This window comes from Pollicipes pollicipes, unplaced genomic scaffold, assembly GCF_011947565.3.
Source record: "Pollicipes pollicipes isolate AB1234 unplaced genomic scaffold, Ppol_2.1 Scaffold_6138;HRSCAF=7277_pilon_pilon_pilon, whole genome shotgun sequence".
NCBI classification, from domain to species: domain Eukaryota; kingdom Metazoa; phylum Arthropoda; class Thecostraca; order Pollicipedomorpha; family Pollicipedidae; genus Pollicipes; species Pollicipes pollicipes.
Genome location: NW_023596818.1, coordinates 3278649 through 3349799, shown reverse-complemented (window position 1 = coordinate 3349799; position 71151 = coordinate 3278649). Strand labels below are relative to the sequence as shown.

The 71151-nt window shown below is 55.9% G+C and overlaps 3 protein-coding genes across 3 annotated transcripts in view; 1 reads left to right on the top strand and 2 right to left on the bottom strand.

Moving 5' to 3' along the window:
- Psf3 (DNA replication complex GINS protein Psf3) overlaps positions 1–2153 on the bottom strand; it is a gene marked incomplete in the record, with an annotated part of 5234 nt that extends 3081 nt beyond the window's left edge. Inside the window, 2 exon segments of the mRNA XM_037229538.1 lie at positions 126–273; positions 1928–2153. Coding sequence (XP_037085433.1) covers positions 126–273; positions 1928–2033 — 254 coding nt within the window.
- Positions 2154–37768: 35615 nt separating this feature from the next.
- LOC119106073 (protein tramtrack, beta isoform) lies at positions 37769–50138 on the top strand. Its single transcript, XM_037229670.1, has 8 exons — positions 37769–37826; positions 42568–42802; positions 43499–43681; positions 45488–45617; positions 47038–47091; positions 47632–47857; positions 49737–49773; positions 50070–50138. Exons 2-8 carry the CDS (start codon positions 42608–42610, stop codon positions 50136–50138), a joined length of 894 nt encoding a protein of 297 aa, XP_037085565.1. The 5' UTR covers positions 37769–37826; positions 42568–42607.
- Positions 50139–69164: 19026 nt separating this feature from the next.
- Positions 69165–70801, bottom strand: LOC119105935 (putative cytochrome P450 6a13). The gene has a single exon (XM_037229504.1). It carries the CDS (start codon positions 70780–70782, stop codon positions 69244–69246), a length of 1539 nt encoding a protein of 512 aa, XP_037085399.1. The 5' UTR covers positions 70783–70801; the 3' UTR covers positions 69165–69243.
- Positions 70802–71151: the final 350 nt, after the last annotated feature.

The following is a 71151-nucleotide window of genomic DNA, read 5'->3' as shown; positions in this document are numbered from 1 at the left end:
GTCCAACGAACACCAGGCCAGTGTCGGGACTGGCAGCGCGCCTCACGCCACCGTCCAGTCGCGACACCCCAGCACCACCCCACCGTCGCCGCGGCGGGCAGCGGGACGGCGGACGGGCGCCGCACCTGTGCGTCTGCCGGTACAGCTTGGGCAGGCTGACGCTGACGATCTGCTTGTAGGTGGTGACGTTGAGCAGGTGCGCCAGCCACAGCGGCAGCTCCAGCTTGGCGTTGGCCGGCACGTCCTCGTGCTGGCCGGACGAGTCGAGGAAGCCTGCGGCGACGGGCGACGAGCGGTGACCCTGCCACGGCGGCGGCGGCGCGAACGGCGGCCGCGCGCAGGCGACGACCTGGAGGGGAGGGGGGCTCACGGGTGGGAGGCCCAGCAGACATTTACCGGGCACATGACCGGACATTTACCGGGGCGGGTGTGGAGAGGCGGTCTGCTGTGATACGCGTCAGAGTCACAAAATGAGACACAATGAGTGTGAAAAACACCGGCACGGGTATGAGCACGCAGATGCAGGCGGTTCTGCCAGCCAGTGGAGGTGAATGAAAATGACAAGACCCAGTGGAGGTGATGACTAGCCAGGCACCAAGGATGGCTATGGTGTGAAGAGACGACTTCTGATGTGCCTATCCAGATATACAGGTGCCACACAGGCTGACAGGCGCAGACATAGGCAGCCCTGCTGTGCAATGGATGCTGTGCTTGGACACAACATTCTTATTCACTGTTAATTCAATCAGATGGGTGGAAACCAAAACCTTCTATTTTCTTAAAACAAATGTGTTGCTTCTTGACAGACCTGTGATTTGTGTGATGCATGACTCATATTATTGATGCTTACTTACAGCCTTACCCAAAAACACTCTTCCCATGACTACTATAATACTGACCAGTTTTTTGTTGTTGTCAGTCTTCCATGGACTGATTGTTCATATAAGACCACAATTTTCCAATGCACAATGTCAATAAAAAATCACAAAACCAGGACTGTACACTTCCCACTCACAACATGTCTTCATTTCCCTGCCACTGAAAGTCATACTGCAGCATTCCGGTAAGCGTTGTCACCGTCATTAAGGCTTTAGGACACACTCAGTTGCATGAGGCTATTTGACATTGCCTGCCCCATTTATAGCATTTTTAATTTTAATTTTCTTCATGGTGATTGCTATATTTGCAGTTCATATTTTCCCATCCACTTCATTATTATTTCTGCAGTGACAGCAGAGTTGAAGACCAGTCAGTCAAGTATGAGACATCTGGCAGCTTGGATGGCAAGCTATGTCACAAAAAGCATGGCATTTGGAACATGCAAATGACATAACAGATCATTTGATGTCACATTATACATACTCCAGACTGTAACAAACAAACACTATGCTGAACATGAACATGTCCAGCAAGGCAACAACATGACAGAAACAATCTAAAAGGATGTAAACGACATTGCTGAGTGCTGAGAGCTTGGGGTAGACACCAACAATTTCAGTGCATACAGAACCAATTTTTCAAGTGTGCATATTGGTGCAAAAAATATTTAGGCTTAGACACCCTAAAAACATTATTCCTGCAAGCCAAATTTGCCAAGTAGCAATAATTGGGGTTTTCAAGAACTTTGACTGCAGCCATATATTATCCACAACATAATTTTGAAAAGCGAAATTAGGCCTGGCCTAAGATTGACATACACAAGTAAGGTCTATTAAAGATCTTGGAAAGGCATTCAGTGGAGTGGGGGAAGGAGAATATTTTGAAGACCAATACCAGATGAAAACATGAAGCTTACCATTCAATTAGATACACTTTTTCTGGGGTTCGTTTCCTGTAAGCTTTAATAAACAACAACTATCATGCCAGCCATCTTTGCAAAACAATTCACTGAACTTCTTTCAGAAAATTTCTAGCCATGAAAGCTTACCTAGATGTTTAGTTTCCTCCAGAAACTTGCAGGAAACATTGGCGTTCGAGGCAAGAATGTCATCCAAGGAGAAACAGTCAGGTGAATATGATCGGCATAAGTCCATACTCGCAATATAAAAGTAACAACTAATTGTGGGATAAAGTTTAGTTTAACACATCAACCAGATTCGATTGAACGCACCGACTTGTAACTGTCAATAGAGTCCCACGGCCACAACACAGAAAAACACCTATGTACTGTGTATTGCAACTCCCATCGGCAAAAATATGCGCTAGAACGGTCATACATGCGCAATCATCACGTCAACAAACGAAAGTGCCGCCAAGTCGATCGCTTCCATACAAAACAAATTTTTTGTTAACTGGTAAAAAAAACGCCATCCAGTCAATATCATTTGCAGTCGTATGAGCGGACAGCACACATCTAAGCCTCGAGCAGCAGTTACTTCATCCATGAATATGCCTTGTACGTATCTGACGGTAACTCTCATGCGTATCGATCACTACCCTCGTCCCGCGTGCTGCAAGAGGCCAAAAGGGTGGTGCCGCCTCAGTACCATAGAGGATGTTTTGACTGGACATATCAGGACAGAACCTGAACAATGGGGATGACGGGGGAAGGGGGGGGGGGTGGGGTGCAGAGCGTCATGCTCAGGTCTGATAATAAAATCTTCATCACTTGATCACTTATCACAAAATCACCATTTTGGTGATAAAATTACTTAATCACCAAAATGTTTTCACTTAAAGGCGTATACCACTGGCTTCCTCTCAAGGCAAGCAACACGCCGGTTTTTGTTCCTCCAGGTAAATTGGTGGCCAAGCAGACCATACCTTTGTGGGACGATTCGCACAACAACGAAATCAGGTGGGAGAGGGGTAGGGAGGGAGTCACTCAGCGTAATTCATGAAACCAGGCAATTGGATCGGAAATGTAAAAAATGCGTCGTACAATACACGGACGGCACGAAATGCGCTTTGCTGGTAAGACAGGGAGTCATAGCATGGCGAATGTTTCTCCTATCTGCAGATGTTATTACGGGCCCTATTTCGCAGCAAAAGAACTGAAGATGCCCGACGCCACTCCGCACTGCGCCATAATGCCCCCCCCCCCCCCCCCCACGCCGCCGTCGAAAGATGTCACACCAGCGCTCGAAGCTGTAGTTGTCTTCGTTCTCTTCCTGACACCTGCTCGAGATAATTGCGCTCCACGTTCTGACACCAGCGTCAATTCGCGCGCTTTTTGCGAGCGTCCCAATAATTTCAAGCCTGTACTAGCTTGTCACGACTTCGGAGCGTAGTTTGTGAGCATTAGGCCGGTGGTGACTCATAGACACAACGGCCTGAACAAGTGCAATGTTACTCCGGCCCCCCGCCTCAGTCACTTCCAGAGGGTGTGATTCCCGCTGCCCCACCCATTGTTCGTTGTCTTTATTTCTAATGGTGATTTGCCCCCATGCAAATTACAAGTATACTCCGTCGCAAGATGAGGGGCCTGATGAGATGGAGGGAGGATATGACAACCAAGAATACAAAAACCTGCACCGTGCCAGACCCATGGCAAGATCGCGCCCACGTCAGATGCCCGCGCTACGCGTGGCACCGCTGGGCGTCCCAAAACAGCACACTCGAGAAGCTGAGGTGCTAACAGCAGAGAACCTGCGCCCCATCCTTGTGAAGCCTCTACTCTTTCCGACGGAGATCACTTTGAGGCATCGCACGACATGTCCATGCCGCCACTCGAGCTGCCACCGCGGGCGCCAGACAACAAAAGTTTCATATGAATGGTGCGAGACGCGGTCGCAGTCCCGGCAGTGTATTGCAGAATCACATATATAATATAGCAACAAGGCAGAAAGCTCGACGAAAAATGCTCTACAAGACCCGCTGGTGTTTACTTCTTCGAAGCGCAGGCAATCGCACACAGCCCATGGTCACTATCACAGCGGCTGGCCTCGCTCCGGGCTCATCCCGCGCCAAACGGAAAGACCTGATTACATCACTGATCTTAAGGCACTCGTAAAAGATGGAGCCGTCCCCCCGGCGCGCCCACTCCACATTAGGAGGAAGGGTCGCGTCCCCCCGCGTCCCACACAGACGCCCCCGACGAGATCACGCCGTTCGCACACGGCACTCGCGGACGTTCTGAGCCACGGAAGAGCCGTGTTTTGATGTGCACTGACGCGGATTCGGTGCAAATGCGGAATGTTTGACGACGGCTTATTCTTCGTGTAAAATGGACGTGACAAAGAGATACAAACAAGAGAACTGAACACATCTTCTGTCGCTTTTGTCGCAGGAGTTTGCCCGTTCGACGTGTCCAACACCGATCACCGCGCTCATAGCACGACCCGCAACATTACCAGCTCTGGGAAGCAAGATGCACAAGACGGACAAAAGCAAAGCAAAACAGGGCACTACGCAGTGGAGTCACACCAGGAAAAAATGAATCAAATGTATCACAAAAGCGTTGTGAAAGGATTGCGACAGCTTCAGCTTACAGCGTGACCTAAAAGAAGCCAATACCCAACCGCAAAATGTCAGGCCAATCTAGATTAAAAGTAGTCACTGGTGGTCCTCCAGTGGGCGCTGGCGTTCCTTAAACGTTGACTGGTGATCCTCGAGCGATCACTGGTGGACCTCCCAGCGGTCACTGGTGGTCCTCCAGCAGGCGCTGGCGTTCCTTAAACGTTGAGTGGTGATCCTCCAGCAGTCACTGGTGGACCTCACAGCAGTCACTTGTGGTTCTCCAGCGAGCAATGATGGTCCTTCAGCGGTCAATGGCGGACCTCCCAGCGGTCACTAGCGGACCACCCAGCGGTCACGGGTGGTCCTGCAGCGAGCAGTGATGGTCCTCCAGCGGTCAATGGCAGATCTCCTAGCGGTCACTGGCGGACCTCCAGCGAGCAATGATGGTCCTCCAGCGGTCACTGGCGGACCTCCAAGCGGTCACTGGTGGTGCTCCCAGTGACTCATCTCCCAGTCATCGGTCTGGCACGGCTTCCCGCAGTACACCCGCGGTTCGGCCGCGCCGCCCTTATCGCACAGCGAGCACAGCTGGAACGAGCCAGGCGCCGCCTCGCGGCGATCGCAGAAACTGCAGCTTCGCAGCGGCTCCGCCGCCGCCCCGTCCGACACCACCGTCGGCTCCGAAACGGCGACGCCGTGCTGCGTCAGCACTGATGTCAGCAGAGAGAAGCCGGCGTCAACCAACGACATCTCTGAGCCTGAAATAGACCCGTCGACTATCACCACACAGGGAACGGCTAAACGCGCGCGGAGCGATTTCTGATGGATCAAAAGCTCCTCACCAGGTCAGCATTGCAATGACGACATAACTGACGCCGGCCAGAACAATTCTCACGTTAACAATGCTCCCGAAACAAAACACCCCTTCCCCTCCCCCATGATCACGCATCACAGCGTGCAGTCCCCGTATGACATCCCATCCCCCACGTACACGAGCACGGCCCTACTGTCACCAACGGAGCTTTTCCGAGTCGGCCACGGTGCGGCGCCGGCCGCACTTCCCGCTCGCGCTCCCGCCCCGTACCAGCGATACGGCGGCCATCCGGCCTCTGCTGGCTGACGGCCCGCTGGGCGACACCGGCCAGCTGCTGGGCCGACCGCTGCAGCGGCCCGGCCGGCAGCTGGCGCAGCTGGGCGGACAGCTGCGCCGCCCGACGGTCGGCCGCCTCCAGCACGGCCGGCTCCAGCGGCTCCTGCCGGGCGGCATGACACTGTGACGTCATAACACACACACACACACAACCGCGTGGCCACCCACAGCGTCTCCGGCTCCGGGGCCTCCTGCACGCCACTGGGGCTTTACGACGTTGCCAGCTATTGAGGCTATATGGCGTCGCCTGGCACCTGCCTGTCACGCTGGAAGGAAGGGCGGGCACCACAGGGAATTGAACCACGTACCTCTGGTTCCCCTGACGCGCAGACGCGTTGACCACTGCACTACCGGCACCAGGCGGAATAAAACTGCGACGTCACCTCAAACAGACCAGCTCCCATAAGCGAGTGTGATACTGCGACTGTACCCCACGCAGAGCGCCGCGACCCGCACAGGACCCAGGGCTACACTGCGACGCATCACAAACCAAGCCAGGTCGCCGCCCACGTCCGTGACGTCACCCCGCGTGCCGGCCAACTGCTGGCACGTCAGCCGACCTTCCCGGTCGTCACGTCACGCAGCCCCCTGGGAGAGCCAGTCTCGCACCTCGGGGATGTCGCTGAGATCGGTGGAGACGAGCAGGCCCTCCAGCTGACGGGCCAGGCTGTCGACAGCAGCTGGCTGGATCTCGGCGCGCCCGTTCTGCGGCACGGCACGGCGGGGCACAGGTCAGGTCATGGGGCACAGGTCAGGTCATGGGACACGGGTCAGGTCATGGGACACAGACCAGGTTATGGGGCACAGGTCAGGTCATGGGGCACAGGTCAGGTCAGGTCATGGGCACGGGTCAGGTCATGGGACACAGGTCAGGTCATGGGGCACGGGTCAGGTCATGGGGCACAGGTCAGGTTATAGAACACAGGTCACAGACGGGCGTGGTAGCGCGGCGACATGGCGGGCGCCCAAACGGCGGAGGACCCGGCATCGGTGGCAGAGGTCACTCCCTCACCATCCCTGCCAGTGGGTGTCAATATTCAGACAATTACGAAATGTGGACGCACACTGACCAGCATCAGGTTTGCTAGATGTAGGCTGCACAGAGCCGGGTGGTCGAAGACAGCAACGCAAAGCCCAAGAGACCACGGTGAATCTCTCATCCACACTCCGGCAACACGCCGGAGCACCCGCCAGTGCGCGCGAACACCGCTGAGGCGGCCTGACGGCCCGATGACCGGCCGCGTGTCCAGAGGACTGAGCCGGGGGACCGGCCGCGTGTCTCGGGGGCTGACCCGGGGGACCGGCCGCGTGTCTCGGGGGCTGACCCGGGGGACCGGCCGCGTGTCTCGGGACTGACCCGGGGGACCGGCCGCGTGTCCGGGACTGACCCGGGACCGCCTCGTGTCCTCGGGGACTGACCCGGGGACCGGCCGCGTGTCTCGGGGACTGACCCGGGACCGGCCGCGTGTCCAGGACTGACCGGGGGACCGCCGCGTGTCCTCGGGCTGACCCGGGGGACCGGCCGCGTGTCTCGGGGACTGACCCGGGGGACCGGCCGCGTGTCCAGAGGACTGAGCCGGGGGACCGGCCGCGTGTCTCGGGGGCTGACCCGGGGGACCGGCCGCGTGTCTCGGGGGCTGACCCGGGGACCGGCCGCGTGTCTCGGAGCTGACCCGGGGACCGGGCCGCGTGTCTCGGGGCTGACCCGAGGGACAGGCCGCGTGTCTCGGGGACTGACCCGTGGGACACCGCGTGTCTCGGGACTGACCCGGGGACCGGCCGCGTGTCTCGGGACTGACCCGGGACGGCCGCCGTGTCTCGGGGACTGACCCGGGGGACCGGCCGCGTGTCTCGGGGACTGACCGGGGGACCGGCCGCGTGTCTCGGGGACTGACCCGGGGGACCGGCCGCGTGTCTCGGGAGCTGACCCGAGGGACCGGCCGCGTGTCTCGGGGACTGACCCGGGGGACCGGCCGCGTGTCTCGGGAGCTGACCCGGGGACCGGCCGCGTGTCTCGGGAGCTGACCCGGGGGACCGGCCGCGTGTCTCGGGAGCTGACCCGGGGGACCGGCCGCGTGTCTCGGGGGCTGACCCGGGGGACCGGCCGCCTGTCCCATGGAGGGGGGGGGGGGGGGTTGCGTTGTTTACCTGCTGGTTTGCGGCGCCACCGCCGGCCGGGGCGGACGGATCACGGATTGGCACGCACTTGACGTTGGCAGCCGCCCATGCGGCCACGTCCGCTGGCAGGCTGGCCTTCCCTCCGGCAACTGCGGGCAGCGGGGTCACGAGGTCACGGTCAGTCGGGGTCACCAGGCGCCACACGCCGCTCGGCCGGCCGGCGCTCCTCAGCTAACACACTCAGCTACTGAGACTAAACGGCGTGGCCAGCCTATCACCCGGGCAGAAAGGCCGGGGACCACGGGGATTCAAACCCTGTACCTCTGTTCACCCAGACACGCAGCCTCACCGCCGCCACGCCCCCCCCCCCCCCCCGCAGCCAGACGCCCTTACCACCTCGAGTCGTACAAGTAACACAGCACGGCTGCTAACCACATTTCAGCACGGTACCAGCGTCACGCGCTTACAACCAATCAGCGGCCGCGGCCGACCGGGCCGGCGCGGCGCCCCAGCAGCGAGCGGGCGCCGCCCGGCGCAGGCGCGCACGCTCACAGGGCTGGGTGAAATAGTGTCGATCCGCCACGATTGCGTCCTGCCGGGTGCGGTAGTGGTAGAGCTTGGCGTTGGTGTGCGTCTTCAGCACGCGCGCGCCCAGCTCGAACACGTGGTCACAGAGCGGCACGGGCTCCACGGTTGTAACGTCGAATAGGTTACTGGCGTCCAGAATCTGGGGGCACCGGTCCGAGGTCAGTGAGGTGAGGCCTCCAGTCGGCCCGCTCGACGCTGCAGCGGCATCCGGGATTTCCTTCCAATTCCCGGCTCCGGGACTCCGGAACCGGGAGCAGCATGGCAAGTGCAACGTCCCCGCTGGCCACCACGTCCACCGTGGACACTGCACTACTCATTCCCGATATTAGCAGCTAAGCCGCAACTCACACGGCACCGGTCAACCCACCGCCGCGTCAAACACCGCGCCCTCTGCGTCTCCTGAAGGCTGCTCGTGAGACAGCGCTCGCCGTCACCGCCGCCGCCGCTCACGCACCGGCGACGGCTCGAAATGGGGCAGATCCGGCCGGCCGAACTCCAGCCGGTAGTCGAGCGCCACCAGCGTGGAGTCAAGCAGCTGCGGCTGGTCGGCGCGCAGCAAGCGGCGCAGCTGCTGCAGCCGCACCAGCCATTCGGACGCCAGCTGGCCGTCTTGCAGCGCGCGGCTCCGCACTGCGGCCCAGAGGTCAGGTCAGCCCGGAGGTCGGGTCAGCAGAGAGGTCGGGTCAGCCGAGGGGTCAGGTCAGCCCAGAAGTCAGGCCAGCCGAGAGGTCAGGTCAGCCCAGAGGTCAGGTCAGCTGAGACGTCGGGTCAGCTGAGGGGTAAGGTCAGCCGAAAGGTCGGGTCATTCGAGAGGTCAGGTCAGCCAAGAGGCAAGGGCAGTCGAGAGATCAGGTCAGCTTAGAGGTCAGGTCAGCCCAGAGGTCGGGTCAGACGAGGGGCCAGGTCAGCTGAGGGGTCAGGTCAGCTGAGGGGTCAGGTCAGCCGAGGGGTCAGGTCAGCTGAGGGGTCAGGTCAGCCCAGAGGTCAGGTCAGATGAGAGGTCAGGTCAGCTGAGGGGTCGGGTCAGCTGAGGGGTAAGGTCAGCCGAAAGGTCGGGTCATCCGAGAGGACAGGTCAGCCCGGAGGTCAGTTCAGCTGAGGGGTCAGGTCAGCTGAGAGGTCAGGTCAGACGAGAGGTCGGGTCCGCCGAGGGGTCGGGTCAGCCGAGGGGTCAGGTCAGCCCAGAGGTCAGTCCAGCTGAGAGGTCAGGTCAGCTGAGAGGTCAGGTCGGACGAGAGGTCAGGTCAGCTGAGACGTCCGGTCAGCTGAGGGGTAAGGTCAGCCGAAAGGTCGGGTCATCCGAGAGGTCAGGTCAGCCAAGAGACAAGGGCAGTCGAGAGGTCAGGTTAGCTAAGAGGCAAGGCCAGTCGAGAGGTCAGGCCAGCCATCACGAGATCTGGTCAGATCCAGCCAGGTCATTTCAGACGGGTTACAGTACACTCAGGACAGCCGATCTGGGGTGGAAGGCAGGGCAGCCATCTGATGGAGGTAGGACGGCGATCTGGCAGAGGGGGGGGGGGGGGAGGGCAGGACGTCCGACCTAGCGATGGCAGAGCAGTGATCTGGCTGGGGGATGGGGGCGGAAACGATGTAATGGTTTTTGATGATGTTATCAAGTGTTTTTGGGCGTGTGGACTGTAGTGGTAATTGTGCATCCCTAGCGACATTTTTACGTAGCTGGTGAGATGCGAAAATGACCTGGAAGTCGATATCTAGCGACTTCGTGAGAACAGGACAATGACCTAGCGGGGGCAGGGCAGGGATCTAGGGGGGGGGGGGGGCAGGTCAATGATCTAGTGGGGCGGGGGGAGGGCAGCGATCTTCAGTTGGAGTGGGGCGGGGCGGTAACCTGACGGGAATCCATGTTAGTGGAGGGGGGGGGGGGGGGGGACGGCAACCGATGAAGCGGGGCAGGGCGGCGAGAATTGGGCACGGCGTCAACACAACCACCAGGTACGGACAGGTGGACACTCGAAAACCGGCAGCTGATTACCTCCTCCCCCCCCCCCCCCCCCCCCCCCCCGAAGGACCGATGCGAGGTTGCACGGCGCCCTGAGTGCAGGACAGGGCCGCTCGGAGTCGTTAAGGAACTGTTTGGAGGCAGAGCAAGCAGAGACATGATCAGCGCGGACCAAATGGAATCACAAACAAACAGTAAGCAAACACGCAGAGATCGGCACTTAAAATAACGCCGCGCCGCCGAATGACACCGACCAGCCCCATCCCCCGGCCAGCCACCAGCAGCGAGCACCGAACGCCGCGCCGCCGAAGAACACCGACCAGCCCCATCCCCCAGCCAGCCACCAGCAGCGAGCAACCGAACGCCGCGCCGCCGAAGAACACCGACCAGCCCCATCCCCCGGCCAGCCACCAGCAGCGAGCACCGAACGCCGCGCCGCCGAAGAACACCGACCAGCCCCATCCCCCGCCAGCCACCAGCAGCGAGCACCGCTGACCACTAAAACTCCCCGCTCCGCGCGCCGGCCATAGCCAACACTCAAACCGTGACAAAACCCCGCCGAGCCCCCGCCCACCGCGCGCCGGCCATAGCCAACACTCAAACCAGTACAACAAAACCGCGCCGAGACCCCGCCCCCCGCGCCGGCCGCAGCCAACACTCAAACCACTACAACAAAATACCGCCGAGCCCTCCCCCCCCCCCCCCCCCGCCGGCTACAGCCAACACTCACAGACACCGATGGGTGGCAGCGCCAGTGGGAAGTGGGCGTTGTGTATGCGGTCCAGCCAGCTCTGCTGGCCCTTGCTGGCCGGCCAGCTGGGCGGCGCGGACCGCCCAGCGCAGCGGCTCGGCGTGCGCCTGCCGCAGCGCCAGGAACTCCAGCAGCGAGCCGTCGCGCAGCGGGCGCTCGTACAGCGCGGCGGCGCGTCGAAAGCCGGCCGAGACGGCGGCCGACGGCGCCGGCGGCTGGCGGCGGACGGGGAGTGGCCGGGTGACGGGCTGGTCCCGCACGGCGCGTAGGCGACGCTCGTCGGAAGTTTGTGTCAGCGGGGACACGACGACAAATGATTACGTGCTGAGCGACGCGAACACGCGACAGACGAAACATTGCAAACGGTCCGACCAACACCCGCGACCCGGCTGCGGCGGCTAGCGGCGCTGAGCCCGGCGCGGGAGCCGGCGCCGGCGGCGGCGGCCGCGCCATCAGACGGTGCGCCTCGGGTAGCGCGGAGCGTCGGGAGCGGTCGCCCTTCACCCCGGCAGTCGGCGGCCAGCACTCACCGCCCCGTGCGGACCGTGCAGCTTCACCACCTGGTCCGCGAGGTCGGAAACGATGACCATCCAGCCGTGCAGGTCGAGCGCCAGCGCCACCTCGGGGGGCAGCTCGGCCACGTCCACCAGGTGCCGGGTCGAGCGCCCGTCGCGCAGGTCGAGGAAGGCGGCCAGCAGCAGCACGGCGCCCGTCTCCATCGTCTCGAGCAGCGCCGGTGGCGCCGCGTGCAGCTGCGGGGAGCGAAGAGCAGCACCTGTCACCCGCGCCGAGCGACCGGCGGCCGGCCGGCACGCAGCCACGCCTCGGCGCGGCCAGAGGACAGACGACCAGCTTTCCGGATGTCAAAGCGACGCAGACTGGCTTCAATGGACGTCCCGAAGGGGGTCCCGCAGGCCGGCGGCGCAGCCGCAGGACCGCACTCAGCCTAGCGGGGCAGTAACATGAACATTGCGTCCCCGGCTCTCCAAAACACACGGCTCCCGCAGAAACTCAGCCCGCCGCTGACTGGGGTCCTCCCGCCGCCGAGAGCCCGCCCCGCCGCGCCGCAGCACGGCACCGAGCGCCTCCCGCGCGGGCGGCCGGAAGGGGGGGGGGGGGGGGGTCCGGCCGCCGCCACTCACCTGACGGCCGTCCCTGACCACGTGCGGCAGGTACTTCCACAACGAGGCGTGGGCGGACATCACGAAGAGCATGATCTTCATGTGCATGTCGCAGGCCTGACTCCAGCTGATGGTGCGGCACACCTGGCGGCCGCGGCGGGGGGGCGTCAGGGCCACGGGCAGCACCGCCCAGGGCCGGAGGTGTCGGGGTAGCTCTGTGTCGGCGCCCAGGGCCCGAGGTGTCGGGGTAGCTCTGTGTCGGCGCACAGGGCACGTCCGCGTCCCATGCACCGGAGTGCGTCCACCTCCGAGGTACCTCTGACATATCAGCGTTAGAGGCACGAGGCCACGCCACTGCGTCGGAGGCGTCAGCGTCGGCACGCCAGCGTCAGCTGGGTCAGGGGGCTACGGTCAGGGGCGGGGGCTACAGTCAGGGGCAGGGGGTACGGCCAGGGGCAGGGGCTATGGTCCGGGGCAGGGGCCACGGCCAGGGGCAGGGGGCACGGTCAGGGGCTGGGGGCTACAGTCAGGGGCAGGGGGTACGGTCACGGGCAGGGGGCTACGGTCAGGGACAGGGGCTACGGTCAGGGGCAAGAAGCTACGGTCAGTGAATCAGTGCTGTCATTTTTTATCACGTCTTTGATGCATCTGCCGTTGTATTTCATCCATGCATGACTTACAAATGGCACAGATTCATATTGTGAAAACCCATCCTAGCATGGGTACACCAGCCGCGTGCGCCCTTCTGCCCTGTGGAGGCCGTCGGGCCGGGGCGGGGTGACGTCACGCCACAGCCCGTCATGACGTCACAACGCTGACCGTGATGCCGGGCCGCAACGTCTGCTGCGACAGCCAGGATCGGTCGGCGCGCTCCATCCGGCTGCTACCCAGCTTTGGTCGCGGCCTGCCGACACACAGCCACCACCAGCGGTTACTCGCCAGCGCCGGCTCGAAATCACATGCAGGTGTCTGTCTGTCTGTCTGTCTGTCTGTCTGTCTGTCTGTCTATATGCACATACACGCCTCGCCAAATCCGTGAAGTACAAATTGCTCTCGCTGCACACCAAGCCCCTGAGCTACGTGAAACTGAGGGTCTCGCCTGTTCGCTTCAAACATACGCCGAAACGCTGACCAGTGACCGAAATATCCACATGAACCATAACCCGCCGCCCCCCCCCCCCCCCCTCCCCCCTGGCGGTGCGCACAACGGCAGGACAGCAGGCGTTTGCATAACGAGCGGCGTCTCTCATTAATGAGTTGCCTGTGGATGTCCGACGACTAAACTCAAGCTTTAAAGCGCGCTGTGAGGTCCTTCTTGCGCGATAAGATTGTTTTATGCTGTTAATGCGCGCATGCATTTGTTTTTTATCCCTTACCACCTTGTTTTTTGACATACTGTTGTATCCCTCAGACTGATGACACATAGCCACGTATGTATGTGAGGTGTCAGCTGATACCAAATACTAATATATATATATATATATATATATATATATATATATATATATATATATATAGGCAGCCAGCAGCGCCGATGCTCACTGACGAAGCTTGAGCACGTCGCCATGTTATCCATGTTAAAAGACGCCGCCCGGTCGATAAGCAGAAGCGCCATCCCGCCCAACATCCCCAGACGCATGTCGCAGACACGCTAGACGCCAGACCGGATCACCGTTTGCCGCAGTCGAAGCCACCTGCTCGGGCCAGCGGGCGCCCAGCCGGCCACACGCAACAGCGCTGAACAGGGCGAACAGGACCGGCGGGAGCCGGGCGACGTGCAACCAACCCGGTGATGATGATGATTCAGGCTTTAGGGCGCGCCGACGACGTTTGTCATATGGCGCCCATGCAGCCAGCCCGAACGGCGCCGACAGACGACACAGCGCGAACAAACAGCACGGCCCGGCGGCAGCGACACGCACCTGTACAGCTGCATGAGCGCGTCGTCCAGCCACTTCTGTCCCGACATCAGCACGATACAATGCAGGCGCGCGTCGCCGGGCGCCGCGAACTCCTCCTGGCCGATGTGGCGGTAGACGGCCAGCACGCACGGCAGCCACGCCTCCCGCAGGATGTTCAGCATGGTGTGGTGCACGCTGATCTCGAAGCCCTCGCCCAGTAGCTCGACCACCTGCTCGACAAACCTGGCGCGGCGGCGACGTCAGCGCGGCCGTCGACGGACGGCGGCGCGGCGGCGGCGGGAGGGTCTGAGCAGTCTCGAGGCGCCGCGATGGCCTGCGGCCGCGCGACTGACGTCCGCAGCTGAACCGAAGCGCATTCGAGCTCGCCAGAAACTCCCTCAAGCTCATCCGAACCCTACTCAGGTCCGTTAGAGCGGCCCTCAAGCTCGCCAGAAACTCATTCAAGCTCATCCGAACCCCACTCAGGTCCGCTAGAGCGGCTCTCCAGCTCGCCAGAAACTCACTCAACCTCACCCGAACCCCACTCAGGTCCGCTAGAGCGGCTCTCCAGCTCTCCAGAAACTCAATCAAGCTCACCCGAACCCCACTCAGGTCAGCTAGAGCGGCTCTCCAGCTCTCCAGAAACTCACTCAAGCTCACACGAACCCCACTCAAATCCGCTAGAGCGGCTCTCCAGCTCGTCAGAAACTCCCTCAAGCTCATCTGAACCCCACTCAGGTCCGCTGGAGCGGCTCTCCAGCTCGCCAGAAACTCACTCAAGCTCATCCGAACCCCACTCAAGTCCGCTAGAGCGGCTCTCCAGCTCGCCAGAAACTCACTCAAGCTCATCCGAACCCCACTCAAGTCCGCTAGAGCGGCTCTCCAGCTCTCCAGAAACTCACTCAAGCTCATCCGAACCCCACTCAGGTCCGCTAGAGCGGCTCTCCAGCTCGCCAAGACCTCACGCGGGCTCTCCAGAACATCAACCAGGCACGCTGGAGCGGCTCTCAAGCTCGCCAAGACCTCACGCGGGCTCTCCAGAACATCAGCCAGGCAAGCTGGAGCGGCTCTCAAGCTCGCCAGAAACTCACTCAAGCTCATCCGAACCCCACTCAGGTCCGCTGGAGCGGCTCTCAAGCTCGCCAAGACCTCACGCGGGCTCTCCAGAACATCAGCCAGGCACGCTGGAGCGGTTCTTAAGCTCGCCAAGACCTCACGCGGGCTCTCCAGAACATCAGCCAGGCACGCTGGAGCGGCTCTCAAGCTCGCCAGGACCTCACGCGGGCTCTCCAGAACATCAGCCAGGCACGCTGGAGCGGCTCTCAAGCTCGCCAAGACCTCACGCGGGCTCTCCAGAACATCAGCCAGGCACGCTGGAGCGGCTTTCAAGCTCGCCAAGACCTCACGCGGGCTCTCCAGAACATGAGCCAGGCACGCTGAACCTTTGTTCAAGTTGGACGGAGCTTCATGTCAGCCCAGGGGAGCCTCGCTTACGCCGACTAGACCCACCCAGGCACGTGATCACATCAAAGTACGGCACACACAGCCCCAAGACCTGCTCCCCCTCCCTCACCCCCTCACAAACAGGCTCAGTGCACCGGATCCTCGTTCGAGTCTGTCAGAACTCCTTCAGGCCAATCAGACTTCTCCAAGCCCATCCCAGCTCACTCAGGCCGATTGGAGACCCCTCCCAGGTCTCAGGTCATCACAACCTCTCTCCGGCCCATCATAAGCGCCCCAGCTCACCAGGGCTTTAAGGCCATTACAACTCCTCCCAAGACCACCAGATCCCCGTTCAAATCCCGCACAGCCCCGTGCGCCGCTACCGTACGTCACCGAGCGGCGCCTGCCGTCGGCCTTCATCCCTGCGCGCACCTGACGGAGCGGAGCGTAGACAGGCACAGGCAGAGAAGGCGCTCCTTGCACTGGTGCTCGCAAGCGGGCGTTTCGCCGCCGCTGCCCAGCCGCGGCAGACAGACCGCGCGGCCGGCCTGCCCCAGCAGGAGCTGGTCGGCGCCGGCCAGCGCGGCGGCCGCCCCCTCCGGCTCGGCCACCCAGCGGCGCCAGTCGTCTCCCCCCGCGGCGGCCGCCGCGCGCACCACCGCCCCCCAGTCGACGCTCTGGAGCCGCAGCAGCTGCTCCGGCGGCCGTGACGCCTCCGTCGAGAACGTCGCGCAGCAGTCTGGGGCGGGCGGGAGACATGTGAGCGGACTCGGAGGGCTCGTGCGAGCGGTGTGCACGGATAGTCTCAGACCCAAAGGTGCGTGACATGTGTAGCTCGTGGGCCATCGTTCATCTGCTGACCCGGCGACCAATCACCCCCGGGTCCACCTTCCAAAACAGCAGCTCGTCCTCCCGATTACTGCAACCTCCCCGGATACGTGCAAGCAAATATCCTGCAGAGATCACACACACAGACACACACACACACACACATACACACCCACCCACACCCACACCCACATCCACACGCACGCACGCACGCACATACACACACACATACACACGTACGCACGTACACACACTCCCACACCCACCCACACCCACACCCACGCGTACGCATGCACGCACGCACGCACATACACACAAACACACACACACACGTACGCACGCACGCACGCACGCACGCACGCACACACACTCTCACACACACGCACACGCACACACACGCACCAGAGAAGAAAAAGCGTGCCCGTCGGAGGCGGCACATTAATTCCGGTCCCACGGCACATGAATGCCACGGTAAAGCACAACAACTCACCGTTGAGGCCCAGCACATCCCCTGCCATCCGCAGAGTCTTCAGACAGGTTTCGCCGTCCATTCGACCCTCTCCATCTCTCTTCTGCACGCTGTCTTGCCAGAGGCGTTCGCAGGCCGACAGCATACTTGTACGGACGACCGCCGATGAGTATTGCTGGTCAATCGGATCATCATCAGCCGCGGAACTTATCGACCACCTTCATCGCGATGGGCAGACATGCATAAAGGCAACCACGGACTACACGCACGTCGCATGACGCTAGCAGCAGCTACTGCGCGGCCTGCACGAATGACAGCTTCGAATCTCGCGAATAAAGCAGCCCGCCCGCACAAGCATGGACTGGAGGCCGTGGAATAGTGGTGGTCTGGTAGAGCCAAGACTGCGTTGAAGGGGACGCTTCACATCTGAAGATATTGAGGCAGGCATCAGGTATGATGAAACGAGCTCACTAAAAACTTTAGGTATAACTTTTTACGTGGAAAACACCGCTCCACATGGCACCATGCTCTGTTGAGTAACTACGCTGCTCACTGCACCAAGGTTTGATAACGCCACCGTACCTCGCACAACATCGATTGAGAGCCAGTTGACGGCCGTTATATCTGGAAATCGCGCTCTCGACTAGATATAAAGGCGTCAACGGCAATATTTTTCTTGGCCTTGATCGCAGCATGGCGTATAGAACGGCAGGATTTGAATACCGTTAGCATGACGTCATGAATGTCAGTGCCTTTAAAATCCTCTCGCCCATATACCTTCCCCCATTTTCGCCAGCGTAAAGCTTAAAAGCGAGAGGAGTTTGGGGCTCAAGGCCGAAATCACGAACGATATGGCTATTTCAATACAGTCCTCAATACAACTATTTCAGTTCAAAAGCCCATATCAATGTGGAACACAGCCTTTAAGCTGGCCATATTGACCTAGAGACGTGTCACAGGAGCATTAGTACATGAACGCCTTCCCTTCCGCATGGCCCAGGCACTCCTGGAACTGGCACTGCTGACAATGGACTCACAAGCATTACGGTGCATAAAAAACAAGTACTGATCTACTCGATCCACGCTATGCTCCGTGAAGTCTAAAATATCTTTGACGCTCGAACAACACGCTCTGCATCTGCTACCACCATACTCGGCGTAATATGCTCTGCATTCACTACCATACTCAACATAATGCTCCTTACGCCCGCTACCATACTCGACATAATGCGTCACACATAATGCGCTCTGCATCCGCTACGATACTCGGTATTTACCCTCTGCATCCGCTACCATCCTCGGCGTATTTTTAGATCATTTTCAAAACCAGCTCTACATACGCTGGCACATTGGAGCAGCTTTCGCATTTCTTCCAAAACGATTTGGGTGAAATTGCGTGCCAGCACCAACCAACAAACAACCTATTCACAGAGGACGGTTGCCGCGACCGCGGTGCGGCCACTCCGACCGACTGCGGGGGTGTGCCGGTGGGAGGCGCTAGTTCCAGCCGCGCCCTCCCACGGCCCGCAGGCTCACCAGCCTATCCAGGTCCAGCTGGCGGTCGTCCAGCGCAGGCTGCATGTTCGAGCAGATGGCGTTCAGAAGGTGCGCGCCTGGGGACAGCGCGGGCCACATGTCATCGAGCTCTCGAGGAGTTCGCTTCCGACGCGGGCGGCGGTGACCTCGTGACACTCTGACACCACTGACAACGGCCGATCCCCCGGAGGTGAGCGCCGCCGGCTACGCATCGACCCAATGTCGTCTGTCGTCGTCGGCCGAGCGCCGAGGCCGGCCCCGGGGTGTCAGCTGAGCGCGCCCCAGCTGCCCCCCTCCCCGTCCGTGCGGCGACGGCAGTACTAGGCCAGCCGCCGACAGCCGACAGATGCTCCGGGCAGCCGCCGACAGCCGGGACCGACAGAGACCCCGGCCAGCCGTCGACGGCCGATACCGACAGAGACCTCGGTCAGCCGTCGACAGCCGATACCGACAGAGGCCCCGGCCAGCCGCCGACAGCCGGGATCGACAGAGACCCCGGCCAGCCGTCGACGGCCGATACCGACAGAGACCCCGGCCAGCCGTCGACGGCCGATGCCGACAGAGACCCCGCCCAGCCGCCGACAGCCGATACCGACAGAGACCCCGCCCAGCCGCCGACAGAGGCCCCGGCAGAGTACAGTGCCGTGCCCTCCGCACTGCACAGCGTGCGTCTCTGCATCGGTCAGAGCGCTGGCCCGCAGCCGGGCCGCCAGCGACACCCACCTGTCTCTCCCGGCGTGCAGGAGACGAATAGCTTCTCAATTGCCGGTTCCCAGCCCTGAAAATAAGACTCTGCGTCACAAGCCAGCTGCAGCTGCGTCACCGGTCAGCTGCAGCTGCGTCACAAGCCAGCTGCAGCTGCGTCACCGGTCAGCTGCAGCTGCGTCACAAGCCAGCTGCAGCCGCGTCACCGGTCAGCTGCAGCTGCGTCATCAGCCAGCTGCAGCTGCGTCACAAGCTGGCTGCAGCTGCATCACCCAAGCCGAGATCTTTGGAACTATTTATCCACAAAGCTGCGCGCGGAACATAGTTTTTCTTCTGCTTCCGCCCACCGGGCAGGTGGAGGACACACGAAAGGGATGCATGGCCAGCAGGGCCCAGCACGGTATCAGCAAATGACGGGCAATGGCAAGGCACACACACTCCCTTATTGGCATCGACAATACGACTGGGCGGTTCCAGCCAAGCACAAACAACGCAGAGTCGGCACCCGACCTGTAATTCAGCACATGACCTCCTCACGCTCAGCTCGCCAATCTGCTTTGCTGCCGCCACTGGCGGCGACTGTCTGACTGCTGGACCGCGGCGCCTCACCCACGTGCCGGGCACACGCTCACGTAGACCGTTTCAGAATGCTGCGCAGCGCGGTCTGGAAGGGCTCAAGGTCAACCGCTCGCTCCACACCCACCGGGTGGGCTTTGGCCCCGAAGAAGTCCTGGCACATCACCAGCAGGTGGATGAGGTTCTGCGGCAGTTCCGCCTGCCGGCCCAGGTTGCCGCAGCGCACGTCCACCAGCAGCAGGGTGCACGCGGAACGCTGCGGGGGAGCGGCGGCGTGACAGCGGCCGGCCGGCTGCTGGCCTGCAGTGGACACTTTCAGCGGCCGCGGGCAGCACGCGTGGCAGTGCGGCCTGCAGTGCAGCGTGGCGGCGCGCAGACAACACGACGCGGCCGGGCGGATCACTCAGCCGCAGCCGCCGCCAACACACATCTTTCTCGTGATCATAACCCGATGTTGAGCTGCTGCCACGATCCCACGCCACCCACCATGACGCAGGCGTTCTTTACATCAGACGTTTCGCGTCCACATGCAAGCGCGGCCACTGGTTCGTGCTCACTATCGACACCCAATCAGCGCCAGAGGCAGCAAACAGCTGCACTCCACAGCCGACTGTCCGGTCGAGCCGAACGAACGGCAGCCCACCGCCCTCCACGACGCCGGCGTCTCACCAGGGCCAGCCTATTGGCGATGTCTTGCAAGTGCTGCACGCGCACCTCGGCGTACGCGTGCTTCGCCTCACAGCCGTCGCCCACGGCGTGCGTCAAGCGGCGCCTGGCCGAGTCCGGCCAGGCCGTCTGACGCATGCAAAAGTCCTTGAATGCTGAAACAGACAGCCGCAGCGCTGACACGCGCGCCGGCGTCGGCGAGGCGGCGGCGACGCTGGCCGCGCGACGCACACAGCGGCGAAATGACACGCTGTTGAGTGGGAAAAGCGACCGGCGTGGTCACGCCCTTCAGCGGGACTACGGCAAACCTCCCATTTCAGCCCCTTCGCCGACAGCTGAGCTCCTACCTGTGCTCCGTCCAGCAGACGGCACGGGCACTCTTCGTTCTTACACCACGTCACGCCAAGTTATCGCCAGGACAGGCAAACAAGACAACGTCGCACATTGGCATCGGGCACAAACAGCAATCTGGCTAAAGTCGGAGCGAGCGTAGACAAAGACCCACCTAGAAACACTGCGCGCCCCCCCCCCCCCCCCCCCCCCCTCAGCCTCGTCGCGCGCACGGCGGCAGCTGGGCAGCTGGACAGCTGCACACGTCGCGCACTAACTGTTGTAGATGCGCTGTAGCTGGCCGTGAGTGCTGAGCAGGACGGAGTCGGCGTGATCCAGGTACCGACACAGCAGACGCTCGTCGGCCGGCTCCGAGAACGGCGGCCGCTTGGGCAGCTCGAGCTCAGCACGCGGGTACATCCAGCGCTCGTCTGGCGGCGGCGGCCGCCGCCACTGTCAGCGGGCGCCGCCGTCGACACGGCACGAGCGGCGCACCCTTGTGTACAGACGATGAGAAGCAACGCGGGCAAGTGAGGGAGGAAGTGGGTGAGGGAGCCAGTGGGTAGGTGGAGGAAGTGTGATGGAGTGAGGGAGCGAGATTTCAAAACAATACGCTGAACTAGCTGGCAAGGACAGGCACACGACGACAGCAATACAGACAAAGAAAGAGGCAGGGTGGGCCCAACTGCCGCAGCAGCGTCGGCACAAAGGCAGACAACCGAGACGGAGCACAGGGGAAGAACCTGATCGTGCGAGCGCGCGCGCGCATAAGCGTGTGCGTGCGAGCATGTGTGTGGGGGGGGGGGGGAGGTGCATGCGCGCGTGCGTATGAAACCGGGGATGGGGGATATACACGACCAACATGCACGGAGAGACAAATACATGAGCTGGAAGGCAGGCACTTAAATTAGGATTGTGCCGGGGTCTCATGACAGAGCATATCTTTCACTGTATATGAACACAGACCCACCGACCATACAACCGCATTATGCAGGTGGCACCCTCCTACACTCAAGTTTTTCTCCAGTGCGAATCACCGCCCTTTTGGCGTGCTCGCGACGGCATTTCATCCAGCTATCTGCATTTAGCTTTCATGGTTTCCATAAACATCAGGCAGCAGCGTCAGGCCCTTTCCTGTGAGGACCTCCAGGACGTCTCCAGCACTCACGCGCCACCTGTAGCGCGGCGACGGCGTCGAACAGGGCGCCCAGGTGCACCTGCTTGAAGGTCACCAGGTCCTGCTCCTGCTCGCGGGAGCTGATCATCCGATCCAGCAGATCGGTGACGAACGAGACCTGCCAACAACCCCAGCCGGTCACCCGCTGCCCCCAAGTGGCGCACGGGTCGCACGGGACGACTTTTCAAGGACACCAGCCACAGTTGGGGCCCAACAGCGACAGACAGTGCGCGTTTCGCCCCCGGCGAATGTGAGGCGAGGTGAGGTACGATGATGTGATTAAGCAGAGGCAAACCGACATGATGCCAACAGTGCTCCGCGTCACTGCTGTACGTGATTCTTGAGATAGCCATTACTTTTACAAATACATTATACATTAAATTACATTAAATACATACACTACGTCACGTAACTATACTACATATATTACATAAACACATCACAGATACACTCACGTCCTCAAACTTAACACTTCACATTGTAAAAAACAACATCCATATACGAAAGTTGTATAGGGATTTCTTTGCGATCACATTAAGAAAAGCTGGTTACGGCGGCCCCGCATCCGCCGACTGATAACATCCGGCGTGGCGGGGACATTTACCGCAGCACTGAATCGTGCCATGCCATGCCACAGCCCGGCCGTCCCGCGCCGAACGGCCCCTCTCACGGCCCATTGCCAAAGCTGATCGCGTTCGACGAGTCAAGCAGCTGCGGCAGTGCCTTCGTTACCGAACCGGCGGAGCAGACGAACATGACGGCGCCCCGAGGCCACTCACCGCGCCCAGTTTGGCCCAGTACGCGTCCACGACGCTCTGCGAGACGTGGCGTCGGATGGACGCCGGCCGCCGGGGGATGGGGCCCGCGCCCGCGCCCAGCGACGCCACCGCCTCCAGCAGCAGGCGCAGCTTGCAGAATGTCTCTGGAGAGAGGCAGCGCGTGACACGCGGCTGAAGCCCGCCTGGCGACGCTGACGGGCCCCGCGCGGCGCGAGGCTGACGCTGCAGCCAGCCGGCTTCAGCCGGGTTCAGCCACGGGATTCAGTCAGGTCCAGCCGGGTTCAGCCGGGTTCAGCCACGGGATTCAGCCAGGTCCAGCCGGGTTCAGCCATGGGATTCAGCCAGGTCCAGTCGGGTTCAGCCGGGTTCAGCCACGGTTCAGTCGGGTTAAGCCGGGTTCAGCCACGGGATTCAGCCAAGTCCAGTCGGGTTCAGCCGGGTTCAGCCGCATTCAGCCACAGTTCAGTCGGGTTCAGCCGAGTTTAGACGGGTTCAAAAACGGTTCAGCCGGGTTCATCTGGGTTCAGCCATGATTCAGCCGGGTGCAGCCGCCGAATGTCCCGTGGCATAACAAACCCAGAGCCCCGGAAGGAGCCTAGCGTCTCTAAAAGTGCGGTGAAGCATGTGACTGGAGCACTATTCACTGACCCCTGTCACCGACACAATCACCACACACGCCACTCTGAAAAGGCGCGCTAGGGATTAAGGCTGGAACGCTACAAAATCGTTTGCTTAAGTCAGAGTACAAGCATGAGGAATATCCTCCTCTGTGCAGCGACTAAAATTATGCAACGACGAGGTTGACAGGAGCTAATCCTCTACGTCATCTTGTTCGTTAATTGTTTTATCGTGCCTCACCTTGTAACTTCAGCAAATTTTCGCACGTGCATGCGATCGATCGGCAACACCACGGCCGCGACCCGGCCTGCACAAGGGACACACACGAATAGGCAGACACATGACACTTGTCACAGCACAGGACGACCCCGGGACCGGCCACGTACCTGGATGATTGAAGTCGAACTCGGCCTGCGCCAGGGAGATGGTAAACGCGTGGCGGGCGTCCATGCGCCGGGCGAGGACGCCGCCCGGCAGCATCTCCTGCTTCACCTGGCGGTGCGCCAGCCACAGCAGCCGCAGCAGGTCGTTGTACCAGGGCAGCGCGGCCGTTATCGCCGCCGCCGCCGCGTCGGTATCCGGCGGCGTCGGCGCCTGCAGCAGCGCCTGGCCCTGCGGCGCGGCGGAGGGCTCAGATGCTGCGGCGACAAGTCACGAGCCCCCCCCCCCCCCTCCCCGCGGGCTCTGTCGCGGCACGATCAGACCCCGACCTCGGGTCAGAGTTCGGGCTAGAGTGGACACGGCCCCGACCTCGGGTCAGAGTTCGGGCCGGAGTCGACACGGCCCCGACCTCGGGTCAGAGTTCGGGCCGGAGTCGACACGGCCCCGACCTCGGGTCAGAGTTCGGGCCGGAGTCGACACGACCCCGACCTCGGGTCAGAGTTCGGGCTAGGGTCCACACGACCCCGACCTCGGGTCAGAGTTCGGGCCGGAGTCGACACGGCCCTGACCTCGGGTCAGAGTTCGGGCCGGAGTCGACACGGCCCCGACCTCGGGTCAGAGTTCGGGCCGGAGTCGACACGGCCCCGACCTCGGGTCAGAGTTCGGGCCGGAGTAGACACGGCCCCGACCTCGGGTCAGAGTTCGGGCCGGAGTGGACACGGCCCCGACCTCGGGTCAGAGTTCGGGCCGGAGTGGACACGGCCCCGACCTCGGGTCAGAGTTCGGGCCGGAGTCGACACGGCCCCGACCTCGGGTCAGAGTTCGGGCCGGAGTGGACACGGCCCCGACCTCGGGTCAGAGTTCGGGCCGGAGTAGACACGGCCCCGACCTCGGGTCAGAGTTCGGGCTGGAGTGGACACGGCCCCGACCTCGGGTCGGAGTTCGAACTAGAGTTGACACGGCCCCGACCTCGGGTCAGAGTTCGGGCTAGAGTCCACACGGCCCCGACCTCGGGTCAGAGTTCGGGCGCGCGAGTGATGCCTCGTCCCGGCCGACTGACCTTGCGCAGCAAGAAGTACCACTGCGCCGGGTCCGGGTAGGCCAGCCGCTCGTCACCGCTCGGCTCCTCCGACGCCGCGTACTGGAAGATCATGGAGTGCGTGCGCAACAGCACGTCCCCCAGAGCAGCCCCCACCTGCGGCAGTCACAGCGTTTGAGTGCAAAATGACGCCAAACGGGTACCGCTGTTACTGAACACCCGCAGTATCGAAATCAACTTCGATCCACCAAACGTGTCCCAGCAAGGACGCCGACAAGCGACAGAAAGCATCCGACCACGAACCACACCGTGACGAGACAGACAGTAACGCGATGTGTTCGAGAAGGGAATCCAGTATCAACGCTGGGGACAGATCGTTGATTTTTTCATAAACAGCGATATCTGAAAAGGTATGGAGGCCAACAACACCGCCACGGACCATTCCGCAAAGATTGCGAGGTTGCAAGGACTGCAAAAAGTTGTTGAGGTTAGTTGGTCACGGCACATTTCGCGATACTCAGCAAATCACGAGGAACAACGGTTGACGCGCGCTGCAGGAGCCCCGGTACAGGGAATACCCAAAGAGAGCAGAACGCATTGCAGTTCAAGACACTCCAGTGCAGTCGGCCAGAGGCTTCATCAGCAGAGGCAGAGGCAGGCTTCATCTGCGGCGGCGCCGCGGTCTCCCACACCCCAGGGCTGGCGTGTCAGAGCACCGCGCAGACGGCAGCGCGCTCTCCCCACAGTCGGAGCGTCACCTCCCGCAGAGGCGGCGGCGGCGGCGGCGCCGCTGCCCGCCGCGGGACAGTGGCGCCGCTGCCCCGCTGCAGGACGCCGGCGCCGCCCGGGGACCCGCGAGCTGGACACACGGAGCGCGGCCACTTCACTCTAGTTTTCGCCGCCGGAGACCACACTCTGCTGGATGAGCACGCAGGTGATACTAAACACGGTACGGGTATTGGTTACGTTATGTTACGTTGGTACCGTAATACGTTGCTATTTGTTTCTTCCTAGCCCCACATAGGGCTTGTTGAAGAAACCAGCTATCCTTCACTTCTCCCCGTCCCACTTGACATTTTTAACCTGGACGAAAGTTTACGCGGCACACTAAAACAAACATGAAGGATTTCATACGCCATCAGTACGTGACTAACCTGTTGTTTGATTCGGTCCAGCTGTGCGAAGAAGTCACGCGAGGGGGAGATACGGAGCACGCACGCGGCGTCCAACGCCTGTAGACACGGACGGCAGGCGTCAGACTGCAGCCATTACGGTCAGGCTGAGGCTGTCACGGTCAGGCTGAGGCTGACACGGTCAAGCTGGGGCTGTCAGTCAGGCTGGAGCTGTCACGGCCAAGCTGGGGCTGTCACAGTCAGGCTGGAGCTGACACGGTCGGGCTGGGGCTGTCACGGTCAGGCTGGGGCTGACATGGTCAAGCTGGGGCTGTCAGTCAGGCTGGAGCTGACACGGTCGGGCTGAGGCTGTCACGGTCAGGCTGGGGCTGACACGGTCAAGCTGGGGCTGTCAGTCAGGCTGGAGCTGTCATGGTCAGGCTGGGCTGTCATGGTCAGGCTGAGGCTGTCAGTCAGGCTGAGGCTGACACGGTCAGGCTGGGGCTGACACAGTCAGGCTGAGGCTGTCACAGTCAGGCTGAGGCTGACACGGTCAGGCTGGGGCTGCCACAGTCAGGCTGGGGCTGTCACAGTCAAGCTGGGGCTGTCACGGTCAGGCTGAGGCTGTCACAGTCAGGCTGAGGCTGACACGGTCATGCTGAAGCTGACACAGTCAGGCTGGGGCTGACACGGTCATGCTGAGGCTGACACGGTCAGGCTGGGGCCATCATGGCCAGTCGGCGGCTCGTCTGACCACCGTCCCCCACCGCCCTTACTCACATCCCTGGAAGCGCGGATGCGGCCGCTCAGAGCGTCCCTCTCGACGCTCAACTCGCCGACGGAGCCGCTGCTGCGCGCCAGCTGCGAGGCCAGCACCCAAACCATCGTCTGCTCCACCTTCGCCTGAAGAGGAGCAGGGCAACCGTCCGTGACCGCTGTGCAGGCGCCGTGCATGCCGCATCTGCCAGACCGAACACGTGCTGGAGTTTGTGGTACGTACGCCTCAGGCAGGAGTTTGTGGTACGTACGTCTCTGGCAGGAGTTTGTGGTATGTACGCCTCTGGCAGGAGTTTGTGGTACGTACGCCTCTGGCAGGAGTTTGTGGTACGTACGTCTCTGGCAGGAGTTTGTGGTACGTACGCCTCGGGCAGGAGTTTGTGGTACGTACGTCTCTGGCGGGAGTTTGTGGTACGTACGCCTCTGGCAGGAGTTTGTGGTAAGCGTGCCTCTGGCAAGAGTCATTATATGCTCAGTATTATGTAACAATCACAGCTCATCACCTTTATATTTCTAGCTTGGACAAAAGGTTATCGAAGGGCTGACACCAAAAATCAGTTATATATTTTTTTGTTCAGATCAATTACAAATCATGATTATTCAGCTGTTTTAAGGGAAGTAAGTTAACATAAAAACGACAGCTAAGGTTTTGATTAAGATAGAATAAGACAATATGTTATATCGTGAAGCAATTCCAAGACTTGGAGCAACGAGACATCTCGAGGGAGAAAGTTAGCTCGACGACTTCATGAACGTCCACTTCTGAGTATTCCTGGCCTCTCCGTGAAAACTACTGCTGTCATTAAGTAGTAGCTTCGGGCACATAGAGTAAGGGAGAACTCCAACATTTTAACATTCTGCGTGACATTGACATCACGGACTCTGCATTCTCGACTGACATTGGTGAGTTGGCGGTGATTCAGTTTCTAAGATGAACAATGGGTTATGTCCTGACAGCTTACCTACCGCCACCAACACCCGATTGATAACGTGTTCTGGCGAACCACGCTGGAGCGCCTATTCTAAGATCTCATAGAAGCCCTCCAGCTTCAGACACCTTCTGACAGGTCGCTGGGTCCTGTTACCCATGACTCAAGCCTCCCCACAAACGGCAGAAAATCCCACCCGGAAACAAATCCGACAGAACGGCCCACTTCTTCCGCACAGTGCACCACCAGACGTTCGTCCATTTATCTATTCATGACACGTAATATCTAACACCCTGAATTCACGTCGCCAACCCTGATGCAAAACTGCACGGCGAGACGACGAAAGTTGCCTACGGCGAGCATCAAACCCACGACCTCTCCAACCAGCGGGCAGCATCCTCCTCCCCACCAAGCACGCGCTTCTCTGAAGCGTTGCCCACCCATCTCCGCGTCGTTGTTGTCATTGGGGATTGGGGCTTCAAGACGCACTCAGCTGCTGAGGCTACACGGCATCGCCTGCCTCTCGCCCTGGCAAAGAGGGCGGGCACCGCGGGGAATCGAACTCCGTACCTCTGGTTTCCCAGATGCGCAGCGGTTAACGCAGGCGCGTTAACCACTACACTACCGGCATCCTCACCTCCAAGTCCTTCAGCAGTCCAGGCTCGAGGTGGCGCAGCTCCTGCCTGCAGTCCTGCAGCATGAGCAGCGTCCAGCCGAGGAAGAGCGAGCCGCCGAGCAGCTGCCCGTGAAGTGGGTCGCCGCCCACCTGCTCGGTGACGAACTGGTGCCACTCGAGCAGCGCCACGGCCACCGTCGGCGAGGCGTGCGGCAGCGCGTCCAGCGCGTCCCGCTGCGCCGCCTCGGCCGCCGACCCTGCCCGCCACAGCACACACACGCGCATACACAGGTGTCGGCGCCGACGAACGGCCTGATGCAGCCGGGCCCGTTCCGTCGGCCGGCGCGGCGTACGAGGCAGGCGAGCCCCAGGGGAGCGACGGCGGCGCGGTACAAAGCCGACGTGGCCGTGGGTTTTATGAGGGGGAGAAAGAATCCGCAGGGAAGTGGGTGATGACTGTGCACAAATGGGAAACACGGTCTTGTACAGCACTCAGCGAGTAATGTGCACACGCAAACATCAAGCAAACAACGAACCGCAGCTCGAACTGTGTACCATTGAACAGTATAGAGCAACGCATACACGCGCGCACGCGCGCGCACACACAAGCACGCACTGCCACTCACTCGCATTGTGCTTGTCGTTCTTGAGCGGCCGATTCTTCTTCTTGTCGCTCTTGCCGGCGGGGCGGGCCTTTTTCTGTGCCTTTTTCTCCTTGACGGGAGCGCGGACGGCGGCGGCGGCGCCATTGGTCGGTGGCCGCACTTCGAGCGTGTTCGCCATGGTAACGAAGACGCTGTTGAGCGCGTGGTACTCCTCCATGGGTGGCAGCCGCAGCGGCCCGGTGGCCTTTACGACGCCCCACCACACCAGCTGGGCCGAAGGTGCGCCGCACACCTCTGAGGCAGGGGTCAGACGAGGTCAGGTGCCGCCGCCCGGCTCAGCAGGCCGACTGTGCGCCGCACGCCTCTGAGACAGGGGTCAGACGAGGTCAGGTGCCGCCGCCCGGCTCAGCTGGGCCGAATGTGCGCCGCACACCTCTGAGACAGGGGTCAGACGAGGTCAGGTGCCGCCGCCCGGCTCAGCTGGGCCGAATGTGCGCCGCACGCCTCTGAGACAGGGGTCAGACGAGGTCAGGTGCCGCCGCCCGGCTCAGCAGGCCGACTGTGCGCCGCACGCCTCTGAGACAGGGGTCAGACGAGGTCAGGTGCCGCCGCCCGGCTCAGCTGGGCCGAATGTGCGCCGCACACCTCTGAGACAGGGGTCAGACGAGGTGAGGCGCCGGCGCCTGCCTCAGCTGGGTAGCCCCACGCCCACGCGAGGTCATCGGACCAGTAGGTAAGTTGGACGGTCGAGTGTATTGCTGCTGGAAGATCAATGTCTCAGCATATGCAAAGATCCGACATCTGTAGATTATGAGCGAACTGGGCCTAAAAAACTGAAACCGGAAATTGCTTCCAAGAGGATGTCATGCGCACGCAGAACTGCCAGACCAAAGAGCACACCAAAACATTAAAAAAGCTACCCACTCGCCCCTTGTGTAATGCACCGCATCATAAGAGGTAGCTTATCAATGAACGAGTACACGAAAGATGGCAACAACAGCCTGGCAGCTCTTACTTTACCGCTGCGGAACCTGGCATCCCTACTCCCAGCACACCACTACATCAACCGCACCCCACGGCGGCCGACACGCGCGCCCTCTCTCCGCCGGCGGCTGCACTCCGAGTACCGCGCGGGCACGCGGGCGGCGCCACCTACCGGTGATGTTGCTCGACCAGTGCTGCTTCAGGTAGCGCTCGAACAGGCCGAAGCGGAAGGGCGAGGCGGTGACGTAGCTGAGCGGCGGCGTCAGGCGGACGTCGGCGCGCGACACCTTGGGCGCGGCGCTCCAGGTGAGCAGCAGCCGCACCAGAGTACCGCCCCACTGGGGCAGACGGGCGCGTCAGACGGCGCCGGCCTCCGCTCCGGACTCCGTCGGCCGGATCGGCGGCCGGTGACGCGGCGCCGGCGGCACGTGGCACACACGTGGCACACGGCAAGGCACACACGCACAATTCCATCCGAAGCTTCGCGGCGCGGTGCGTGGCGGACGGAGCGGCGCGTAAGCGTGTCACGGACTCACACTAAGAGGAAGCGAGGGGAGGGGCGATGCTCACAGCACGGCCCGCTACGAGAAGGATCACGGAATGATTCCGCGGTGGACAGGATCCACGTTTCCTCACGCCATTTCTCACGAGTGGCACCGCGACGGAAACATCCGTGTCTCGTCATACGAAAGGCCACGAAATCGAACAACGGCGGCGCTTATCCCAGCAAAAACGCGCGAATGGTAACAAAATATGACAGCGGCAGGCGGAGATCTCCTGTGCCTCATCATGCCATGTCATGTCATGTCATGACATGAATGTCATGTCATGACATGACATGACAGTCATGGAAGGGTCATGCAAAGCCTCCCAAACACAGCACACAGGCAGATTTGCACACACTTACTGCGCAGAAGATCTCCGCGAAAATGTACGTGCGCAGAATTCTCAGCTTGTTGTCGGGTGGACCGAACAGATTTCTGAAGGACGCCCGCGTTGTGGTGTGTACGAAGGGGTCGTAAGCTGAAAAGCATGTGCAATAATAAAGCACAAACATACCAAAGCTTGCCGGTCAAATGACGCAGGTCTACGGCGACGCACGCAGAAAAACTAACCTTATGTACAGGTAACCATAACGACAATTTTTGACGGGGAGGTACTGCACGTATGTGGGACACAAAATATCACGGCTTCCGGTACAAGGCAACTGGCGCGGCGGTTAAGCCGCGCGACAGGGAAGCCAGGGATACGGAGCTCGATTCCTGGCGTTGTCAGCCCTCCCAGCCATGATGACAGGCAGGCGACGTCATCGAGCTACGGCAGCTGAGTTCATCGTAAAGCCCCACTGACACCCGCCCACGCGCCATGCAGCGTTTCCTGTGCGCGTGGTATACGCGCACACAAAACAGGACTTACCACAAGTCGGTTTCACCATGTTTTCAGCCAGATGCATGTTTTTGGCCACGATCATGACATCGGTCAGGAATTCAGTCACGTCACCGAAGCTCCCCGTCATCTTCTCGGCGATGCGAATAAAGGGGTAGTCCAAGGCACCATTTGTAACCGTTTCTGAAAAGTAAAATCTATCAGCGCGCAAAAAAATCCCTGGGAGTGGGGAAGGCGGGGGGGGGGGGGGGCGCAGAATGAACTACGCACTTGTACGTGATCGACCCAGATGACAAGACTGTCCAGTCAATAATGGGTATAAACTGAACCCCAGGCGCATGCGGTTAACGCCTTTTTTCTGACCCCCTCCCCCCTCCCCTCAGAAAAACGATCAGCCCAGCCCACAAACTAGAACTATACTCAGCTATGAATGCTACCCAGAGCCCTACGGTATACGCACAAATCTAGTCCTGTCAATTTAGGTCAAAGTTTCCCCAAAAAAACAAACATTGGCAGTGCTACACTAAGGTGGGTGATCAGATTTATCTCTGCTAAGAAGTGTGTCGATTTTGGTCATCCTGGAAACCGTACATAGATGAGCGTGCAGTCTGCGCACTGTCGTCAAAGTACCACGTCACAAAAGGTCATCCACACGTGTCCGTTATTCCTACCGAGCCAATATTTGCCATCCAACGCTGACACTGAACACCGCAACAGGAATCACCTCAAAGCACGTCGCTGCTTAGGTTTGGTCACGAAGGTCGAAACACGCATCTGCTAATTTCGGACAGCATACGAGCATGGAAACAACACACATCGTGGCATGGACCGGCGTCAGGAGGAGCGCGACCGTCTTTCCCTCGAATATGACGGTGAATCAGCAGTGGACATCACAGCGCTGACGCCAATGCTGCCCTAAACGCCACATTTTCTAGTGCGCCAATACGCGTGCACAAAACCTAACCGGAACGTTCTGAGGTTATGGCTGACTTTTCCGTGCAAGCAGTTCCTAAGCGTCATCACGCGCCCGGCGTTAATCCGTCACCGCTTCTGCCTGCATGCTGGCTGCGCGCGACCCCGGCGTGACGCACTGCAGCCGTCAGCCCCGCGCCGGCGTCACGCTCCCCCCTGCAGGGGGGGGGGGGGGGGGCCGGGCGGCGCGCGGTGGGAGCTCGGCACTGGATGACCCCGCGGCGGCCCCAGTGCTGTCCCGCTGTCTGTCCTTCTACGTAACCCCATAGCTCTGAGACGGTGGTAACTGACCACAAGGACGTTCACTCAAACCGAGCCGAGCCGGACCCTGGGCCGATCGGCGCGGGTTATCTCAGCCAGATACCGCCCGCTGTTGCGAACAAAGAGGCCTTCCTGCGGGCTTATCGTAAGGACCATCCTCGAGCGGCGGCCCGGCCTTGTCCGGCCAGGGAGATCCCTGTGCTGCTGGTCTCGACGGCTTTGCACACGCCCGCACAACAGCCCACGCATAAGCCAAAAGGGAAAATGCGCCGCCGATGACGTCACAGCGCAACTGAATCAGCAGGGCCCGACGCTGATGTGCACATACTGATGTGCACATTCTCAGAAGAGTGTGCATTTGTGGAGCCACGCAAAAGTTTCCACCGCTCCGTGCCAGCATTTCACCCTCAAAGCAACTTATTTTCAGAATGCAAGGGGAAACCAACTCATCCCAGGTGGATTAGAATACTCGCGACAGGGTCAAGGTCGGCTGCTCCGAGTCTGATGTTTGTCTGTGCAGCTGGGAGGAGTGAATGCAGGGAAACTGGGACACCGCTATTTATTACTTACCATGATACAGTCTCAAGGGTCCATTCTTGTACATGTAGATGCGGAACTTGATGAGGGTGTTGATCCAAAATAGGCGGCCTTGCTCCTTAATCATGCATTGGAACACTTCCTTGCGATCAATGTAATACTGCCAATCTTGGGGGTTGATTGCCCTGGAGAACAGTGGTTCATCTTCTGAGAGGACAATCTCCTTCATTGCCAATCAATGCTTTGCTGAAAGAAGGATAGATGGTTATCATGTGTCCATGTAAAATGTGTCAGTTGAATGTGCCAATGGTAAAGACATGATCATGCTGGCCTCAGGGTAAGAGAGCATTAACAATTTCATCTCATCACTTTGCTCTTCATTTAAGTGATCACTTTCATTTTTTAAACCTTGTGTACTGCCCATCAATTGACAAGTCTAGCATGGCCCAACTTCATTTCAAATCTCAAGAACTTGGGACCATGCAATGCACATGCAGTTAGGCATTATAGGCCCATGATACCATCTCTGCTTTGAAATAATTGATAAGCTTGCACACAACAGAGAATTCTGCAGAGAGGTGAGGAGAGATGATGGCTGGCTGTTCACATGCAAACAACAGCTTTATCTGGAATCACACAGATGATGGCCTACCACAGCTGCATTTAGTGGGGGCAAGTGAAAAATGACATCAACCTGAAGATATAAGTACACAACAATGAAGCCCAATGGCTGTTTCTGCATTATCTAAGTGCCTTGGATGCAATGGAACCAAGGTGGGATCCACATGCACACATGAAAAAGTGTCAAGAGTTAAAAGTCTTCTGCTTTGCTCATGGCACAAGCAGCTGGATATGAATGGAGTCAGTCATTCATGCTCTGACTCAATTGACAGAGAGAACATCAGAGATCAGCAGAACCTGGTAATGAGTCAGCAGGCTTAGAAACTGGATCAGCAAACCCAGAAACTGAATCCATCAAAATATCAACTGGATCAACAAACCAAAAATTTCAAGCAGTAAGCCAGGGGTACAACCATCTCAGCTGGTGTCAAAAGTTCAGACAAGGACAACAAGTGCCTCTAGTGTAGCAAATGTCACACTGACAAACAGAAAGGTCTAAACATACAAGATGGTGCAGGCTACCTGCTTTTAAAAGTACAATAGTCTTGCCAACCAGTGACCTCTACATTATAACATCCAAAAGCATGAGGCCTTTCATATGGAATCTGCAGCTGTCAACAATGTTATCACCCTGCTACGCAACATGGGTATCCAGATGACCCACTGGACACTACAACTCAGATACCCGCCACCATTGGCTGTATGGGCTGTGTCACCTCTGGGAACTACTGTTCTCCATTACTTTGTTCTCCATGGCCAAGTTTTGGTTACACCTAAGCGGAGCTCGGTATTGCCTGCGCAGTGCTTGCACTTCCCAAAACGGACTGTATCAATTGAGAGCATTATGGAAATCCTACAATACTGGTATCAGAAGTTGCAACCGAACTACTGAATACCTTCAGTGCGTTACTTACGCTCTATTTGTCATAAAACGACAATAAATGGCCACCTCCCCACCCGCCAACGAAACCCAGTTTGCAACGAATGACGGACAAATATGTTGCGCGCCGACAGCTGATTGTACCAAGATAGCGACGTCGCAACATTTCCAGCTGATTGAACGATGACGTCACCTCAACAAAAAAGTCTCTTCTGGTGATGGTTCACGCGCGCACGGCCAGCAGCCACGGTAAGTCCATAATGACATTAGGGAGTTTCCCGTCACACGTGTGACCCCGAACACAAACACCAAGACCGAAAAGAACCGGGTGAGACAGAACAGGGCCACGCGGAGACGGGCGGGCCTGAACCGGACCGGATAGGACTAGATGTAACGTCATGAAGCAAAACGGGACCGGACGAGACCCTGCCAGACCAGACCGGGCAGGATCAGACCAGACGGGACCGAATGGAACCGGACGAGGTCTGATTATATCAAATGGGACCCGATGGAAGTGGACAGCACCAGATGGGATCAGACCGCACCGAACGCGATCGCGTGGAACCGAACGGAGCTGAACTGCACCAACAGCACCGGACGTCACCAAAAGGGACCATGCCGAACCTAAACGTTACTGAAATGAACCGGGTGAAACAGAATGCGGCCATAGGGAAGAACCGAGCCAGATCGGACGGAGTTGGACCGGATCGGATGGAACTGGACCGGATGGGGCGGAACTGGACAAGACCGGATGGTATTGACCTGGATCTGACAAAACTGGGCCGGATCAGACGGAACTAAACCGGAGCGAACGGAATTAGACCGGAGCAGGCGGAACTGGACCGCACTGGACGGAACTGGACCGGAGCAGACGGAACTGGACCGCACTGGACGGAACTGGACCGGATCGGACAGAGCTGAACAGGATCGTACGAAACTGGACCGGATCGGGTGGAACTGGACAGGATCGGACGGCACAGGCCCGGATCTGACGGAACCGGAGCGGATCGGGCGTATCTGGATCGGATCATACGGAACTGGACCGGATCGAACGGAACCGGACGAAGCCTCATGAGTCAAGAGAGGACCAGACCAAACTAGACGGAACCGGCTGAGTCCGGACTCGACGAGACCGGATGGCAACGGACGATATACCGGATGAAGGCACTCACGCGATGGGGCGGAACCGGACGAAACCGGATGGAACTGGACGTGACTGGAAACGGCTGGACATGACTTGTGAGACCAGATGGGACCGGATGGGACCAAACAGGACCAGACAGGACCAGACGGAACTAGACGGGACAAGACGGGATCGGGCGACACCGGACACGTTCAGACGGAGGCGGACGGCACATCAATGGACCAGATGGGACCGGACGAGGTCGGGAGGCAACTGACCGGATCGGTAGGAGCCAGACGTGGACGAGCGGAATTGGAATTGAACGACACTGGACGTGGTCGAATGGAGCCGAACGCTACAGAACGGAGTGGGGCGGGGCAAGGTGAAGAGTTATATACACCTGACAGGACCTGATGGAGCAGGTGGAACTAGACGGCAATGGACGGTTCTGCATGGGACTGGGACATGAAGGATCGGATGGAACCGGGCGAGACCTGGGACCAGGCTAGGATGCACGGAGCCCGACGGAACCCGGCAGGATTTCACATGACGAAACGGGCGGGGCGGCAAGGGACGTGAACAATAGGAACAGGGCAGGTCAGGACGGGGCCAGAGAGGGCGGCCTTCGACCCGTCCGATTCCGTCCTGGCGCGTCTGGTTCCGTCCTGGCCCATCTGGTCCCATCCTGGCCCATCTGGTCTCATCCTGGCCCATCTGGTCCCGCCCTGGCCCATCTTGGCCCGTGTGATTTTATCCGGCCTCACCTGGCTCCATCAGGTCCCGTCTAGTATTGCCCGTTCGCGCCCGGTTCCGTCTGGTCCCATTTGGTGCCAACCAGTCCTGCCCAGCAGTTTTCGGTCCGTCCAGTCCCATCCGGTTTCGTCTGGTTTCATGCCATCGCGTTAAATCCCGCGCCACACCGTCCAGCCCCGTCGCGTCTCCTTCGGTCCAGCCTTTTCCAATCGTGCACGATCCGGCCCGGGCTCATTACGTTCCATCCAGCGCCGTCCGGTCCCGTTTGCCCACATCCAGTTTCGAGCAATGATGTTCGGAAGTGTCCGATGTCGCTCAATCCCGCTCGGTCTGGATTGAGCACTTCCAGACCCGTTTGGTTATTGGTCCCATCAGGTCCGTCCGGTGCCATCCAGTTCCGTCTGGTGTCATTACGTTCCACTTGATTCCATTCTATCCTACCTGATTAAGTCCGACCTTGTCCGGCTCCATTAAGCTCCGTTTGGGCCCGTTTATTCATGTCCTGTACCGCCCAGTCCCGTGCAGAAACAATACCAGGTTAGCAGACTTTTGGTTTTATGACGTCACAATAAGCTGCATATTTCTGCGTCCGTTGATGCGAACAGACTGGGTGACGGAGTGTGAGAACGCTACTTTTTTATCATATGGAAAAGAAGGCCCAATGAAGGTGCTACAGGCATTCAACAATGCACTGTGCTTCTGTTCATGCCAACGTTCTAAAGGTTTCATACCAGATTCAATTAATGGGCACCAGTAAGAGAGTGTGAGGCCAACACTGCTGATACCCAAGAGCCCGCAGTTCTCCAACCGGTAAATATCGCCTTGCCCACATTGCGTGCAAATAACATGTCACAGACCAGATCAGATGAATGCTGTACAGCACCAGCCCTCACCATGTAGCTGAATTACCAACTCGGTCGCTGAATACGTACTATTTCTGTTGCTGCACAAGTGTATCAGGTGTACACCATGTACATACTCAGCTTATAGACTACACTATTTGACTGCAGCACAGCACCATTCTTAGCTGAATCACTAACTCAGATGTAGATGCTTCTGTTGGTGCACAACAGTCAAAGGTGCTTATATCAGATACTGGTAAGCCCACTTCACTTTGACGATGCAATAAATGTTGCCTCGCGCTAACCCAAACTATGGCCACGTAGTAAGTCAAGAACTCATCAGAAGCAAGCACTCGTAGCCACTGCCACTGTTCCCGCATCAAAGCCCTGGGACCATGCTCCCTCCACGGCTATTCCTCATTGTCGTACGACTAAAAAGCGCCAACACAGCCCAGATCAGTATTCACGCCGTACCACGCAGCATCACGCGAATGTCTGGACAGTTCGGAGCCACCGCCCGGCAGAGAATCGTGCCCTCTGATTGGATAAAAGAACGCATGCCAGGCACATGTTCCTTCATGTCCCCGCAACTCTATTCGCTTCATCTTTTACAAGGAGAGCTTTGTGGCTGATTCGCTTGGGAATTGGCTTAAGCATTTCAGCTGGGGATCTGATTCGCCAAAATACCTAACTTGTCACTGCATATTAGTATTTGCGAACACCTGAAGCTGAGACGATACTGACGAACAGCATTCGTCTCGTCTTTTGTGATTAATGCTCGTAGGCAAATGTGACGCTGGCGCACCCTGCGTGCAGTTGTAAACCATTGGGTTCTATTAGAGTTTCGGAAGGGTGGGGTGTTTCAAGCACGAACCGATTTATAGGAAGTAGCAGGTAAGCTGGATATTTTCATGATTTTGACGTCGTTAATTGTATATCTATGTCAGACCCCTGTGTGGAAAATTGTTTTATTCTGTGTGAAAGATGCTCTATTTTTGAACTGATCACATGGCACAGTTTTGTGTTGTAGCATCATGGGAGAAAAAGAAGGTGTGAAATGTGCACGCCATTTTAGCAACTGCCTTGGGTGAAAAACTCATTCTCACATGATTTATGTTTTATAATGCAGCCTTTTTGGTGTGTTTAGGCCACTGAGAAGTAGTGTTTGAGTCAAATGTGTATGGTATGCCTTCCAGATTCATTTGTTGCCACCAGTAGTGTGCAAGCTTGCACTGTAACTGTGCTGTGGAGTGTTGCCTTGATACATGCCCAATGACTTGCAAGATGTGGAAACACAGTAGTTGCAACTTCAGCTGTGGGGTTTTCTGTGATGTAAGGAATTAGGCATGTCAAAATGTGTTGTGGTTTCATACATGGTGGCCTGTTGCTTCATCTCTGAATTAACAGTAATTTTTCATGGATTATGACTTACCATTATGCTGCAATGAATACATGTAGTTGTAGCTATTGCAAGACTAAGCATCAGGTAAGCACCACTGGTTGCTGATGTGTGAAAGATGGCAGACTGGTGAACAACATGTGCAGGGCAGGTCTGGTCCCTGCCAAAGTGGGGCAGCTAGCTTAGCCAGTGAGGAAGAAAGAGGAGCAGGATGGTTTCCAAGATTTTCTGTATCCAGCAACTGCTAATGTCATCCACACAGCAATGTTCAGCAATGGTCAAAATTGTACTATCTAACCATCAGCATTTGATATTACATCACTACTCTGCAAAACAGATAGACATTTTGAAAAAGTGCATCAATGTGCACATTTTATGGTGCAAATGAAAAACCCTAATACATAGGAACAACCATGCTGAGTAGTGACCCGTTAAGCATGAGATTGTGTGTGGTTCACCTGTTCAGCACAAGCAAAGGAAGGTGGTGCAAACTGCTTGCACTTACGCCAAATTTGCTTCTGAACATTTCTGTTTCATTGGTGGATAACTGGCTGGAGGTTGTGCAAGCAGCTGCATGCAGGATCAGGCAGGAGGTATATGAGCAATTGAGATAGCTAGGAGGCAGTTGAAACAAATGTTGCGCATTTGGTCTGTAGGGTGTTCTTTCCTTTAGGGATTCTTGTTCCTTAATTTTTCCCACATTGTAGTATGCTTTGTGGTTCTGTCAAGCTCTGAACCAGTGTAATGCTTGCCCTGAGAAGTAAGTGAAATAAGGTGAGCTGCCTCAATGGAGGAGTTCCTTGCCCTAAATTTCCAAAGTTGGCCACAAATTTCAATTCTTTGTCATACTGAAATAGGGATTTTCTGCTCATTCCAGTGACATTAGAGAAAAAGCTCCCAAAATTAGTGGAGGTCTAACAACTATAAGACCAAAAGAGAGATGGTGTTTGCTGGTGACCCCAGACCTAAACCCAAAGGAAAATTGCAACATAAAAAAGAATGAAAAACTGTCATTTTAGTTGAAAAGTTAGGTTCATTGTCAGGGGAAAAATATTGGGAACTTTGTCAAGTCTGCCTAATTTCTTCAATCCTCAAATAATATGTTCGCTAGTATCTGCTGTTTCTGACACACAGGAAGTCCTTCCTGCGCACTGTGAAACTGCTTCTTGGACATTGGACTCCATATCTTTTTTTGAAGTATCTGCATAATGTGATAATCTCTTACCCTTGAATCTTGAATGCCCTATGTGCTGAAGTATGTAACATATTTTGTTGTCTTGCATAGTACATTGATTTTGATATACTAAGCTCCTGTTCTGGTGCAGTGGTTTAGGCCATCTGTGCCTTGGATTTAGATGCTTAAAGGCAACATAGTCCACTGTTTTTGCTCTTGCATGAGCAGCAAGCATATGGTGTTTCTGTCCATGCAGTACATCAGAATAGTTATTTGCCTGTCATTGGCATCAAAAGCTGCACAAAAGTTCAGCACAGCCACTAGATTTGTAAGGTGCAAGACATGCAGAGTTGTGTTCAATCACTCAGATTATTTCATAAATTAAGAGTCAGGTAACATCATAATTTTGGTGATCTTGGAGCAGAGGTTCCCAATTTATATCATTGTGATCACCATACATCCCTCGCCACCATCCTTAATCTTGAGAGAGGCCACTGTGAACAAAAAATTCCACAGTCTTCATGGTCATGCAAATCGTTTCTGTAGAATGGGACTATACTGCCCCCTCCCCCACACCCACCATAGCCTATTTTTGCATGGTTATGGAGGAGGGGAGATAATCCCCACCAGTGACTTCCAAATCCCACTCCCCTTCCCCAGAAAAGTGCAAAATCACTGCCATGAAATGCTATTCTTCAAAGGAAGTGGCACATGAATCTGTATTTATTTTCATATAAACCATTTGGTCAGGCATGATGCTCCTGTGAGATCACATAAAAAGTGGCTTTTCTCATTATATTAAGACAGTCATGTCATTTTCCCATTGCAAAATGCTTTAGAACAGGGCCGACACTGGCCCTGGATCTAGAGAACCTGGCGTCGCCGCGACAGACAACCAAGGCTCTTATTTCATTGGGGAACTGACCATCCTTGACGGACAGTGAGGGAAGTCATTGTCAGCAGAAGTCTTGGTCGCGCGTCGGCATGGTGTAATAACGGGGGCGCGTTCGGCCGGTAGATGATCTCGGAAAATTATCTGGAAGTTCGGATAATTTTCCGGAACAGCGTTCCGGAAAGGTATCCCAAATAATGTTCCGTACCGGAGGAGAATCCCGGAAAATGTCCAGAGCATGATCAATATGGAGAATATGTTTTCGCTATGCATAGCTATGACCGTTGGCTGTAATTGGCGCATGGGAGACGAATCTGGGGGATGGCTTCCGGACCGGCCGAACGCAAATGGAGAATCTCCGTGCATGATTATGGGAGAGATAATTATTCGTTGAGTAATTATGCATCGGCCCAATGCGTCCCTAATGCCAGCTCTCGGCAGCGGCCAGAGTGAACGAAGATGTGACACCAGCTGCACGGTGTATGAGGCGATGTATTGTGTACAAGCTGTCGCCAATTTCAACAACGCTGACCCTTACGTACACCAGTCAGGGACGACGGGGTCCCCCGAGTTAGAGGGGAAAGTGGGGGGGGGGGGAGGGGGGGCAATAACCACGTTTTGGTTACTTCTTTCCAGACAATGCCCACAGGGCTACTGCACCATTTTCAGGAGTTTGGGGGCGGGGGGGTAGCCCTTTACCCCCGACCCGGCTCTCGCACCCCCAGCCGCATGTATCGACGGGATCGGTAAAATACACCTTCCTCCTAACTGCCTTCGATTGCAACACGCTGTAGCCGAAGCCGAAAGAAATTGGGCCGTGTGAGCTGCACAGGGCACTGAAGGCAGAGGCTCATGAAGAATCCGGGTCGCCGGCACCGATCTCCACGAACGTTGTTGGCGTTTGCAGCAGCGCTTTGGTCGCCAACCACCACAAAAGCGTCAGTCACTACTTAATGCTTCGCCGGTGTCAATAAGATTTTATGTCTGTCCGCCCATTAAGGCACCCAATTTTCAAGCTTCGCCCCTCGTGAATGAACGTGGGAGCCTTGAGTTTGGGAGCCTCTGCCTGTTTAAACCCCGTGGAAAGCCCACTGATTTTGAAATGTGCGTGCATTCAGTGGATGGAAAAATGCATTGCAAAGGCCTGTTCACGTGGGCTGCGAGTTGTTTAATCCATAACGTTAGGTTTTGCAATCAGGCTCAGAACGAGTGTGTGTGTGTATGGAAAAATCCTTTGGCGTGCGTCCGGTCTCACGATCTTTGCTAGCCTCTTATGCAGCCCTGAATTAAAACGCGAATGGAAACGAAGACATGAACTGATCGCCCGATTTCTACGCGGCAGCGAAATTAAGTAGCTTAGACCGTGGGATACCTCAGAAGTTAGGCGCACCCAAGAGTTATTGCTCACCAGCGGCTGGCGTGGGATTGGTGTCCTTGCAAAACGTCGCTCTTTGTGCAGACGCTGGCGGCATCACCCGAGCGGAGCAATTCGAGCGCACCGGACACGCATGAGGGAGTGTTTGCATGAGCTTTGCAGCGCCGCTGTGCGCGCGACTCTGTGCCATCTGGCTCTGCACCGTCTAACCGTAGGCTGCTCTCGATGAGTCAGACCAGCGCTGTGCTGGGACGGGATCGCTCGCGCCTGTCGCACAGATTGGCGTGGGTCTCCGAAGCTCGCGGAACCGAGCAACGTGAATGGTGTGTGTGTGTGTGGGGAGGGGGGGGGGGGGTATGCGTCATGCTGGGGTGCCGTGCTGTCGTAGTTGTACTCCACCCTCATTCAGCTGTTTTTGTGCACCCCTGCGATGGAATCATGGGTGAAGCTTGTGCTGCTTAAGAAAATCCCCTGGGGTAGATCTGCGATTGCTCGCTGCTGGTTACATACAGAGACAGTATTTGTGGCTGTGGTCCTTAAATATGTATCAGCTGTTTTAGATAAAGATGGTAATGTTCGTATCCTCCACGCGATCCCTAACAAATCAGGCATCTGATCAGCGAGGTGAAGTCTGCACGAGTGGATAGCGAAGTGTGTTCTCAGTGCTGTATACCTGACAGCCGTTTGACTTTCCTGCCCAGCTCTGGGTCCGCTCCCGTACCCTCTTGTTGGTACTGCCTCCCGCGCACAGTCGGCGTCGGACTGACCTGCCCCCTGCCCCCTCCCTTCCGCCAGAGAGCAGCTGGGGCTGCGCCGCCGTCGCCGCCGCCGCGCCATGGACGCCACCACACCCGTGCAGCACTTCTCGCTGCGCTGGAACAACTTCCAGTCGACCATCACATCGGCGCTGGCCGGCCTGCGCGACACGCAGGCGTTCGTCGACGTCACCCTCTGGACGGACGGCCAGCAGATCAAGGCGCACCGCAACGTGCTGTCCGCCTGCAGCCCGGTCCTGCTGGAGCTGCTGAAGGTGCGCTGCCGGACGGGCGGCGCCAGTGCCGGGTCGGTCGACAGGTTCCAGTGGCGGCGCGCGGGCCCGGCCCCGGCCCCGGGCTCGGCGCGGGCCCTTCCCGCTAGCTCGGGAAACTAGTGCAAGAGCTTGGAGCTGGGCTGCCATTGGGCGATTTTCGGTAGCCACGTTTCTCCTCGGTTTGTCGTTAAGCCCTGTTTTCCATACCAAGCCCTGTCGGCTTTGTTGTGCTGTAGTCCGCGCTATGCCCCGTCCAAGGTTGCTAGAGTAAAGCCCCGTCTCTTGTGCCTGCCGGTCAGTTTACCCCGTTGTCACGGCCTCGGGTGCGGCGACTCGCCTCGCTGTTGCCATGACAACGGCCGCTATGCCAGCCGGTCCGCTGACTGAGGGCCCGCGCCACCCGCCGGCGGGGCCACCCGATCCTACGCGCCACGTGAAGTGTCTATCTTGCCGCCACGTGCAGCTACATCGCCATAATGATGCCTGCCGCATGTCCGCGTGACATGGCCTAGAACAGCGACGTTACCTGAATGTTGGGCGAGAAGAACTCTGCAAAGCAGCGGGGTAGTATACTCCGATTTCCGTTCACTAAGATGCATCATGATGTGACCGCCTTTGTCTCAATCTCAATAATCGCACCTTCATCATCATCGTCATCACCATCGTCATCACGTTCACCCTCACCGTGCTCGGCAGGACAACCCGTGCGCGCACCCGATCATCATCCTGCGGGACGTGACGCCGGCCGACCTCACGGCCATAGTCACCTACATGTACCAAGGCGAGGTGAACGTGGCGCCGGAGTCGCTGCGCACCTTCCTGCACACGGCCCAGCTGCTCAAGGTCAAGGGACTGGCCGACACTGGCATACAGCAGGAGGTGAGCGCCGGAGATGTCGGGCGGCCGGGCCGCAGCAGGAGGCAGGCGCTGGGCAGCCAGGGGTTCGCAGAATCAGTTGGAGGAGAGGGAGGGGAATTCGTCACGGGCAGCTGTAGCTTTTGTGCTCCCCTCGTGCTCAGGGCACTCCATTGTGTCATAAGATAAATTAACCTCCGTAGATTTTGTTGTTTGTTTGTGTATGTTTAAGTGTTTCAAAGGCGTGGTGTGTGATGGACCGACTCTTTGTGAAGTTGGGACGCCCGAGCTATACAGAGTGAATGGGGGGGGGGGGGGGGGGTACAACCAGCGCAACCAACTGAGTCCGACTTCACGCTGCTGACCATGCGGTGTGCCAAACTTCTGCGATGATATTAGTCACCTCGTCCCCCCCCCCCCCACACACACACATCTTCAAACGACGCCTTTGTCCTAAACGCCCTTGGTAGCTACGAGGAGACGTACGAGGAGACTAGGGACCTCGCGGACAGGGAAACCCTGGTTTGCGGTACCGCGAACTCAAGCGGGACGAAAGCCGGGGAGGCCAGGCGGCCGCCGGAAGGAGCCGAGATAGTGGGCACGGCCAGCTCCCGCAGCGCGCCCTCTTCCCAGATTACACGTGCTTGCTGGCGTCTCAGAAAATGGCCAGTCGCGCTTTGAGGGCACACTCTTGGTTGATACGCGAAGGATGCTACATTGTGCGGGACGATGTGTGTGACACGCAGGGGTTGGTGGTCATGCCGTATGCCATCCCGCGACACTGCTATACGTAACCCTGAAGCATTGCCGCGAGTTCCCGGCGATGCCGAACGGGTCAAACACCACGCGTCACGCTGGGCAAGGCTCCAGTGTGGTCGAGTCGATTATATTATAAAGTCTCCATCCCATCACGTCGGCGCCTTCCCACCTGAGCGTCACCTCTCAGCCAGGGACGCCAGGTGGCGTTGAGGTGTCGGCGTGCGGTGGGGACGAGCGGGGCCGGCCGTTCTTGGCCAGGCGCGAGACACGAGCGGCAACGCCGCTGTCTCCGCTCGAAACCGCGGACGGGGAGCCGCCGCCGGCGCCGCTGCGGGGACGCCGCGCGGCCCTCCCCCACGCACGGACGTCAGTCGTGAGTCACCCGAGCGTCTGTCGCGGGCCCGACCTGCCGGCCGATAGTCGCTCACCAGGCGACGTGCTCTCCGGAGCTCCGCTGGCTTCCCAAAGGAAGCGGAAGAGGGGTGCCATGTCGGCCGTTGGGTGATTGGGCTCCTCGCTCCTGTGTGGCGAGTCGGCGGCACAGTCACAAAGACCCCGGCTTGCTCGTCGCCGCCCTGTGTCTGGGCTCTAGCAAGTGTTCGGGCCAAGTCTGTCAGGGATAGTCAAACTGCACTCGATGTGCGCACTTTGCGGATAGGTATGCGCTGTTTTGACCAGCTCGTCGCCAGTCTTAGCCGATGGCGTACCGAGCGGAAGTCGTCGAGGAGTGCTGCCGTCACCGCTGTTTCGTTTCCCGGACGATGAGCGCTGCCGGGTTGGGGCGGGGCTATAGTTTGCGGAATGGTTAGGGTCGCGCCCTTCCCCCGCCCCTCCCCCCCCCCCCCCCCCGTGCATTTCGGGATAAATCTCCACCACTGGCAGACGCACCGTGCCCGGCTTCCTCTGGAGTTTGCTGGCGCTGACACACGCAGCATTCACACCTGCCGACGAGCAAGCCGACAGTCGGTATCGGCAGTGGCTCGTGACCGCGCCGCGCCTCGCCGCGGCGCTGACCCCGTACGCCGTGTCTCAGCCGCGGTGGTGACCCCGCGCGCCGCTTCTCGCCGCCAGGCTGACGCCTGCGTGTACGACTCGCCGGTGTCGGCCGGCAGCGAGTCGCCGCGGCCGGTGTCGCCGCCGAAGCGGCGCCGTCCGCTGCCGCCCGAGCCGGCGCCGGCGCCGCCACTTCCGCCGCCGCCGCCACCTCCGCCGTCGGCGCCACCGCCGCTGAACGGGCTGGCGAGCGGCCCGGCCACGCCCGAGCCGGCGCCCGAGGCCGAGGACGCGGCGCTCGCCGGCCAGGACCTGATGGTCTCCGTCGAGGAGATGGAGAACGGCGAGATCGGCATGGGTGAGTACGCGCGGAGATCGGCTGGGTCATGACGTGTGGGTAACGGGGTCGTGTGCCAAACCCGACGAAATGGAACGACGGAGGCGGTTAGAAGATCGGTCCCGTTTTGGAACTTGTCCTTCGGCAGGGCAAGATTTATGCTGGGATAGGAGAAGAAATAGTGTTTTTTTCTCCGTCGCATCACCAGTTTAATTTTTTGCGTTAAGTGCTGTCCTAAATGGAAAGAAGTGCTTTTGGAACGCGTCCTATCGTTGTTTCCGCGGTTTTATGTAGCTATATTATGTTATTTTTAGCTATGGTGTTATGATATATATATATATATATATATATATATATATATATATATGCTATTGTAGTTACATATCTAGTTTAAGTATCTTGTGTTATTATTAAGTACGAAGCATAATCACGGTTATACAACACGCAAAGATGACATTTACTCTCAATTTGCGTTGGCAGTAAATCTCTCCAAAGTCACGCATCTCGCTGCATGTTACTTTGAATTGGGGAATGACATGCCACAGCGATGCGAAATTTTGCCACTGATCGCGTGCCAGTCCGATATAGTACATGCTGCCGGTTTGCACCGGGACAGTGGCGATTTGGGTGAAGAAACGTTTCCATGGACAAAATGGTATCACTCCCCGACGAGTGATGCCTCGTTGTCGCAAAGGAGATCGCCCACAGTCTGCCTCGGATAAATATTTGGATTCTGTATTCCAAATCTTCATTGAATGGCAAGAATTACATTGTATAATTGCGCGATAATCGTTGCTTATTCAGCTGCGTTACATGTCATTTGAGTGTTTTCCTTTTTACTGTATCTAGGCACGCAGCCATGTCAGGTTTTTGGGACGACCGATGCGCGACCGCTCCCTGTATTTTACCGTGCTCTGTGCGTGGTGGAGCGTTCCGTTGATATTCAGCGGGTCGTTTTCAGTGTATTCATGACCTGACTCACCAAGCTTGGCTTTCAGCTGTATTGCATCAGTGCGTACCACCTGTACGACAGGGCTCGAGCAAAATCCTACACCAAAAACCAGGCGTACAAACCAAAAAGGGCTGGTTTGCATCGTCTTTAGGGCCAGCATGTGCTAATGCCGCTGCGGCGTGGCCACGGTGTCCCATGGCGCGGACGGTGTGAGACAGGGAACCAGTGTTTGAAGTGGGCACAGTGATCTCTCGGCGCATATCTTTGCGCCACGTGCTAGTGCTTTGCCGGTGCATCACTGCCAGTACCCGTCACCTGACTGATCTGTGTGCGTCCCAGACGTCCTCACGGCTGCTCCGGGCATCGACCCGGCGTCCAGCATGCACTCGCCAGGTGAGCTGGCGCGGCCAGGGGTGCCGCGGGCGGGCCGTGACGGAGCGGGACGTCAGGATGTTGGAGCTGTCCGGCTGCTGCCGATGGAGAACTGTGGCTGCCGCAGGTGGTGCGCGGCCGCGACCGTGCTGTCAGGATTCGGGACAGATTCTTGCTGTGTCAAATGAAGTCGTCTGATTTGTGAGGAGCCTCTGCTCGCGCGTAGTGGCATTCCCTGTCAGCATTCTGAATAGCGGGATCTCATGATGTCGCTTTTTGGGAAGAGTGTAATCAGTTGGGGACGACTCTCTTTGCTCATGATTTGCCTTTTCGTTCCGGAAATGCGTTAAAAGAACCTTTGCACTGAGCTGCTCCATTTGTTGCTCGCGTGTATACCGTGAATGAAATGTTGTGCACCCTTTCAGGTCGCGTGCCTGCAGCTAAAACGTGCGCCGCGCTTTCGAACGAGCCGGCGCGTCTCGCTCGCTTTTGCCGCCGGCTGAGTCGGCGCCCACCGGCCTTTTGCTAAGGCTGGCCTTTTGACGCCCTTTGTCGTTACAGTGCGCCGGTCGCGGTGGTGCGAGTCCTGCGCCAAGATGATCGTGCGCGACTTCGCGCGCCACAAGCGCGAGGTTCACGGCGAGGCCAAGCCGCTGCCGTGCGACCTGTGCGGCTCCGTGTTCAAGTACAAACGCTCGCTGCAGGTGCACGTGAAGCGCAAGCACGATATCTCGTGGGACAACTACCGCCAGGTGGTGGACGGGCCGCCGCCGCCGCCGGCCGAGCCGCAGGACCTAAGCCGGCGTCGCGGCGGCGGCTCGCCCGAGGCGGGCCGCTTCCGCGACGACGGCGCCACCTAGCGCCGCGAGCGCCGCCGCCGCGGCCGCGGCCGCCGCGCGCACAAGCACTCGCCTCCGCCTCAGTGCCAATAACTGCTAAGTCATGGGCCCCGCCGCCGTGCGATGTTCGGACGGCCGGTCCGGGCGTGCGCGACGCGCCCGGCGACGTTCGGGGATGGGGGGCGATGGCGGCGCGCCCCCGGACCGGACAGACTGCGCACACGCGCCGACCGCGCAGGCCGTGTGCTCCGTTTGGATTGGGTTAGTCGCTTGCCGCCGCGGACGGTGCCTGTGTTTACTCTGGGATGCGCCGCGCGGCGACGGGCGGTGAGCTGACCGAGGGCTCCGCGACGCCGCCGGAGGTCATCGTTTCGTTTTGGGGATGCGTTGTGATGCGTTCTGCAGTTACCCTTGCGTGCGTCGCCCGCGTATATCAGCCTGCCGCCGTGGAGCGGTGTCAGTGTGCATATATCCGTGCATGTGTTTTGTACTCGAAGCGATGCGGCCGTGGAAGGGCCGTGTTTGCAGGCGAGCTTTTCGGCGGCGGCCGGTGGGGCCAATGTGCACACGAGCGGCCCGCCCAACCCAGGGAACCTTCAGTCACCCGCGGCGTTCAGCCACCCCGCTGCGCCGACGCTACGCGCTGTGGCCACGTTTAGTCAGCGGGCGGCCGCGCGCGCCATCTGGTGGTTGGTCGGAGGTCTCTCAGTTTGATCAGTGGCCGCCAGGGGCGCTGGGCGCGCAGTGCGCTCCGGCGCTCGTGGCCGGTGCCCAGCGCAATTCCCAGTTGTGATTGAGTTGCCATTTCTTTCTGCGGAGACATTCCATTTACGATGTGATCACGTGACTAGTCCCTGTCTGCCGTCGGCTGCCGGCCCGGGCGGCTCCGGCGCCGGACCGGCACCCACCGAACCACATCAGGAATGGCTGGTACGAAATATCATTATCCAACGGACTCGCCGTGTTTTTGCGGGCCGGGCTGGCCTGCCGGGAGGGCAATCGCAACAGAGGTGTGGATTTTCGCCCCCCCCCCCCCCTCCCCCGCAACAGATGTGTGGATTTTCCAACAGAGGTGTGGATTTTCCTTGTGCTTGCGGGGGGGGGGGGGCGAGGCTGGAACTTCGCCCCCTCCCCGCCCTCCCGGACTTCATGTTCAGTTCTGCCGCGGTGTCGGATTAGCTCTGAGACATGTACGCCTGCTTGTACGCACACATGCTCCCACAAAAATACCTGAGCATGCTGTTGACCCGCCTGCGATGTAGTGCGTGCCGGATTACGCGTACATGCTTCAAACGCGCTCTAAATAGGCGTGGCGCGGCCCTTCCGGGTTATTCAGAGCATTCGAGAAAGGTTACTGTCCGCGATGCTTTAAGGCTTTCACAAGGCGCCTCAAATCCTGGCTGGTGGGGATGGTGATATACGTATACAAAACAAGTGCTTGCATCGCAGACGCATGTTGAAGCACGTGTTTGTTTTCGTAGTATCTTTGCTGAGTAAACTCACCACGCAAATTAATAAGGCACCGAGCACGCTCATTAAACTGTGAACAGGCGAAGTCGCCGCTGACCAACCAGGGTTCAGGTCTGCGCTGTCTGTTACGTTGACTTCCACCACTGCGAGAGTCTGCGTTTTTCTACTGGATAAACATTACGTCTCATCAGATACGTGGTCAGTGTTTCTGCGTTGCTGACTTCAACAAATGTGCTCATAGAACAAAAAGCACCGACGTACCCCGAGTACCCGGTTCAGCGTCGCCTCTTAAGCGTGCGCGTCGGCGACGCGTAGCCAACAGCCCAGCGCCGGCCCTGGCTCTGGCTCTGGCTCCAGCACCAACTCCAGCTCCCGCCTCTGCTCCTGCTCCAGGGTGCGTGATGTATCACGCGGGGTTTACACGCCGTGGTCGCGCGCTCAGGCCGTCTGGCATGCATCACGGACGAGGCCAGTGAGGAAAGCAGGATTGACCTTGAGGCGCTGTCACTGCGGCGGCCGCGCTCACGTCGGCCTGTAAGCGGCGCTGTTCGGCCGGCCGCTGCACCCCACGACACCGCACAAGACGTGAAGCCCACGCCGCTGGCCGGGGCCGGGCTGCGGCAGGTCTCGGCAAATGGTGGAGCAGAACGACGTCGGTTCAGCTCCTCTCTCCACCGCCCGTGCCTGCAGACCTGCCGCGGACTGAAGCTGCACATCTCGAACGGCTTCGGTCGGCGCCGGCGCTGCCCTGCACACTAGCAGCTGCCTCCTGACGTTGCTGCAGACGGTGCCGCTCTGCTCGTCTCCTCGGAACCCCCGTCACCAGTGCCCTCGCCGGGCTGCCGACCGCGATCCGTAGCGCCGCTCGATGCGGCGCTCGCAGCCGGGCCAGCGGGCGGCCCGGGGGCCAGCTGCTCGTTTGTAGGTGTTTGGTCCCGCACCCAGCCGTGCGGGGAACGAAGGCACGCGCTCGCCGGGTGCTTCTTCCCCGAAAGCCCAGATTAAAGCGCTACTCCACGGAAGAAGTGGAAACTACGGCTTCTTCCACATCTCGGTGTGGCTAGGTTGAAATGGAAACGTTTGTCTTTCAACCGCCACTCCGTCGCGGTGGCTCAGTTGGTTAGGGCGCATGCGTTCCGATTCGCCCAACCGTGATGGGGTGAGTTCGAGTCGCTTTAGGCGCTCGCTATTTGTCCGTGACAGCCATGGCCTGCGGCCGGTGGCAGCGACCGCGCTGAACGTCAGGTGACGTTAGAGGGCAGGACGGACCGTACTGAGCATTGCGGCACGCTGAGCTTTCGCCACCAAATTCTGACGTTGACAAGGAATTGCGCGATCGGGAGGTAGGTGTCAGGGCTCACACAACAAGCACTGCTTGACGTGAGGTCAGTGCCCAGAAATCTATGTATCCAAAAGGTTCGGGTTAAATCTTTAAAAAAGCGGTGGACTGGCAAAATCATTGCTACCAATGAAAGTTGGCAGCTTTTCCGCCGGTCTCATTGTTTCCACCACCACGGCTTAACTGTGAAAGGATATTTTTCATTGTCGTAGCAGGCCGCGGGCTGAAATTCCCGATTTTTTCACACGAATAGAAAAACTATTTATAACCACTACCTCATGTAAGGCCTAGAGCGTCCTACTTGCTAAGCTTGCATCCTATTATTCCGCCGACTTATAGCAAGCCGGATTGTTCAGAGCACATTACGAAACATGACAACGTAGCCGGCCAGAGTCCCATCCGCCAGCCGTCGCTGCCAGCCGCTTGTTGTCCTCATTAACAAGCGGGCCATATCCGTGGGTATTTTGTTGGGGGGCCTTTCACCATAAGGGGCCCTTTCTCAACCCTGCCCAGCTGCCCCAAAGTTCTGGCTGCGCCCCAGATCGTCGCGAGGCTGACTATCACACCGGCAGTTAAAAATATGTCACGCTCCGGTCGTTCACGTGCTGTTTTAGTCTGTTAAGGCCTTTCGGGCCACTAAGGGGCGCCCCTGGCATTGAGATGCCACTTGCCAGTGACGTTCTCCCCTGACCACCCGGGGGCTCATTGGCCGTCCAGGACCCCACCGGTCAGCAATGGGTACCCCTGATTGTTCAGGGGTCCATCTGGGCCACCTAAGTGCTCATCGGCCTACTGAGGCCAAGTGTTGTGTAAATGCTGTGCTAAGTGTTGTGGGCTCATTGGACGTTCAGCTGCCCATCCGGTCGCCAAAGCCATTTGGGAGTATCCTTACGGCCATATGGACACTCAGGTTCGTGCTGGCTGCACAGGGGCCTTTTGGCAGCCCAAAGACCCTCCTACCGTACAAAAGCCCCGGCTGCTCGTAGACCCCGGGTCGCACCAGGTAAGGGGCACGATAAATATGCCTCCTCATCCCTACCCCCAACCCCACCCCGTAGGTCCCAAGGGGTCGAAGGTTTCTTGGGAACGAAGGCAATGGGCCCGATTCAGGTGCTCGAAGAGCTCCACGGGCTGGCTGGAAGTAATATGGAAGAATCACGGTCCCGCGGGTAGGGGCCCTCGAAGACCACTTAGAGGGCCTCCTGCATCCATGCTGCGGGACAATTTAAAAACCCCATGTTGGCCTGAGCCCCCAAATGCCACATAGTCGGCCCCTCTTCGGCCAGGGGGTCCACCATCCAAGCAGAGACAAGAGAGACAGAGACAGAGACAAGGGCTGGAGACCGTGAATGCCAGGTATAAGACCTTAAGCATTGGTCGGGATTCCTGAGATGATGGAGGCTCTGTGCCAGCAAGGAGACTGTGCCTGACAGGGGGTCCCATGTTTTCAAGGGTCTCTAAGTCGGCGAAGGGCCTAATTCCTGAACGGAGATAGGGACGCAGCCCCGAATGTTAGAGGGCACCTTTCGTTGGTCGGATGCCTTTGACAACGAAGGGAGATACTAAATAGGCCACAGTGAATCAATGGAAGGGCCCGTGCCGGCGTGTCACATCATTAGTGCTGCGCAATAGCGCAGGCAAGGAGAGCACAGGGTACAGGTGCCTCCCCTCCCTTAGATTCCGAGGGGCCCAAGGGCCCTCGTGACCTACGATCAAGGGCCTGATTTCATGGTCCGGGGGGCCCGAAGGGCCCACCGGAGGCTGTTATTCAGGGGTCCGGCCCGCAGGGCTGAGCACTTCAATGCCATCCGGAGGGTCCTGCGCGTGGATCGGGGGCCGCTCAGTGGCTAAAGATCTATATGTCGGTCAAACATTACCAATTACGCACAGTCGGCCCCGTGTCGGCATGGGCCTTAGGGCCCATTCCCCATGCAGAGACAAAGCAGGAGGCGGCGATTTGCATTGCTCGGGATCCCAGCGTCTGTCAGGGGCCCACAGCGCCTATCAGGGGGCCCTGTATTGGTAAGCGGCGGAGCCGGCCAGAAGCAGTGTTCGAGGGCGCTCGAAGAGCCTAGGGGCCCCACCGGGGCCGACAATTAAGGGCCCGATTGGGGGGGGGGGGGGCTAAAGGGTACGAGGTGCCGACCGGGTCTTGTTCGAGGTCTCCAGCCTGCAGGGACGGACTCTCAAATGACAGTCAGAGGGCCCTCTGTGCCGATCGGGCACCCCTGAGTCAATATGGCTTATTTGTCGGTCAGGCACCACCAGCACCGCTCAGTTAGCTCTGTGTCGATATGGGCCTAACGGTCCACTTTGCAATCAGTTACAAAGCCGGGGACAGCAATTTATACTGGTCGGGACCCCTGTATCGGTCAGCGGCCCGCAGTGCCTAACAGAAGGTCCTGTGCTCGCAAGGGGCCCCGACCAAGACCGGGGCAGAGTTCGATGAGGCCCGATGAGGGGCCCGGGCGGCCCAGCGGAACCAACGATCAAAGGCTCAATTGAAGGGCATAAGGGCCCCAAAGGCTGGCTGTAAATCAGATACAGAATCGCGGCCCGTAGGACCGTGACCTTAAATATCAGTGGGAGGCCCTCTTGCACCGTTTGAGGACCCCTAAGGCAATGCGGGTATCTCGTCGTCCAGAGACGACGAACACCGAACAGTTGGATCCTGGTCAGTCTGAGTCCTGGGGGCCATTTCCCAAGCAGGAGCTAGGCGGGGGCCACGACTTCGTCGGTCTTGGTCCGTGAAACAGTGGCTGGGGCCCTTGCGTTGGTCACGGGCCCACAGTGCCCAACAGGGAGTCATGTCAGCCAGTGGCCCCGAGGCTGTCACAGTCGGTCGGTTGACGTACTCACTCATAGCTACTTCGAGCCCCGTGGTTTGAAACTCCCCGCTGGACAGTAAGGGGACCTCGGAACGACCCAGGGGCTACTTGACCGCTCAGGGGTCGCGTTGAGTCCTTAGAGTTATTTGTGTAGCCAAGGTCGCACCCGGGCCGTTTAACACGAGGTCGGGTCTGGGTCAAATTAACCCCCGGAAGGTTTTTCGGCATGATTTCCCAAATGGCTCGTCGCAGCCACACCAACCTTTGCATAGCTGCAAAGAAATGAATAGCAGATCTTTTGATGTAAAATTTAGGTGCACCTTGTAAGGTCGCTGGCTTATGGCAGGCCAAAGTCCGATTAAATTGGTTTATAATCGGAATAAATTACATTGACCTACGGTGGCGTATAAAGGTCAGACGGAGGTCAAAGGCCAAAACAAACCGGTTTTATTACTGGAGAGCTTGCTGTATGAGCTGTTTCTGGTGCTCATTTTGAATTCATTTATAATAGGAACGGCAACAGATATGATCTATGGGCTTCTTAGAAATCAGAGCAGGCTGCTGACCCATAATGACCCGAGTCAGCATTTTATTTTTAGGAACATACTGCCGAGCGTAATCCCTGACGCTTATTCGAATGACAAGATAGAAGCAATTTCGTAGGCTTTTGGTCACCTTGACTTTCTTAGGGTCAAAAAGGTCATTTAACTCAAGTGAAAACCAGCAATCTTTAGCCTAGAACAAGTATCTAGGTTCGAGGTGGTCGCATGCGGAGGTCTGGGTCTCTCTGGTGAACAATCTTAAGTTTTACCTTGTTTGACCTTGTTTGACGCCAAGTTTATGACCTAGGAAAACGACCTAGGAATTTGGATGCGATTGAGGTCACATAATCGCACTTCCACCCTAGAACTTGGCGTGTCTTGCCTTTTTATTTTTTGATATCTCAGGAGGTCAAATTGACCTCACTCCCACACCCAAGCGAAGGAGCCGGCCACTCGAGCGCGTGTCAAAGGGAGAGAACACTTTATTATTCCTGTATATCATGCACCTGAAAAAGTGGAAAAGGGCTGCTTTTGGGGGGGAGGGAGGGAGGGGCGCTTGTCCTGTGGTGCATCTTTAGTCCTGACCAGAGACCTACGAAGCACGTAGAGATAGGGACTGTCGTTACAAGCAAGGCTGTGGCCATGTAAGGCATATTACAATTATACGCTCTCACAGGCGTGCCGATTGCGAAGACGCGCTTATGTTCCCAAATCGGCCTGAACATACATGTGCCTAGTTCCACCAAAAGATACCATACCTTAAGAGATCCTTCAACAAAATTTGAAAAAGCACCCGAATCCCAGAGGATTCTTCGACGAAGTTTCAATAAAAATCCAAGACCCCAGAAGGCTCTTCGACAGTTTTTTCCAGGAAGACCTGGATCCAAGAAGACGGGACCAGACCGGGCCCGTCTGGTCCCGGTGGATCCCATCCTGGTCCCATCCGGTTCCATCCCATTCAGTCCTGTTCCTATTGGTTACATTCCTTGCCGTCCGATCCAACTCATCACGCCACGTTCTGTCTTGTCCTGTCTGGTCCTGTTTGGTTCTATCAGGCCTTGCCTGGTCCTGCCAGATCCCGTCCAGTCCCTTCCGGTCCTTGGTCTCGTCCAGACCCATCTGATCCCATGAGCTCTCCCCAATTTCATCCGGTACCGTCCAGTCCAATCCAGTTCTATCTGCTTCCATCCGGTCCTGCCTAGCCTCATCACGGTCCATCACTTTCCGTCTCTTCCTGTTCTGCAGCGTCCGGCTCCATCCGGCCACATCTCATGCCGTCCAATTCCACTTTCCACCCGATCCCAGTACTTACATGTGTGACAAAGAACGAAACGAAAGATACACTTACGTCCAGGTGGCACAAGGTGGTGGAAGTTCATTGGTAACAACAACACCAATGGCGTCACTTAATCTCAGAAACTACTTAAATTGTTCAGTGCATTCGCAAGGAACATTATTCACATAGATAAGACAGTAGTAATCTCAGAAGCGACCTCTGCGTCTCACGTAGAAGACGCGAGACCTCTGTGTCTCACGTAGTACTATAAAGGTTAGTAACCCTTATACTGGGGTTGGGAAATTAGAGCGGGCATCCCGAGGTGGCTAAGTTTACTTTTATGATTAGGGGTCGATATTCAATGTACTTGAACTTACAACATGCACACGTATAACACACCTTGAATGCACAACGCACATATGTTAAACATACTTTGAATGCACGACATGCATACGATAACACACTTCATATGTACAGCATACTTGCGTTATGCATGCTGTGAATGTGCAGCACACATACCTTAAACATGCTCTGAATGTTTGGCATTCAAAATATGTTTAACAGGCTCCTGTTGTTGATAAATAATAGATAGGTAAAACAACACATCGGCAAAAGTGAGGCCGGGTTTACACATTAAGGTCTTAATCATAACACTTTCATTTTTCAACCCCATAAAGACAAAGTCATGTTCACCGCCAGCTTCCATAGGGATTTTTCATGCAGAAAATTGTCACAGTTGAAAATTGAAACAGCTTGCTTTCAGCCAAAACTTTGATGCAGTTAGCTTTCAGCTTCAGTCAGATAGAGTCGTAGTCAAGGTGAATTGTCCATACAATGACATCGAGTTGTTTAAAAAAAAAGTGGTGCAATGTCAAAACCCTTACCCGAATGCATGCACGCATTCACGCATCATAGATAAACTGTATCTTAATTAAGCAGCATTTAGACAGGGATGCTGTGGCATAAACCGAGGAAAATAGAAAATTTAGTGTACGTCATGTGATTCGACCGAATGGCTTAGCCGCCAAGCCCGGGGGTTGGAACTGCCAGCGTGGCCGGACGTCTGACAATCCAAATCAACGTCTGTTCGTCGCATATAGCACTGCATTTATCAAAGCTAGGGCACCAGCAGCCATGTAATTATGAGAAATCCTGCTAGCTCACAACACTAGCTACAAATTGTAACAGGTGAAGGGATAACCAGAGTAATAAACTTCAAACATCTAGGGTCATAAGGTGCGCAAAGGTGTGGGAGGTTAAACTAAAAAGCCACGTAACACAGTGCTGACGTAGGTCCTTCATGACTAGCGCATCCTCCGCCGCCCCCCACAACCAAAAAAAAAACTTGAGTGTCGCCGCCCATGATACCCATACGTCGGGAAATGTCAAGAGGCATTTCATATTGGAAGACAGTTCAAAGGACAAAGAATCTTCATTAGCAAAAGTGGATTGGGATAAACCTGAACAAGCATGCACTGGAAAGGATTAAGACAAGAGTGTCTCAGCATTTGGTGCGCGGTATGGAAGGGGATCGTCCTGTTGCACTCCGGTGCGCTCGTGGATCTGTGACGGTGTTACCTGTGTTAGCCGCCCCTGTCCCGGCCGCGCGGCGCGTTCTGTCCGCTCGGCGGTCAGAGGTCGCGGTGCCCGGGGCGCTATGACCCGGGCGGTGGTTGGTCCGCGGCGTGTCGACTGTTTGGCAGTCGATATGTGGCCCGGCGCCCCGCGCGCCGGGAGAATTAGGGACGGACGGCGGTGCGGTGGGAAAGGGGGGGGGGGGGGGGAGGAGAGGCGTGCGAGCGGCGGCTGTAATTCAAGCCACAAATTTTGCTACGTTTATTGAACTTACAAATCGCGGTTCGAGGATACAGGGTTCAGCTTATTCGCGAGCCTTTGCGTTTACATCTACGGATTTTGTTACGGCCGAATGTTTATGTCTGCACTATTCGTTTGTGATGTCTTGCATGTTCAGCGTTTGGTCGTTCCGGGCTTCTCCGGATCTGGAGTTTAGGATTGAGTTGAGTTGTTGATCATGCTGTTGATCTTGCTGTCAAGTTGAGGATTTCTGGAAACTTTGTAGGTCAAGCCACCACACATACAACGGTCCGCCACGTACTGAACCCAAAGCCGTAGTTCTATGAGGTACCAGGCTGAACCCCTAGAAGAGTACATCAGCCCAAAAGTAATAACAAAAATGTATAATAAATAAACCCCCAGTGGAGCATTACGGCTGCAGAGTTCGTGCAAATGATGAAAAATGGCCGTACCGCCATGGCCCTCTCTCATCATTCTAGCTCAACTCTATCGCCTAAATAACCTGCCGCCATTACCGATGCTTTGAGATACCATGTGAGAACATAGCTTTAATACAGCAGCAATCTTTATATTCGGGTGACAAGAATCATTTGTTTGCCCGAACCTTGCGCTTACTTTCGTCGTGCTGACTACATTGGTGTTAGTAAAAGGACGGTTCGCAAACATCACCTTTCTCCGAATCAGTTGGCAACAATGCGTAGTAAGTTGTTTAGTGCATTTGCGAGGAACATTATTCACGCAGATAAGACAGTTGTAATAGCCTTATTCCTCGGAGAAAAACCAAGAGAATGAAAAACCAGATATAGATGCTTCTGCTACTCGTTTCGATAAAGGCATGTCGCCGAAATATCAACACATCTATATATTCATTCTCCTGGTTTTCTCCGAGGAATAAGGCTACTACTACTGCTGTTTTATCAATACCTAAATTGTTTGAGAACCATTATATCACGTAGACATATCACTCGTCGTGGCGGAAACCCGATTTCAGCACAGCGCTGACGTCACGCGGACCACGTTCGTGATGTGACGAAACGCGTGGTGGCAGGTTCGCCTCCCAGAATACGTGTTCGTATCTGGCTCGTCAAAGAGGGGCATTTGGCCTTTGTCTTGGTGCTGTCAGTCTGGTCAGAGGGCATCCGATAGCCGTATAGACGTATAGTCGCATGACACGGTAAATGTTCTTTCGTTCTTTCGGGATTAGGGACTGAGGCAAATTAGATCCTTTGGACGTGCAGGAAAATAATGGGGCGGTAGGTTCGGGGTGCTGGTTTTAAATTTGTTCAACACGGAATCAGACTGAACATTGTCTCAGAATATTTTCGTTTTCTGTATTGTCTATTAGTAAGTAGCCGGACTACACCTAAAATCTGGACCTACGATGCCGCGCCAAAAATCATATTAATCAATTTTAGTTTTCTCGCGACACCCTGTAATAAAGCACCGTGGGTTTTAAATTGAAACAAAAGAATATTAGGTTCGTGGCTCACTATGGGTAGGAGTCAGAAGCTCGTTTGGCATACAAGAGACCACGAGACGGATCAATGAGCAACGGCAATTTTTAAAAGCATTGAAAAAGTTTCAGCAAATTTAATGGCTAAAATGTAGGGGCTTTTTGGAGCGGCCGGCGTTAATTCTAGCGGGCCCACAATGTTGCGTGCTCCGTTGACGAAATCCCGGATCCCCCCCCCCCCCCTGGTTGTCCTCCAATCTATTTTCCTCATAACACAAGCACGGGGCAAATAAGGAAACCATCCGGTTTCTACTATGCACCGTACTTTATGAAAGCAGTGCCTTGTTCAATAAGTATTGAATGTTGTGCAACATCAATAACATTCGAATAATAAAAATATTTCATAGAATATTAGTAGGCATCGAAAATTGATAGACATAGTTCGGAATGTGAATGTGAATGTGAAATGGAAATAAATAAATCACGTAGCGCACTACATCAATATGACCCTATTTTGTTTCATCTGCTATCCTTCTAGCTTGTTTGACACATCTGATGTGACCAAAACGGAATTCATCAATTTTGTTTCGAAATTCCCATTTTGTTTTACATGTGACTTCACTTGCGGAAATAACCATGCAATTTGCGATACCTCAGAATGGTCTAGATTTGGGACAATTAGCATGCAAACAAATCCTACGATATATGAAACCAACGATCAAAAATTCGCAACAATGATGATGAAAAATGAAATGATGTGACCTAAAAATGATGAAAATGAAAAAGATGAGAAGTGATAACATAAATAGCAAACGGCTCTTGCCGCTGCCCAATGTTTATGCCTGCTCAATTTCATTCACGCCATTTATACTGTTGATGCTTGTTGCTGGGCTGCTCCAAATGTGGTTTGTGGTCATTTGTGGTCATATGGTCAATTGGGTCATTTGTGGTTTGCAAGGCGCTTTGAATGCAAAGCCGGTCACATTTACAAGGGTCGGCCATGTGCCGAATCCAAAGTCGTATTTCTATAAGGAATCAGAGTGAAAGGCCCTTAGGAAGGTCCAATGATCCAAAAATAGTGATTTTGGAATAGAACACCGCGGCTGTATCTTCGTACAAGCGATAAACTACGGTCGTACGGTCAAGGCCCTCACTTCATTCCTTCAACTCATCTCTACCACCCAGATCATCTGGCGGCTGGGCTGGGTGTGAACTGCACCGAATAAATTTCTTCAAAATGGCTATTTCAGCTCAAAACGCCATAAAAATATCAAGCACTCCCTATAACAAAACAAATTTGCTTTAAAAAAAATGCGTGCTTGTGTGTGTGTGAACGTTTAAGCTTGCCAACGCTATTTGAGCCTATATAATAGGCCACCACACTAATATAATCTTCAAAACTGATCGGCGATTGCATAGGCATTAAGTCGGTGTTTTGCATCTTTGCACCTAAAGTGTCGACAACGGACATCTGCGTTTCTACTACGCACCTGTTCCTTACCAGTCGAAGTTTCCAATCGAGCATTCTAAAGCATAGCATGGCACTTTAACATAACAGGTTATATTACACCGGAACGTTGTAAGCCAACGCCAAAGGACACGCCCAGCGCTTTATGGTGCGTACACATGACATGAACGACGCATCGATCTGAGTGGGCAGCAACTGCATATTTTGGTGCAGCACTTGACGTCACTACTGTCCGGTGAGATGGCTGAGGCGAACACCACTACCCAAAGCAAAGCTGAAGGCAGCCACGCCCGAGGTCACCTCAGAGCGCTACAGTAACGTTAACAAGGTCATCAATCGTCCGGCGTTGCCCGCCGATCAGTAAATCAATCAGTTTGTGATGTACATCTGACGCTGAGGCTATAAAGGTGTTTAATTCTTAAGCTGCTGCGAGATTAAGTAGCCGTCGTGGGTTTGGCTAGCAACGGGCAACATTCTTGATAAACAGGGGAGTTCAGTGAGTTTAATTCAGTCGGCAGTTTTGGCAATATTCGACAAATACCAGGCAACGCGTAGCACAAACACACGAGACGTGGCGCAAAATTCGCCAACTCTGTTGCTGGAGTTGTAGGAAAATAAATCGAGGTGCAGCAGCTGACGCTGACAGCGTAACCTCACCTGTATACACAGTGGCAAATCCCATATTTACACAATTTCGTACCTTGCGCGTGCGCGGTGTGATTTGGTACAAGTATCGGCACATATGACATAAATTCGTATTTGTACTTGTATCTAGTCGATCGACACACTCTAACCAAGTTTCGGGTACAAAGACAAATCATTTGCAGGAACAATGCGATTATACAATCCCATATAGCGCATACTACACCACCACGCCTTCGGCTTTTAAACAGTGAAGGGCATTAGTGACGGTGCAGTAACGTACAAACTGCAGATGACACAAGCTACCGTTCGTAAAAACAGCACGAACAGTAACGTGCAAACCGCAGAATGCATACATCAGTTTCCCACTGTCCACTCGGGTCACCGCCACGCAGGTCACCGCGCCCCACTACAACATTGCTTACTAGCTGACCTGTCAGGACGACCAAGTGCTGACAGGTCGCACTGCACCTGCACCTCATGCACGAGGTGCAGTACAACGGTCAGCTGTCCACCTGGAGCACTCGTGGGACCCGTGGCAGAAGACCCAGCGCTGCAGAGAGAGCTGCTGCGGAGGTCGAGCGCTGAGTGACCGTTGTCAGCGCGATTTGATATGGCGATGGACAGGTGCAAGTTGGAAATCGGAAGAGAGACGCGGCAACATCGCCGAAATTGTGTTTGCACCATTGACAGATGAATTTTAAGCTGCTGTCCTGTTAATGATCGGCCTTTCGTAAGTAGGGGTTACACGACTTATGAAAAAGCAATGATGTTCATTATGAGAAAGCTGAAGGTTTCGAGCCGGTGTTCAAACCAGAAACTTCATACATCTTATGTGAATCATTTACAGCACGAAAGACCAGAACGTGAAAAAGCGAACTAGGTGCTCAATGCCTACCTTGCTCATATTAGAAAAGTTCTACTTATATACGGTGTTTTTTTTTGTCTACTCGTCTTTTGCAACTGACATTCACAATCAGCTAGCACGTGGCCGTCGAGAAGCTCGGTTGACCTGATTTCAATAAAAAGTTTACAAAGTTGCACATGATTCGGAGCGGGCCGTCTCGGCCTGCTCTCTCGTTTCGACCCACTCTCAGTAGGCCATTTTGCTGCAAGTTCCACACATAAATTCGCGCCCCTCCAGATGGTATGTGGACAAAAAGCTGGCTCTTAGTTTATCGAATGTTTTTTTTCGGCTGCTGTATGAAGACTTTCATATCGGAGACATGTGAAATGGCGACGTGCCAAAAAACCGCATAGGCAACCTGATGAACCGCAAAATGGCGACATGGAGGAATAGGTGACATGCCGAGATGGCGAATTCCTAAATGGCGAATTGCAAAATGGTGATACCAAAAAGCTGACGTGCCGGGATGACGAGCAGCTAAATGGCAAATTGTAAATTTGCGGCATGTAAAAAGGTCGATATGCCAAATTGGCAAACGGTTAAATGTCGTTGAGCTGCTTGACAGTCATGTTTGAATAAATTGCTGAAAGGGAAAATGGAGAGGCGTCAAAATGACGAAAAGCCAATTAAGGACATGAAAAAGCTCAATGGTAAAAGCAAAATAACGAGGCTTTCCAAAACTGCATGGAATGAGTGATTCCCATTCAATCCTCTATGACAGCTGCGTCTAGTGACCACCGACCCCTAGTCACTGACTTCCAACTTTAGGCGCCGACCAATTGCTCCTGTTTCCCTTTCTGCTGTGAGAATGGAGATGACATAGCTGTTTTGTTCACATCTTGGCCTCGCGGACCCACAGACACACGTCATACATATTCAAACGAATGTTTGTACGGCGTCGGTATCTGTGGCGTCCGGACGAACAGTGCACGTGCGACTCACCAAACACTTTTTATCCTCGATATGAGACCTCCCATATCGGCAACACATACAAAGTTGACAAGGAAAAAAGTCCAACCTCCTGAATGAAGAACTGCAAAACGACGACATGGGAGAATGGCGATATGCCAAAGTTGCGAAATGCTCAAGGACGGGTTGCAAAAAATGCTGATATAACACAAAGCCAGCACGCCAAAGTGGAGATCTGCAAACCGATGACACGCAGAAAAGACAACATGCCAACTTGACGACCGGCTGAGTGGTGAGCTGCTTGTAGAGAATGGTTCACATCTGAAGATGTTGAGGTAAAATTCAGATATGATGGAAAAGTTTTATATGTCACCATTCACCAGCACCAGCACGAAATTCAGACATGACTCTTTGGTATTTCACCCTTAAGCCTTTTACCAACATGACATGGATGTTTTGCTAGGTTGTTATTTTGCAATTCGCCATTTAGCTGTTCGCCAGTTTGGCATGCCGACTTCTTGGATGTCGCGATTTTGCAGTTCGCTGTTACGTTCTTTGCTATTTCATGATATCGGCTTCGTTATATTTGTCCTTTTTTGAGTTCGCCATTTAGGCGTTTGGACTGCTTGCCGTGTCGACTTTTTTACACTCGCCATTCCGCAATCGTTGTTCAGCAGCGCAGAAAAGTCATTCGCCGAATGGGATTTTCGACTTTTCGTCCCACAGCCCCTCCACGTATGTCTTGGATGGTACTGAACAGCCTGATTCTCGCTCTATGCAACAATACGGGCCGCGGACCAGTGCTAGCCCAAACCAAACCAGACGCAGCTAGGCTCGAATAAAAGGAATGATAATTATGCTGCGTCACTCGCAGCAAATCCTGTCAGCTAATGCTGAGCCTATGAAGCAGGCTCGCTCGCGTCGCTCTACGGACAGTGGTCTGATGTGAACAAAAGCGTTGCATAAACCTGCTTCTCGCCACGCCGACTTATAAAATATTAGAAAGCCAACATTTGCTTTTAGCATACCGGGTACGTCCGAACGACCAATCCTACAGATGTTTTCACCGACCAAAGGTAACATAATAAAGTTTGGGTACCCTGGCATGTGGCTGTTTCCATTCAGTGACTTGGTCAGCAAAAACAGAGCAAAGCGCCAGAACGCCAGACCTTCCCCTATGTTTGCGGTCGAAACATGGCGTGCAGGCGGCGTGACGGACAGAAGCCAAGACCCGGTCTAAGCTCGCGGCACACTGCAGACGGCGCATAACCTGTAAACTTGGCGTGCAGGCGGCGTGATGGACAGAGCCAAGACCCGGTCTAAGCTCGCGGCACGCTGCAGACGGCGTATAAGCTGTACATATAAAGTCCAAAGCCAAGTGAAAGGAATGCTAGAAGGCTTAAACTCCTCAGCCTCTGCAAACAATTCTTTTCTGTAACACTTCAGTACCAGCTACGGAGTGACAAACCTGGCTTCAGCGGCTCACGACGCTACCGAAGCATCACATGATGTGCGAAATGATTGGCCCGCCGCACTCCGCAGCAAACTGTCAGCTGTACACCGTTACGCATTCGTGTGCGTAACGTCACTGTGCGTAGCGTCACGTATGCGTAACGTCGTAGCGTAACGTTACGTAGTCGTGTGTTTCGTGCTCTTATGTCAGAACAATTGTTTTGATCCCTTGTGACTGCACCAACTGCGCATGCGCAGCCACATGCATATTTGTGCCTCGGTGGACGTTTGGCAGACTCATGCGACTGATCTAACTCATAATTATCTGGCTCTAACTCAAATCTAGCTCATATTTGCGGGCGGGCTGGCAAATGGGCGCGGATTTTCGCACCGACAAAATCGGAGAAATTACAGCAGGTCACGCAGCGTGTCCGAGGTACAGGTTTAGATGGGAAAATAACACCTCTTGCAGGCGATGTCGGACTCTGATCTTTGGACGCTTGTGGTAGCTTCCGTCCCATGCTTATGAATAAATACATTACAAGTGATTGCGGGCTTGCTTCCCTGAGCGACGGAACTGACCCCTTGGAAATGCATGCAGAGACTTGTGACGTTCCACGCACTGTTTTTGCGTTGTTTCTGGGCACATTTTACAAGGTTCGTAGGATTTTACCGGCAGATCCCACACCTGTCTGACGGTGTACCTGACCGGAACCGGTTGTGGTGGACTGACCACTAGGCCCCCATGCTGCTACAGATCATATTTGTTTCCTCCTAAGCCAGTCCCTGGTAGGCCATAAATATCCGCGGATGGTATTTGATACCTAACTGAAAACAAACCTCAAACTGATCATAAATTGCTTCCTAAACCGTGTTTGGCTGAGCGATCTGATTGGGGAAGTGAGCATCCATGCTGTCGACTTTAGGCTCAAAGCAGCAGGACACTGTGCTGGAGAGCCGTTCCACAGCCCGACAGCGAGAGCCCGTAGTGCGTCACGAGTTCAAGGTGCCCCATGGGGCATTTTCCCAACGTGCGGACGGCTCCACGGCCATGGTGGGTAAGGAGCGGCATGTCGGCATGCTGGAGCGTTTCTGGAGCCAACTGGAGCAGACAGAGTAAGAGCCCGACGGAAAAGGGGAGCAAATGTGATCTCAGTATGGCGGGGAATCTCGGCACGAGATTGCCCAAGCCTACCTGGAGGACCACTTTGAAAAGCGCATCATCAGCTGAAAGTCGGACAACCCGGCTCGCGCGAGCTGCTGACTCTCTAGATCTGACCACGCTAAGCTTTTATCTATGGAGGTTCTTAAAAATGTAATTCTACAGGAAAAGTCCTCGAAGTAGCTATGACTTGAAAGAGGCTGCCGATCACGCGAGGGCTCACGTCAGGGTTATCGGTAAGATATCAGGATCCATACGCCTCTGCCTGCTTCGAAAATGAGCTCGTTTGGAATACGTACCGTAACGAGTGCCCCGGGTGAAAGCCATGCGTGACCGGTGCCAAACTTCACGTTGTTGATCTCCAATGTGTGGTGAGTCTTATGCATTAATACCTTTGGCTATGTTACCTGTCGTTTTTATGCATGAATTAATGTAGTATGGACGCATCGTTTCCACCCTGCACGAGACGTTTTTAACTTTCGTGTCCGCTAAACTTCACCGCACGATTGGGGCCTCGAAGGCCTCACTTCAACTTTCCCGCATTAACTTTTGAGCGCTTTTGAGTATGGTGCTGGTATCTCGGCTTGCTGGGTGCATTTAGTTTCAACGCATGTTTTGAAAGTTTTAGGTTTCTGACCTTGACAATTCGTGGTATACTAGAATACGTGGTATACTTTTAACCCTCACCCTGAGCGGGATACGACCCCCCCCCCCCCTCTCCTAAGGTCTCTCACAAATGTCCTTCTGTCACGTCGTGAGCTGGAACCCAAATTTTCGGTGTCATCTGGGGCATTCATTTTTGCGCAATTGGATACAAAAACGTGTGTTAAGCTTTTTATATACGGCAAAACTTCAACCGGGGTAAGTTGTGATAAGCATAAGGTATAAGCAAGCCTTCAAGGGTGTAGTTGCGAACCTGATTAAAAATATGTTAAGATAAAGTCCGCATCTTTTTATGAGATGGGTTTTTTACATTAGCGACCCGTACATGGCTCCTTTGGTCACGCCCCTTTCTGTCCGATCACATTTCACCGTGTCAGGTCCTATTTGGCCCCGCCGTGTTCCGCCCAGTCCCGCGCGGTCCCAAGTTTTGTCCGTCCGGTCCCATCAGGTCCCTGCAATTCCACCCGACACTGGCAGTCCCGTCTGGTCCGTCTGGCCCCACCAGGTCTCTGCAGTTCCACCCGACACGGCGCGAGAGCGGGACCGACCAGTCTCCGTCATACTGTAGCTTGGAGGCAACGACGGATGCTTCGGTGACCCACGAGCGATGGTGACCCACGGGGCAGTTTATGGCCGAGCTTGAGGAGGTACTGGCCTAGACAGCGGAGAACTGCTCCATCCACATCGTCGGCGCGACGCCGAGGCCAGGCATCGATGGGGACGGAATCTGGGAGACGACGCAGACTTTCCCTTGGACCGAGACTGGCGCGTGTGGCAAGAAAATTGGGATTGGAAGTTTGGATTCCGATCCCAATATGCATATATATATATATATATATATATATATATATATATATATATATATATATATATATATATATATATATATATATAGATATAGATATAGATATAGAGAGAGAGAGAGAGAGAGAGAGAGAGAGAGAGAGAGAGAGAGAGAGAGGGAGAGAGAGAGAGAGAGAGAGAGAGAGAGAGAGAGAGAGAGAGAGAGAGAGAGAGAGAGAGAGAGATATATATATATATATATATATATATATATATAAGCACATTGTATATTACATACTTGTACATCATTGTATACAAGTATATATTATATATCTATACGTGTTGAGTAAGGGTAAAAAGGTACAGATTGACGAATACTTGGCCTTAACAAATATTTTATTTCATACGAACTGCCTTTGATCTAAACGATAATGCAATGCACTACGATAGCACATTATGGCAAGCAATAATGATGACGATAATGACTAAGTAAAAAAACCGGAAACTCGAACAATGGGTAAAAAAGCTCATCAATGCTAGGCCAGCAGTCATTTTTAATCAAACATGCACAAAAGAAAGAATTCTGCAAAAATATACCAACAATTTTGAAGCAAGCAATGGATATGATGAAATGAGCTCACTTATTACCATTGAGGTGCTTGGAAGTGGAAAATGCTTTTGTTGACAACAACGTTTCTCTATTTGGCAAACACGCTCCCCAATATTTCATTGTTTGATCGCATCATGGAACGTTTGTACGACGTTTAGGTACTTCTGAAAAAGTCGTGAGAACTGACCACTGACTTGCAGTACTCCAAACTCGTCGGACGATGGTACCACGAGCTGGAAGTGTTGCTGAGCCAAATGTCTTTATGTGCAGGCGTATGGTCCTTTCTCGTGGTGTTTTTGCTATCTATGAATTTGAATGTCTATCCATGAATTTGATATGCTTCCTTGTATTCACACACTAGGCTATGGAGTTATTCTTCGGTTATTGTATTTTAAGTCTTATGTCCGTAATAACTAACCCGCAAAAAACATGTACAACTTTTATTTAAGTTAGCGCAGACGTGTTCGTGATTGGAGCTTGCATAGCTTGCTCAGCATTTTTTATAACCAATTTAGGTTCACATTACTTGGAAATTTCGCTCACGGACGCCAGATCTGAACGGCTGGATGGTATTGTTCTCCCTGGCCTTAAACACCGCCTCGCCCGTGGTTTGGCAGGATTTTGATGATGTTGCTGTGGCGCCATGCATGCCTGAATGACCTTGCAAGAGTCTGCACATCTTCGCGGGCGTGTAGCTCCGAAACTAGGACGTTTTAGGCCTTAAGAAAGCAGAGCTGTGAACTGCACCGAATGATCCCCAAATGCCTAGTTCAGCTCAAAACCAAGCTACACGGGAGAACTTTTCCCCCTGCCCCCCCCCCCCCCCCCCCTAAGGTTGACATCACACCCGCGTGGCACAGAGTGGTAACATGCACTGGTAACATCCATTGCGTCACCTAAATCTCACAATGAGCTGTCGTCCACATAAGCGTTCATCACCATTTGCTACCCTTTTTTGCTTTTTGTCTTTCCCAGGATATTTCGAAATTTTGGTGCACAGATTAAAGGCTGACGCATAATCGAAGTGAGAAGAGTGAGCAAATACGTCTTGATGTCCCATGCAAGTCATCAAAGTAGCCCAGAAAGCGTAGAGGGGACCCTGGCCAACGAATTAAAGGCAGTTATCGGGAGAGCTTTGAAGTACGCAGTTATTTTGGTATATTTATTGTGTATGCAGTATTAAATGACAGTACTAGGTGCGCGAAATTTGTCATGCCTGTGACCGGCTCGCACACAAGTGCATTAGCAGTCCAAGCCCTGGAAATTTTTGCCCCCTGCATTGTTTGCTTGATGAGAATCGGTAACACTCCTATCCAAAAGAAATATCACGTAATTGCCGGCTTGAAAACAAACGAAAATAAAACTGGTACAACCTACCCTTAAAGACAGCCAACAAGCGAGCTTCTCCCCAGATTTGGCACAGCTTCTTCTCAAAGTGCGGGCAGGGGGGGGGGGGAACGGTTTGCAGCCCAAGTCGCCCTTCCCTTCCCGGGCCGAATGGACTATACTTCCCGCGCTACCAAGACTACTTGACCACCCGGACTAAGCCCCTGGTAAAAAATATTTTTAAGTAATTAGTACACGCATAGAAGTAATAGCGTTGGAATTAATGCTCTCTCCCGTCCTTCTAGGTTCTGTGGGTAAATCCTATGCGGATCACTTCAACAGTAACAATGCACTTTCTGGTGCCAGAATACACGTGATATCCGAGACTTTCGTCGTTACGAGGACAAGCGGCTACACACAGCCAGCCGTGCAAACTTAAATATTCCTCCTTTCTCGCTCCCATCCCTCCCCCTCCCCCGCCCCTCCCCCCCCCCCCCCCTCCCTCCCTCCCTCTCTCTCTCTCTCTCTCTCTCTCTCTCTCTCTCTCTCTCTCTCTCTCTCTCTCTCTCTCTCTCTCTCTCTCTCTCTCTCTCTCTCTCTCTCTCTCTCTCTCTCTCTCTCTTTCTCTCTGTCTGCGCCTGCTCCCCGAGGTGGGAAACTATCGAGAACAACCGCCCTTCTGTTGCCTGCTAGTCTTCGCGGCGGGGCAGCACCTTGACATAGGAGGCGCCCTTTTTAGGTGAAAGCAAGAAACCGGTCGTATTCATTGGCATGGGCGGCGGCGGCGTGCGCGGCCCTGGCCTCAGGTTGCTCTCACGCAGAATTGCAATGAGTGCCACCTTGGCCTCGAACAGCGCGAACCGCAAGGCCATGCAGTTGCGCGGTCCGTTGCCGAATGGCAAGTAGGAGCACGGATGGCGCTTCGCCTTCTCCTCCGGCAGGAAGCGATCCGGATCGAAGCGCAGCGGATCCGGATGAATTTCCGGGTCCCGATGGATCATCAATATCGGCATCTGGACGAGGGTGCCACGCGGGATGTGCACGTCCGTCCCCGGCAGGACGTAGTCCTTGGTGCACGTACGCTCCAGATGGTGTGGAGGCGGATAGATCCGCAGTGTTTCGCTCAGCACGCGGTCCATGTAGGTCATCTCGGAGACTGCTTCGTAGGTCAGCTGGCCGCCGTGCCGCTCGAGCACGTCGTCGATTTCTCGCTGCGCAGCCCTCTGGCAGTCGGGATTGGTGGCCAGCAAGTACCCAGCGTAGGTCAGATGTGAAGCCGTCGTGTCATAGCCGGCGACGAAGAAAAACACCGACTGCGCGACGATGCTGTCATTTGTGAGCACGCGGTTGCCGTCCTTGTCCTTGGTCTCCAGCAGCATCTGGAGGTAGTCTCGACGAGAGCAGCCATTCTCTTCTCGATATGCGATGGTCATGTTGACGACTCGTCTGAAGAAGGCACCTGTTGCTTCGTCGGGATCCGGAAGTTTGTCATAAAGCCACTTTGGGAACAGCAAAGAGGCAACGAAGCGGAATGATGTGTACCCTGTTGGTGGCTTAAACAGTTCAGCCGCATGTGTTGCAAACTCTGTGTTCGGATCTTTAAAAGAGTTGCAGGTAACACCAAAAGCACACGAAGCAATATTGTCCATGGTGAAGCGACCAAATGCATCCAGCAGTTCGACATCTCCCCTCTCTTTGGTTTCTTTCAGCAAGAACTCGCTTAGGTTGATGGCGTTTTCCAAGCTCGGCTGATGCATTAGTCTCATCTTGCTTGCAGAAAAATTCGGCGCCAACACTGATCTGAGGTCTTTCCACTCCTTGCCATCTGCCAGCGACAGCGTGCCGTCAAACAGCTTGCTTACCAATGCGTCCCTTCGAGAGGTGAAGTGTTCGAAATCCTTCCCTGTGATAGCGCGGATCAAATCCATATCTCCTATGTACAGAATGGGCCGGTGCAACTCCATGTATCCACAGTACTTCTTCCCACCATGCTTGTAGTAGATCCATTCTTCAAAGTCAAGCATCGACGTCACAAATGGAGGACCAAACTCGTTACCCCAGGGCAGTTTGGCGCGTGGCCCCTTCACGCCGCGTGAAGGCCAGAAGTCGTAGTCCTTGGTGAGGAAGTAGTAGACGGCGCCGAGGGTGGCGGCCAGGACGGCCAGCGACACGGGACTCAGCAGCCAGCCGAGCAGCCGGCACAGCAGCGATACCACAGCGCCGATCATGGCGCGAGCTCCCTCTCGCGCCGACCTCAACGAACACAGTGGAGAGCCGAGACGCGCCGCACGCCAGCTGACGCTTGGTAGTGTCACGTGACGACGTTTGTAATTTTACCACCAATTGGTCGAGGGCCGGGAAGGCGACTTCCGGACCGTTATGCCGACAATGATCGGTGGAGAGACACAACATCTGCACATCCAGGTAGGGAATCGAATGGGAAATCAGGTGCTTGCAAGTGTGGTGTCACGTGGCACCTCCACACGAGTTCAAAAGATGAAATTGGCCGTTTTTTTTACAGTTTGACGTTTTGTGTCGGATCTTGGTATCCAGTGCAGGTAAGCGCGTGTTTTAAGTTTTCCAACGTTCATAAATGT

Bases quoted from the DNA above. Each gene is read 5' to 3' on its own strand.
- LOC119106073 (XM_037229670.1), top strand. From the start codon at position 42,608: ATGGACGCCACCACACCCGTGCAGCACTTCTCGCTGCGCTGGAACAAC. The intron at 42,803-43,498 runs GTGCGCTGCCGG...CGTGCTCGGCAG, and splicing joins TCCTGCTGGAGCTGCTGAAG to GACAACCCGTGCGCGCACCC. The intron at 45,618-47,037 runs CACCTCCGCCGT...TGTGCGTCCCAG, and splicing joins GCCACTTCCGCCGCCGCCGC to ACGTCCTCACGGCTGCTCCG.
- LOC119105935 (XM_037229504.1), bottom strand. From the start codon at position 70,782: ATGATCGGCGCTGTGGTATCGCTGCTGTGCCGGCTGCTCGGCTGGCTG.